The following is a 72,089-nucleotide window of genomic DNA, read 5'->3' on the forward strand; positions in this document are numbered from 1 at the left end:
CTCTCAGGGGAAGAGGAGAGAATTTCTCCATCAGTCAAGAGTTGCCCTATGTGGGTTAATGCCTCACACTTTGAAGTTGCATGCCTGTGAGCACTCAGTGGTTTCACATGCCTGAAGCAGGGAGCTCTCTGGTTGCAGCTACAAAGCAAACTAAAGCCTTGAGAAACTAAACTGAGAACGAGTTTTCATAGTAGGAATTTTCGTGGGAGGGGAGGCCAAGAAGATCTGATGTGGACATAGGAAGTTCAATGCATCTATGGACCCTTTATCTCTTTATCTCTTCTAGTCCTCTGACCATCCATAGTGCAGCATGAGGTTATCTGCTCTGAGTTAGTGGAGAGAATTCATTTGGTGCCTCAGGGCTAGAAATGCAGCAAGAAAAGTCTCAGTCCTAGTCTAAATTGTCACCTCCTTCTCATCTCTGCCCCAGGATCGGCTTCGCCATTGCCCAGCGTCTGGCCCACTATAGGGCCCACGTGGTCATCAGCAGCGGGAAGCAGCAGAAGGTGGCCACGCCCTAGGAGGAGGGCCACGCCCTAGGAGGAGGGCCACGCCCTAGGAGGAGGGGCTGAGCATGCGCCAGATACCCTGTGCTACATGGGGAAGGCTGAGGACCGGGAGCGGCTGGTGGTCATGGTGAGGGGCATAGAAGGAGGTGCAGACAGGCTCAGGGATTCTGATACTATGCCCCACATTAGGGCAGAGGGATAAAGCCACCATCACAGGAATCAGGTCAACTGTGTGTCACTTGAGCCTTGTCCACAAGGCCCAATCTCCAGTTAACCAACCTGGGCACAGAAAGGACCAGCTTATGGAGGGCATCCTTTCTCCACCCAGGTTTGTTCTCTCCCTCAGGGAGAGAGGGAGTGCATGTGGCCTGGGACTCAGGGAGATGTTGGGGTGGGGACCATGCTGGTGGGAAAGGAGAAGCTGGTTTCTCCACCAGCTCTGTGGAGCCAGCCAGGCCCTCCTGGAAGATTCCTGAGGAGGGGTCTGAGGGGACAGAGATGTTGTACAGAAGGAAGCCCTGGTCTTATAGTCAGAGGTAGAGTATTCAGGGATTTGGAGAGGGGACAGTGAAATTTCAGGACACAGTGCAGGTGAGAGGTGTGTTTGGGAATGGGTAGCCAACAGTGCCTAGGACTAGAAGGAGGACGTGAAAGGGTACTTGGGTGATGCTCCACTGCTTTTTATCCAGAAACTCAGTACCTGGCTCCTAAAGGAAAAGAGAGAATCTCCATCCTCACATCATATTGTTCTCCTGTGCTTTGAACTTGACCTAGGTACGGCCTCTGGGACATTAAACAGGAGTCACCGCTCACTGCTGAAGACACCCTCTTCTTCCGTAACCTTATTCCTTTATGTCCCTTTCTTACTCTCAGGCCCTGGAACACTGTGGGGGTGTGGACTTCCTGGTGTGTGTGGCAGGGGTCAGTCACTTGGTGGGAAGTGCCTTGGGGATCAGTGAGCAGGTCTGGGACAAGGTGAGGTCTGGGGAAGCCAGTAGGGGGCAGGAATCCTCACCTTCCTGCCATGTAACCCTCTCTCCATCTAGGCTCACATATCCAGAGTTGATCCTCAGCTCCCACCATCCACCTTCCCATGACAGATTCATTGGTGCAGAGTGAGGCCTGGGGCTTGAACTCTCTGAGCCTCAATTTCCCCATCTGTGAGATGGATGTAGGAGTGTTTAAGTGGCAGTTTTGGTCCCCACTGTTCAGGAGCTACCATCCTGCAGGGAATGTCCAACCAAAAACCAAATAGTCACAAAAAATATGGGGCACAGAGAAGAGAATGACAGCCTAATCCCTAACATGGATACCTTCTGGCTATCACCCCAAAACCTAGCCTTCCCCAGACTCAGCTGTTGATGCCTCCTCTGCTCCAGATGAAACTGGTGTGCTTGGAAACATAGGGAGACAACCTGTATACTCTGGGGTCTTCTGCTGGAAGAGCCTTCAGCCTAACCCATTTACTCCTGCATCTTCAGGATGCCCCATTTCCATGAATGCACAGGAAAGCCAACACTCCACCCACATCATGGGCGTCAGAGGTCATCATGCCCACATTCTAACCTGGTACATTTCCCAATACGGTGAGACTGCTGGACTGACCGTATCTTCACTCCCCCACCTCCTGTTTTCTCTGATTTCAGATCCTAAACATCACTGTGAAAGCCCCAGCCTGCTGCTGAGCCAGCTGCTGCCCACATGGAGAAGATGGGGTAAGGGTGGGGAAGGGAAATAAGGAGGTAGCTGCTTGATATCAAAGAGGGGGCAGGGGAACTAGAGTGAGAGGGGGCAGATTTCAGTTAGACATTCCTACTGGGAAACAGGCTTAGCTGAGCCAGTCATACAATAATGGTGAGTGTGTGGCTTTCATACTTCTGGGTCAGCCCAAAAAAACAAGAGTTCTATCCATTAGTGTTGTTCCCTCACATCTGGAGTGGCCAGTGGGTCTGGCAAGGTCTTGACTGGAATAAGGAGGAAGGATCCACAGATAGAAGGTCCCAGAGTCCTGACAATGGTCTTGGAATCAGAGACCTTTGGGCTATAGGAGCTCTGGCCACAAGAGTTCAGGCTGATGACTCTGAGGCACCCCATAGCAGGCCTATAACTAGAGCAGTTGTTTCCCAGGTCCACTCAACTCTTATCCCTCCTGCTTCCTCTGACACCTGTCCTACCCAATCTTTTCCCAGCCCCTGCCAGTCAGTTCCCAAATTAGGAAGCCTATTTCCTTGCTGTCCTCACAGCCCGTGATAGATGCATCACCTGTGGGATGGGCCTAGGGCTGTCTCTTGCTGTCAAATCCCCACTGGTCTTAGCGACTCGGGATGTTCCCAGATGTTCCCCCATGCCATTTGTCCTAGGGTTGGAACAATCTGCCTGTGTTCCTGGGAGCTCCTTGTTCATTCTTGGATTTCGGCCCAATCTTTAGAAGGTTTCATTTTCTGACCAGCTCAGGAACACAGCTTCTCCTGAAGGTGCTCTAGCCATCCCTGTCCAACTCCTCCAACTTAGGCCTGTCTCATTCCTGTTCTAAAACAGATCCCTCTGGCCATGCCCCAGCCTCCTAAACATCTCCCTCCTACTTAGCCATGCCTCCTCTGAAGGTTAGGACCACCCAGTTATCTCCACCAGCATTGTCCTCATTCTCTTCTTTAAAATGGTCAGTGGAAGTAAAGTGAATTTTTGTCAGTCTCAGGTAAAGTGCTTTGCAGATAGATGTAGTTTTAAGACTCTTTTCCCAACTGTTTTTCTTCCCTTCAGTTCCCATATTGACATTCTGGAGCAGTCACTGAATTCAGCAAGCATGTACTGAGCAGCTAGTATAGACTGGGCTGCTTCTCTGGACTTGTGTGATCATCTGTGAAACACAGCCAGGACTTCTAATTAATGATGACTTCTGAGGCCCCTTCCAGCTCTAACACAGGCATGGCGTGATATTAGATTGAATCTCAGTGGTCCCGAGTCACTGAGAACAGTGGGGAATTGACAGGAGGAGCCAGCCCTAGGCCCATCCCACAGGTAATACATCTACCATGGGCTGTGGGGAGAGCAAGGAAGCAGACTTCCTAATTTGGGAAATGACTGGCAGGGGCTGGGAAAAGGTCGAGGAGGACAGGGCCAGTGTAAGAGGCAGTGGGAGGGACAAAAAATATGATTTTTATTGATAGAAAATGGCCAAGTACAGTAATTTATGTGGTTAAACACAGTACCATGGTTTTCAAATTGTTTTTAATGGCAGAAACCTTTTGTCAAAGAATAACCTCCATAGGAGTCCAATGCGTAAAACAGACAAAAGCAGAAATGCCCAGGTTAAAACTGGATTAGGGGCCTGATGCTCAACCATTTGGTCCCTGTTCCTGGTACTGGGCACCTCTTGCAGAATCTGGCTTCCCAAAACTGGTTGCAAACTACAAATGTAAAGAAGACAGTGTGGGCTTTGGAGTCAGAGACACCTACCTTTAGATCCCTGCTCTGTCACTAGCTACATATGCTTGGTAATTAAACTCTCTGGGCCTTTGTTTCCTTACCTATTAAATGGGATAATGATGCTTGGCACACCTCTTGTGAACATTAAATGGCATGATAAAATATCTTGATTATGCACGTAGTAAAGACTGTCTATGTATATTTACTAGAGTAAATAATAAACATTGGCTGGGTGTGGTGGCTCACACCTGTAATCCCAACACTTTGGGAGGCTGAGGCAGAAAAGTCACTTGAACCCAGGAGTTCAAGGGTGCAGTGAGCTATGATCACACTACTCTACTTCCAGCTGGGTGATCAAGTGAGACCCTGTCTCAAAAAAAATTATTTGAAAATGAATATTATCATTTTCACAGCTACAAGAATGTCACATACTAAAGTTCTTTACAAGTGAAAGAACTTTACATCACAATTAAAAGAACTAGAGAACCAGGAGAAAACCAACCCCAAAGCTAGCAGAAGACAAGAAATAACCAAAATCAGAACTGAACTGAAGGAGATTGAGACACGAAAAAACCATTCAAAAGATCAATGAATCCAGGAGTTGATTTTTTGAAAAAAATTAATAAAATAGACTGCTAACTAGACTAATGAAGAAAAAATCCAAATAAACACAATTAGAAATGACAAAAGGGGTCATTGATCCCATGGAATACAAATAGCTACCAAAGAATATTATGAATACCTCTATGCACATAAACTAGCAAATCTAGAAGAAAAGGATACATTCCTGGACACATCCACCCTTCCAAGACTGAGCCAGGAAGAAACTGAATCCCTGAACAGACCAATAATGAGCTCCGAAATAAAATCAGTAATAAATAGCCTACCAAGAAAAACCTAGGAATGACAGATTCACAGCTGAATTCTCCCAGCTGTACAAAGAAGAGCTGGTACCACTCCTACTGAAACCATTCCAAAAATTTCAGAAAGAGGAACTCTTCCCCAATTCTTTCTATGAGGCCAGCATCATCCTAATACCAAACCCTGTCAGAAACACAGCAAATAAAGGAAATGTTAGGCCAATATCCTTGATGAACGTTGATGCAAAAATCCTCGACAAAATACTTGCAAACTGAATCCAGCAGCACATCAAAAAGCTTATGCACCACGATCAAGTAGGCTTTATCCCTGGGATGCAAAGTTGGCACAACATACACAAATCGAGAAATGTGATTCATCACATGAACAGAATTAAGGACAAAACTACATGATTATCTTAATAGATTCAGAAAAGGCTTTTGATGAAATTCAACACCCTTCCTGTTAAAAATTCTCAATAAACTAGGTATTGAAGGAACATACCTCAAAATAATAAGAGCCGTCTATGACAAACCCACAGCCAACATCATACTGAATGGGCAAAACTTGGAAGCATTACCCTTGAAAACTCACACAGGACAAGGATGCCCTGTGTCATCATTCCTATTCAACATAGTATTGGAAGTCCTAGCCAGAGTAATCAGGCAAGAGAAAGATATAAAGGCAGCCAAATAGGAAGAGAAAAAGTCAAATTATCCCTGTTTGCAGGTGACATGATCCTATATTGAGAAAACCCACAGTCACGACACAAAAGCTCCTTAAGCTGATAAACAACTTCAACAAAGTTTCAAGATACAAAATTAATGTACAAAAATCACTGGCATTCCTATACACGAACAAGAGCCAAGCCAAGAGCCAAATGAGGAATGCAATTCCATTCACAACTGCCACAAAATATACCTAGGAATACAGCTAAACAGAGAGGTGAAAGATCACTACAATAAGAACTACAAAACATTGCTCAGAAAAATCAGAGATGACAGAAACAAATGGAAAAACATTCCACACTCATGGATAAGAAGAATTTATATTGTTAAAATGGCAAAATTGCCTAAAGCAATGTATACATTCAAGGCTATTCCTATTAAACTACAAATGGCATTCTTCACAGAACTAGAAAAAGAACTATTTTAAAATTTATATGGAGCTAAAAAAGAGCTTAAATAGCCAAAGCAATCCTAAGCAAAAATAATAAAGCTGGAGGCGGTTCCAAGATGGCCAAATAGGAACACCTCCAGTCTACAGCTCCTAGTGTGAGTGACATAGAAGATGGGGGATTTCTGCATTTCCAACTGAGGTATGGGGTTTGTCTCACTGGGGCATGTCTGACAGTGGGTGCAGGACAGTGGGAGCAGCTCACTGAGCGAGACCAAAGCAGGGAGAGGCATCTCCTCACCCAGGAAGTGCAAGGAATCAGGGAATTCCCTTTCCTAGCCAAGGGAAGCCATGACAGATAGCACCTGGAAAATCGTGTCACTCCCACCCAAATACTGCACTTTTCCACAGGTCTTAGCAAACGGCACACCAAGAGATTATGTCCCGCACCGGGCTTGGAGGGTCCCACACCCATGGGGCCTCCCTCATTGCTAGCGCAGCAGTCTGAGATCTACTAGAATAACCAATGTAGAGAAGTCCTTAAATGACCCGATGGAGCTGAAAACCATGGCATGAGAACTACGTGACGAATGCACAAGCTTCAGTGACTGATTCGATCAACTGGAAGAAAGGGTATCAGTGATTGAAGATCAAATGAATGAAATGAAGCAAGAAGAGAAGCTCAGAGATAAAAGAGTAAAAAGAAATGAACAAAGCTGCCAAGAAATATGGGACTATGTGAAAAGACCAAATATACATCTGATTGGTGTACCTGAAAGTGACAGGGTGAATGGAAGCAAGTTGGAAAACACTCTGCAGGATATTATCCAGGAGAACTTCCCCAACCTAGCAAGGCAGGCCAACATTCAAATTCAGGAAATACAGAGAATGCCACAAAGATACTCCTCAAGAAGAGCAACTCCAAGACACATAATTGTCAGATTCATCAAAGTTGAAATGAAGGAAAAAATGTTAAGGACAGCCAGAGAGAAAGGTCGGATTACCCACAAAGGGAAGCCCATCAGACTAATAGCGGATTTCTTGGCAGAAACTTTACAAGCCAGAAGAGAGTGGGGGCCAATGTTCAACATTCTTAAATAAAAGAATTTCCGACCCAGAATTTCAAATCCAGCCAAACTAAGCTTCATAAGTGAAGGAGAAATAAAATCCTTTACAGACAAGCAAATACTGAGAGATTTTGTCACCCCTAAGCCTGCCTTACAAGAGCTCCTGAAGGAAACACTAAACATGGAAAGGAACAATCAGTACCAGGCACTGCAAAAACATGCCAAAAATAAAGACCATCAATGCTAGGAAGAAACTGCATCAACTAATGAGCAAAATAACCAGCTAACATCATAATGACAGGATCAAGTTCACACATAACAATATTAACCTTAAATGTAAATGGGCTAAATTCTCCAATTAAAAGACACAGACTGGCAAATAGGATAAAGAGTCAAGACCCATCAGTGCGCTGTATTCAGGAGACCCATCTCCTGCAGAGACACACATAGGCTCAAAATAAAGGGATGGAGGAAGATCTACCAGGCAAATGGAAAACAATAAAAGGCAGGGGTTGCAATCCTAGTCGCTGATAAAACAGATTTTAAACCACCAAAGATGAAAAGAGAAAAAGAAGGTCATTACATAATGGTAAGGGATCAATTCAACAAGAAGAGCTAACTATCCTAAATATATATGCACCCAATACAGGAGCACCCAGATTCATAAAGCAAGTCCTTGGAGACTTACAAAGAAACTTAGACTCCCACACAATAATAATGGGAGACTTTAACACCCCATTGTCAACATTAGACAGATCAACGAGACAGAAAGTTAACAAGGATATCCAGGAATTGAACTTAGCTCTGCACCAAGTGAACCTAATAGACATCTAGAGAACTCTCCACCCAAATCAACAGAATATACATTCTTCTCAGCACCACATCACACTTATTCCAAAATGGACCACATATTTGGAAGTAAAGTACTCCTCAGCAAATATAAAGGAACAGAAATTATAACACACTATCTCTCAGACCACAGTGCAAACAAACTAGAACTCAGGATTAAGAAACTCATTCAAAACCACTCAACTACGTGGAAACTGAAAAACCTGCCCCTGAATGACTACTGAGTACATAAGAAAATGAAGACAGAAATAAAAATGTTCTTTGAAACCAATGAGAACAGAGACACAACATACCAGAATCTCTGAGACACATTTAAAGCAGTGTGTAGAGGGAAATTTATAGCACTAAATGCCCACAAGAAAAAGCAGGAAAGATCTAAAATTGACACCCTGGCATCACAATTAAAAGAACTAGAGAAGCAAGAGCAAACACATTCAAAAGCTAGCAAAAGGCAAGAAATAACTAAGATCAGAGCAGAACTGAAGGAGATAGAGATACAAAAAATCCCTTCAAAAAAATCAATGAATCCAGGAGCTGGCTTTTTGCAAAGATCAACAAAATTGATAGACCGCTAACAAGACTAATAAAGAAGAAAAGAGAGAAGAATCAAATAGATCCAATAAAAAATGATAAAGGGGATATCACCACCAACCGCACAGAAATACAAGCTATCATCAGAGAATACTATAAACACCTCTATGCAAATAAACTAGAAAATCTAGAAGAAATGGATAAATTCCTGGACACATACACCCTCCCAAGACTACACTAGGAAGAAGTCGAATCCCTTAATAGACCAATAACAGGCTCTGAAATTGAGGCAATAATTAATAACCTGCCAACCAAAAAAAGTCCAGGACCAGACGAATTCACAGCCAAATTCTACCAGATGTACAAGGAGGAGCTGGTACCATTCCTTCTGAAACTATTCCAATCAATAGAAAAAGAGGGAATCCTCCCTAACTCATTTTATGAGGCCAACATCATCCTGATACCAAAGCCTGGCAGAGACACAACAAAAAAAGAGAATTTTAGACCAATATCCCTGATGAACATCGATGCAAAGTCCTCAATAAAATACTGGCAAACTGAATCCAGCAGCACATCAAAAAGCTTATCCACCATGATCAAGTGGGCTTCATCCCTGGGATGCAAGGCTGGTTCAACATATACAAATCAATAAATGTAATCCATCATATAAACAGAACCAAAGACAAAAACCACATGACTACCTTAATAGATGCAGAAAAGGCCTTTGACAAAATTCAACAGCCCTTCATGCTAAAAACTCTCAATTAATTAGGCATTGATGGGACGTATCTCAAAATAATAAGAGCTATTTATGACAGACCCACAGCCAATATCATACTGAATGGGCAAAAACTGGAAGCATTCCCTTTGAAAACTGGCACAAGATGGGGATGCCCTCTCTCACCACTCCTATTCAACATAATGTTGGAAGTTCTGGCCAGGGCAATCAGGCAGGAGAAAGAAACAAAGGGTATTCAATTAGGAAAAGAGGAAGTCAAATTGTCCCTGTTTGCAGATGACATGATTGCATATTTAGAAAATCCCATCGTCTCGGCCCAAAATCTCCTTAAGCTGATAAGCAACTTCAGCAAAGTCTCAGGATACAAAATCAATGTGCAAAAATCACAAACATTCTTATACACCAATAACAGACAAACAGCGAGCCAAATCATGAGTGAACTCCCATTCACAATTGCTTCAAAGAGAATAAAATACCTAGGAATCCAACTTACAAGGGATGTGAAGGACCTCTTCAAGGAGAACTACAAACCACTGCTCAACGAAATAAAAGAGGACACAAACAAATGAAAGAACATTCCAGGCTCATGGATAGGAAGAATCAATATCATGAAAATGACCATACTGCCCAAGGTAATTTATAGATTCAATGCATCCACATCAAGCTACCAATGACTTTCTTTACAGAATTCAAAAAAAAACTTTAAAGTTCATATGGAACCAAAAAAGTGCCTGCATTGCCAAGACAACCCTAAGCCAAAAGAACAAAGCCGGAGGCATCAGGCTACCTGACTTCAAACTATACTACAAGTCTTCAGTAACCAAAACAGCATGGTACTGGTACCAAAACAGAGATATAGACCAATGGAACAGAACAGAGCCCTCAGAAATAATGCCACACATCTACAACCATCTGATCTTTGAGAAACCTGACAAAAACAAGAAATGGGGAAAGGATTCCCTATTTAATAAATGGTGCTGGGAAAACTGGTTAGCCATATCTAGAAAGTTGAAACTGGATCCCTTCCTTACATCTTATAAAAAAATTAATTCCAGATGGATTAAAGATTTAAATGTTAGTCCTAAAACCATAAAAACCCTAGAAGAAAACCTAGGCAATATCATCCAGGACATAGGCATGGTCAAGGATGTCATGTCTAAAACACCAAAAGCAATGGTAACAAAAGCCAAAATTGACAAATGGGATCTAATTAAACTAAAGCGCTTCTGCACAGCAGAAGAGTGAAGAGGCAACCTTCAGAGTGGGAGAAAATTTCTGCAATCTACTCATCTGATAAAGGGCTAATATCCAGAGTGTACAAAGAACACAAACAAATTTACAAGAAATAAAACAAGCAACCCCATCAAATGTAGGCAAAGGATATGAACAGACACTTCTCAAAAGAAGACATTTATGCAGCCAACAGGCACATGAAAAAATGCTTATCATCACTGACCATCAGAGAAATGCAAATCAAAACCACAATGAGATACCATCTCACACCAGTTTGAATGGTGATCATTAAAAGGTCAGAAAACAACAGGTGCTGGAGAGGAACTGTTGTTTGGAGAAATGTGGAGAAATAGGAACATTTTACACTGCTGGTGGGACTGTAAACTAGTTCAACCATTGTGGAAGACAGTGTGGTGATTCCTCAAGGATCTAGAACTAGAAATACCATATGACCCAGCCATCCCATTACTAGGGATATACCCAAATGATTATAAATCATGCTGCTATAGAGACACATGTACACGTATGTTTATTGCGGTGCTATTCACAATAGCAAAGACTTGGAACCAACCCAAATGTCCATCAATAATAGACTGGATTAAGAAAATGTGGCACATATACACCATGGAATACTATGCAGCCATAAAAAAGGATGAGTTCATGCCCTTTGTAGGGACATGGATGCAGCTGTAAACCATCATTCTCAGCAAACTATCACAAGGACAGAAAACCAAACACCACATGTTCTCACTCATAGGTGGAAATCAAACAATGAGAACACCTGGACACAGGAATGGGAACATCACACACCAGGGCCTGTCGTGGGGTGGCAGAGGGCAGGGGAGGGATAGCATTAGGATATGTACGTAATGTAAATGATGAGTTAATGGGTGCAGCACATCAGTATGGCACATGTATACATTTGTAGCAAACCTGTACATTGTGTACATGTGCCCTAGAATTTAAAATATAATAAAAAAAGAAAAAAGAAAAAAATTAGGATAACTAGAAAAAAGATAACAAAGCTGGAGGCATTACGCTATCTGACTTCAAACTATACTACAGGGCTGCAGTAACCAAAACAGCATGATAGTGGTACAAAAACAGACACATAGAATAATGGCACAAAATAGAGAGCCCAGAAACAAGGCTAGACATCTACAACCATCTGATCTTTGACCAAGCCAACAAAAACAAAAAATGGAGAAAGGACTCCCTATCCATAAACAGTGCTGAGATAACTGGCTAGGCATATGCAGAATATTGAAACTGGATGCCTTCCTTACACCATATACAAAAATTAAATGAAGATAGATTAAAGACTTAAGTGTTAAACCCAAAACTATAAAAACACTGGAAGACAACCTAGGCAATATCATTCTGGACATAGGAATGGGCAAAGATTTCATAAAGAAGCCAAAGCAATTGCAACAAAAGCAAAATTGACAAATGGGATCTAATTAAACTTAAGAAATTCTGTATAGCATAAGAAACTATCAACAGAGTAAGCAGACGACCTGCAGAATGGGAGAAAATTTTTGCAAGATATGCATCTGACATAGGTCTAATAGCCAGCATCTACAAGGAACTAACACATATTTACAAGAACAAAACAAACAACCTCATTAAAAATTGGGCAAAGGACATGAACAGATGCTTTTCAAAGAAGACATAGATGCAACCAACAAGCATATGAGAAAAAGTTCAATATCACTGATCATTAGAGAAATGCAAATCAAAACCACAGTGAGATACCATCTCACACCAGTCAGAATGGCTATCATTAAAAAGTCAAAAAAGTAACAGATGCTGGTGAGATTGCAGAGAAAAAGGAGTGTAAATTAGTTCAACCATTGTGGAAACAGTGTGGTGATTCCTCAAAGACCTAAAAACAGAACTACCATTCCATCCAGCAATCCCATTACTGGATATCTAACCAAAGGAATATAAATCATTGTATTACAAAGGCACATGCACACGTATGTCCATTGCAGCACTATTCACAATAGTAAATACATTGAGTCAACCTAAATGTCCATTAATGGCAGATTAGATAAAGAAAATGTGATAAATATACACCATAGAATACTATGCAGCCATGAAAAAGAATTAGATCATGTCCTCTGCAGGAACATGGTGGAGTTGGAGGCCATTATCCTTAGCAAACTAACACAGGAACAGAAAAGCAAATACTGTATGTTCTCACTTATAAGTGGGAGCTAAATGAAGAGAACACATGAATACATAATGGGGAATAACAGAGACTGGGGCCTGTTGGAGGGTTGAAGGTGGGAGAAGGGAGAGGATCAGGAAAAATAACTAGTGGGTACTAGGTTTAACTCCTGGGTGATAAAATAATCTGTACAACAAATCCCCATGAAACAAGTTTACCTATGTAACAAACCTGTACATGTACCCCTGAACTTAAAATAAGAGTTAAAAAAAGTGAAGAAAATAATTATTAACTATAGTATAAATTATCACATATGTAGTATAAATAACATTTAATAATTTAATTGGTTTCAATATTTACAATAAGTGTTATTAATATTATTATTACTACTACTATTATTAGTTGTGAGATCTGAGCAAGTAAAAGATTGCTTTCTCCAACCTTGTGGATAAGGCAGGACTTTATGAAGGAAGCTCCACTTAAGTTGTTTCTATTTATTCTTATCTACTTGCCAAAATCCTATTATTCCTAACCCAATTTAAATGGAGATACCCATATGCTAAAAGAATATAACTATCGACCTAGAATTCCATATCTATCAAGTATATCTTTCAAAAATTAGGGCAAATTTATAACATTTTCAGAGAAATGAAAACAAAGTTTACTGCCAGAAGATCTTCACTAAAGGAAAATTTAAATGGTACTTTAGGCAGAAGGAAAGAAATGATCTCATATGGAAAATCTAAGATGAAAGTAAGAATGAAAAACACAGAACATAGTAACATGAACAAATTTAACTACTCCTTGTAAAAAGAAATCGTTCCGTGGAGTTAAAAACATTAACTCCACAAAATAGTTAAATATGCAAAAATAATATTTAAATCAGGAGATAGAAATGGAGTTAAGGTGTTAGAAGATTTTTATATTGTTAGAGAGAGGGTAAAGATATTAATCTTAAACTTTGACAAGCAAAACAGGCCTGCTTATAGGGCAAAGCTACAAGAATGGCAATGGAGTATACAGTATATTTTCAAATTAATAGAGAGGGAAGTGGAAATTGAAAAAATAGTCTAAAAAAAGCAAGAAGGGACAGAAAACAAAACAAAGAACTGGGGGAATTTTTTAAAAGCACAAAATTGGATGCTAGACATTAATCCTAGTATATCAGTGATGACAGTTAAAATATAAAGACTGTCAAACTAGATTTTTTATTCAAATTAAGCATTTCAAATCTGTTTAGACAGAAATGACACATTTTATTAAATTTTTCATTTCTGTTGAATGAGTTTATAGAAATGTATTTATAGAAACAGTTCTAGGAAAGGCTAGCAATCAAGAAATTGAAGTAGGACAGATAAACCTCAGCACATTTATAAAATGTGCTCAGCTCAACTAGCTACTCAGGAGGCTGAGGCAGGAGGATCACTTGAACTGGGAGGTGGGGGTTGCAGTGAGCCAAGATTAAAATGCACATTTTAATCCTTCTTTACAGAATTAAAGTGGATCTTTCTTGATGGTAACCTAAGTATTATATTGTCAATGCTAAGCAAAAGTCAAAGTTGAAGTGTTCAGGAGAAAAAACACTCAGAAAGAACAAAGAAAAAAATATAGAGCAGAAATCAATGGAAAATAAAACAAAGTACAATATAGGGATCAAGAAAACAAAAAACCTCCTATTTTTTTAAGAAAATGAATGTTTTTAGCAAATTTCCGATGGGATTGATCAAGGAAAAAAGGAAAGACATAAATAGCCAATATCAGGAATAGGATCAAAAGACAGATCTTGAGGACAATAAAAAGGCATGAAAAGAATGATAATGCCAAAAAGAAATTTTTATGTCAAATTTATGTTTATGCTGAAGTTATAATAGAAAAAATTTTTAAACTTATATATCTTACCAAAGCTGACTCAAGAAGAGATAAAAACTCGACCAGTCCTACAACCATTAAATAAATGTAATGTGTAGTCAAAGTTTTTCCTACAAAAACAAAATCCATGGACCGGGCACAGTGGCTCACACCTGTAATCCCAGCACTTTGGGAGGCCAAGGCAGGTGGATCGCTTGAGTTCAGGAGTTGGAGACCAGCCTCGGCAATGTAGTGAAACCCTGTCTCTACCAAAAATACAAAAAATTAGCCAGATGTGGTGGCATGTTCCTGGGGTCCTAGCTACTCAGGAGGCTGAGGCAGGAGGATCACTTGAACTGGGAGGTGGGGGTTGCAGTGAGCCAAGATTGCCACTGCGCTCCACCTCCACCAGACCCAAGGTATTCTTTTTCACTCACATAGTCCTCCACCCCTCTTCCATACAGCCTCCGTTCTCAGCCACACACAAGATAATAACTGTCTTCCACTCACATACCACCCTATCTTAATCTTTCCAGGCAAGATTCAGTGGTCCTGGTCTCCTCAGTTTCAGCCTGTACTCTACTTACTGTAAGTATGACCATCTTGTGTCTCCAGGTTAGATAAGCAGAAACTCTCATTTCATCTGGAAAATTGGATGTATGGAAATATCCGGGGTTTGACAATTGCTCCCTCAAGACTACTCCAATGCAAAAGTGATTATTGTGTGTCTCACACCTTGCCTTTTACATAATGCCCATAGTAGAAGCCTCTTGCCATCTCTTTTGGGCATTGTCTCCCATACTTGATGATCTGGAGGTGTTATTGGGTTGAATTCCTTGGGCAGAACCAAGGAAATTCAAGTGACTCTCCATTATTCCCAGTTCTAATCTATTAATCTATTTCCCTTTCTTTCCACAGAGGCTGGGGGCCTATAATGTCAGTGAAACAGACCTGTTGGGCCTCAGCAAGACCCTTGCAGGGAGCTGGCACACCAAAGAACATTCGGGCAAACTGTCTGATACCAGGAATCATTGACATATGCTTCAGCACCATGGTGAGGACCACCATGTTTCTACCCCATGTGCCTTCCCCTTCCAGGCCATGCCCCACAGAGAGCTGGACTCTCTGGCCTGGACCTATGGACTTTTGCTCCGATATTCACAGCCTTTTGGGATCAGCAGCAGAATCAGAATCAGTTTTTTGTGAGAGGCCACCCCAACAGTTCTTTCACAAGGACATAGGCCTGCAAGATGCACAGCCTACGTGACATGATTCCATCTGTATGACTGGCACTGACTTTTTTACCTTTCCTGTAGCTCCTTGAGGACCTGGTCTTGGGGGATCACATGAAAAGTCTCTTGAGAGTACAGAGGTAAGTTGTGGAGAGGCCCTGTCCCCTGTGGAGCTGGATTAACATGACCCCAGAACCTTCATGATGAGCGAAAGATCACACACTATCCATCACAGGCTTACTCATTCCTGTTTCTGGGGTCTGACGGTCCTCTTGGGCCTGGAATGACCTCTGCAGGTCCCTGCAAAGCCCACATCTCTTCACTTAGAGCCCTTCGCTCATCCCCATAGGGGTCTTGACTTCACAGCATCCCATGGGAACCCAGGGCTCATGGGGAAGGTGTAATTAGTCTCAGCCCCACCTCCTTTTTCCATGCAGAGTGGGGTGGCCTGAGGACTGTGTGGGCTTGTGTCCTTCCTGTGCTATCCAGACACCAGCCACATCACTGGAGACAATATCATGGTGGCCAGCATTTCCCCTCACCTCTGAGGGTCAGGAGCTCTGAGCTTGGGCTTGTGTCTGGTGCAGGAGCTTCAGAGGGTCCTTGGGCCACCCCACTGCAACACTTTGTTAACAATGGTTCCATGCTCCAAATACACACATTGATTCAAAACTGTCACTGGCAGAAATAATAAAGAACATCAGAAATATGTCATATCACAAGAGGGCTTGTGGTATGAAGCTATCATTAAAATCAGATAAAGTGATGTCAGATTCACCAGAAACTAAATGGTGTTCTTGGGAGTCTTAAGGAAAGGCGCTAAACTCAGGCAGAGAGAGAGAGCTGGAAGGAAGGAAAGGAAAAAGGCATTTTGAGTATGCTGCTAGATGCTGTCATGTGGATTTTCTCCTAAACATCTCTGTGAGCCTGATGACTTGGAGCAATTTAAGGAAAATGCTTTGAGGGCACACAGCTAGGCCATGATCAGAAACAGAACCCAGTCTGTTGGTGCACCAGGAAGGGATCAGCATGGAACCTGTATTTGAGAGGAAAGATCAGCCGCTGCAGTTCTCATTCTTCTCTCAGATCCTTATCCTAAAAGTCTGGCTCTGGTCTACCTGCATTCACACAATTCAGCCTTCCACAGATAAGTGCCACGGCAGTAACTATCATCTCTCATACAATTTAAACCCTTGGTGCTTGAAAGTCAGGAACAGTGCTAGACCTTGAGTGCCCCACCCATGTCCCTTTGGCCCACACTGGGATCAAAGACATCTTTGGTGAATAATTCCCAGATACACGGAAGGCTCCCCACCTCAAGCCCTCGTATCTCTCTCCTGGAGAGAGGTAAGCCTGTATAATGGGGCACAAACCAACGTAATATGTAAGAACTAGAGACTTGCTCGCATCAGCCCTTCCTGAGAAATCCCCCGGAAGACAAGCTTTCGACAACCAAATTAACTAGGACATTGACATAAGGACTGATGGTGAATACTATAGTTCCTTATAGAACTAAAACAAATGAGTTTAAAAGGAAGGCAGTATGACATGCAATGGCTTTCTGCTCTGATGATATAGATACAGCAGAACTATAAAAAAAACTAAATATTGGCCAGGTGTGGTGGCTCAGGCCTATAATTCTAACACTTTGGAAGGCTGAGGCAAGAGAATTGCTTGAGGTAAGGAGTTTGAAACAAGCCTGGCTAACGTGGTGAAACCCTGTCTCTACTAAAAATACAAACACTTAGCCAGGTATGGTGGTGTGTGCCTGTAGTCCCACCCAGCTACTGGGGAGGCAGAGGCATGAGAATCCCTTGAGCCTGGGAGGCAGAGGTTGCAGCAAGCTGAGATCGTGCCACTGCACTCCAGCCTGGGCAACAGAGTGAGACTCTGCCTCCAAAACAAAACAAAACAAAACAATAAAACTTAACATAGTTACTGTATTAGTCTGTTCTTAGGCTGCTAATAAAGACATACCTGAGACTGGGTAATTTATAAAGAAAAAAAGATTTAATTGACTCACAGTTCCACATAGCTGGGGAGGCCTTACAGTCATGGCAGAAGGCAAAGGAGGAGCAAAGTCACACCTTCAATGGTGGCAGGCAAGAGAGCTTGTGCAGAGGAACTCCCATTTATCAAATGATCGGATCTCGTGAGACTTATTCACTACCATGAGAACAGTAGGGGGAAAACCACGCCCATGATTCAATTATTTCCACCTGGACCACCCTTGACATGTGGGGATTATTAAAAATCAAGGTGAGATTCGGGTGGGGACACAGCCAGACCATATCAGTTACTTATAGAACCAAAACTAAATGAGAGTTATAAGAGAGGGAGTATGGAATGTAATGGCTACATGATTTGATAATGTAGGTATAGTACAACTATAAAAATGAAGGGGAGGTTGGAGATGGCACTTGCAAAGGAAAATTTTAGCTATTTTCAAAAATAGTGGTAATAGAATAGTTTTGTATTCCTCAGGCCTTTGTGTGGTTTCAAATTTGACTTGGGAGTATCATTAAACCCATGATAAATTATTTCTTAGCTCTGTCCAAAGAAAAAGCCTAGATACACCAACCAACCCAAAGCACTTGCACCCCTGGCATTCACATTATGGTCTTAGAATATCGTTTCCCACCAAAAGACCCCAAGGCTTCTTAGAGACGTGCCTGATTCCAGGTCAGGGGCAGGAAATGAGCAAGATGAGTAAAGAACTGTGATCTTTCATTGTCTCAGCTGACGTCACTCTTCTGCTCAGCTGCTCTGTTTCTCTGAGCACCATAGTCTATTAGCTATTGTCATAAATCCCTGTGGGTCAGAGTCCCCTGGCTACCATTCTAGTTTTGCTGCTTAATAGAACAATGAGAACTGATCAGCCTTTCCTGTTTTAGATTTTTTCATTATACTGACAAAAGGGACATGAGCTCCACAGACGCCTTCCTCCTTGTCATTCTTTGCTTACAAAAAAGACTCTTGAGCTTCTCTGTGATGTCAGTCTCCCTTTTCTAGTTGATTTCTCATTCTTTTAGTAAAGGGAGTATCCTCTGTAGCATAGTCAACTTACACATTATCTGGTCTTTTAAATAAATCCATTCCCACATGCCTACTCTGTGGTTCAGCATTTGGGGATAGGTGTTCCCTGAGATTTTGTTTGACTATGTAATTCATGTTTCCTGTTTCAGGTCTTGTCTTCACACACTCTTGTCCTGAGCCTTAATTCTCCTCTTTTTTCACCATACCACCTATCTCATTTATCCATTTTCTTCTATATTCTCTCATGGCTTGTGGTTCTCTACAGGGGTCAAAGCCAACCACAATGGAATGGCAGTAAGTTGTATCTTGCAGCTCCTTCCAGATGATGATACTTCCTGGCCCAGCTGAGGTTGCGAGACAGTGAGGGTTTGTGTTAACCATCTGAGAGTGGGTGGAGTCTGGTGGACTCTGGAATTGGGTTTTGAGAGAGGAAGCATCAATTCTGTCACACTGAATACTGGAAGTGTAAAAAATTTAGAAGGGGAGAAAAAAAGCAGGAGTCATGCCTCAATTTGGTGTATAGCTTAATATTTAAGAACATGGGCTTTGGAATTGGTGGACTGGTTTCAAATCTTCTCTCTATTGCTTACTATGTGAGTGACTTTGGTAAAGTTAAAGTCTCAATTTTTTCCTCATCTATAAAAGTGATGAGTAAATAATATGTGTATGATGGTTAAATGACATATTAAGCATTAGGTAAATTTACCTTTATTAGTAATAATTGTATGAAGAATCTAGTAAAGGTCTTGATGATCTATCCTCAGTGGCTCCAGAATTTGCAATCAGGACTAGTTTGGGAGCTGCACACTGCCTTGCTGTAGGCGAGTGGTAGTGGAGGGGCCTAAAACTATATTTCTAAGACGCTTTACAAAAATTGAGAAAATAAATAAAATGACTCTGGGAGATGTTTCCTGTCTGATGACCAAAAGTGATGAGAGGGAACTGGGATTGCTTAGCAGAGAGAAGGCCAGGCAAAACTGGGACAGGTGAAGGTAACATAACCTGTTTCATGGTTTGAAGGGCTGTCATAGGGAAGAGAAAATTGACTTGCTCAATAATGCTCAATGGTGGCCGGGTGTGGTGGATCACACCTGTAATCCCAGCACTTTGGGAGGCTGAGGCAGGTGGATCACGAGGTCAGGAGTTCGAGACCAGCTTGACCAACATAGTGAAACCTTGTCTCTACTAAAAATACAAAAATTAGTTGGGTGTGGTGGCACGCACCTGTAATGCCAGCTACTTAGAAGGCTGTGGCAGGAAAATTACTTGAACCCCAGAGGTGAGGTTGCAGTGAGCTGAGATCACACCACTACATTCCAACCTGGGTGACAGAGACTCTGTCTCAAAAAATAATAATAATAACAATAATAATAATAATGCTCAATGATGTAAGTAAAAGGGATGCATCTAATACCAATGGGAAGAAGCTGTATATAGAGAAAGGTTTCTGCTCCTATTAAAAAGATGTTTTCAAATCCCCAAAGAGAAAATATAGCCATGGGTAATGGGAATTTCCCATGTCACTAGAACTTTTCAAGAGAGGATGGAAGGTCTACTTTGCTGTAAGGTTGCAGAGGGAATGAACCTCTGACAGGTTTTAAGTAGATAATCTAAAGACAGTTCCACACCAGAAAGTCTCTGATTCTTTATTGAGGTATCTTGTTTTTAAAGGAATATAAAGATAAACTTGTGGGAATGGGTCAGAGCAATCTCAAGGATCAGATGAGAGTAAGAGCCAGAACGTTGAAGTGATTTGAACTGGATGAAATGAACCAATAAGGCTTTTAAGCAGTATTATGCCCACAGAAAAGTATGAACCCATATATTTATAACCCGCCAAATTTGTGCATATGCTGTATTCCTGAAATAAACTCCTCTTTTCTATCAGGGGAACCTGCCCCTGATAATTCAATGTTATTTCGTGTAGGTTCTTTTCTATTTCCCTAAGTGTTGGCGAGTCTGAGAAATAAAGGGAAAGAGTACAAAAGAGAGAAATTTTAAAACTGGGCATCTGGGGAAGACATCACATGTCGGCAGGTTCTGTGATGCCCCCCAAGCCGCCAAACCAGCAAGTTTTTGTTAGTGATTTTCAAAAGGGGAGGGAGTGTGTGAATAGGGTATGGGTCACAGAGATCACATGCTTCACAAGGTAATAAAATATCATAAGGCAAATGGAGGCAGGGTGAGATCACAGGACAAGAGTGAAATTAAAAATGCTAATGAAGTTTCATGTCCCACCGGGCACACATTGTCATTGATAACATCTTATCAGGAGACAGGGTTTGAGAGCAGACAACCGGTCTGACCAATATTTATTAGGCAGGAATTTCCTCATCCTAATAGGCCTGGGAGCGCTATGGGATACCAGGGCTTATTTCATCCCTTATCTGCAACTCTATAAGACAGACATTCCCAGAGTGGCCATTCAGAGACCTCCCCCCAGGAATGCATTCTCTTTCTCAGGGCAGTTCCTTGCTGAGAAAAAGAATTCAGTGATAGTTCTCCTATTCACTTTTGAAAGAAGAGAAATATGGCTCTGTTCTGCCTGGCTATCAGGCAGCCAGACCTAATGGTTATCTCCCTTGTTCCCTGAACATTGCTGTTATCCTGTTCTTTTTTCAAGGTGCCCAGATTTCATATTGTTTAAACATACATGCTTTGAGAACAATTTGTGCAGTTAACGCAATCATCACAGGGTCCTGAGGCGACATACATCCTCAGTTTACAAAGATGATGGGATTAAGAGATTAAAGTAAAGACAGGCATAGGAAATCACAAGAGTATTGATTGGGAAGTGATAAGTGTCCATGAAATCTTCACAATTTATGTTCGGAGATTGCAGTAAAGACAGGTGTAATAAATTATAAAAGTATTAATTTGGGGAGCTAATAAATGCCCATGAAATATTCACAATTTATGTTCTTCTGCCATGGCTTCAGCTGGTCCCTCTCTTTGGGGTCCCTGACTTCCCGCAACCCTTTTCTTAGTTGACTCCTAAATAATAGCTCCCAAATGACTCTTCAGGAATGAAACTTCTTTAGAGCAAAATCATCCAAAATGGAAAGGAAATCTTCAAAAGACTAGAAACATTACTTTTGGCTGAACATGATGGCTCACACCTGTAATCCCAGCACTTTGGGAGGCTGAGGTGGGTGGATCATGAAGTCAGGAGTTCAAGACCAGCCTAGCCAAGATGGTGAAAACCCATCTCTACTAAAAATACAAAAAACAAAAACAAACAAACAAAAACACTAGCCGGGCATGGTGGGGCTCCTGTAGTCCCAGCTACTTAGGAGGCTGAGGCAGAGAATTGCTAGAACCCTGGAGGCAGAGGTTGTAGTGAGCTAAGATGGTGCCACTGCACTCCAGCATGGGCAACAGAGTGAGACTCCATCTCAAAAAAAAAAAAAAAAAGAAAGAAATTAGCCAGGCATGACAGCATATGCCTATAGTCCCAGCTACTCAAGGGGCTGTGGTGGGAGGATGACTTGAGCCTGGGAAGTTGAAGTAAGCTACAGTAAGCTGTGGTTTCACTACTGCACTCCAGCCTGGACAACAGAGCAAGACCCTGCCTCAAAAAGGAAAGAAAGGAAAGAAAAGGAAAGAAAGGAAAGGAAAGGAAAGGAAAGGAAAGGAAAGGAAAGGAAAGGAAAGGAAAGGAAAGGAAAGGAAAACATTGCTCTGTCAAGCATGACAGAACCAAACAACAGTCAACCAAAGTCCTAGTATGTGTACAGACATACATCAGAGATACAGTAGGTTCAGTTCCAGACCACCACAATAAAGCAAGTATTACAATAAAGCAAGTCACAGGAACTTTTTGGTTCCCTAGTGCTTACAGAAGTTGTGTTTACACTATACTGTATCATAAGTGTGCAGTACCACTATGTCTAAGAAACAATGTGCATACCTGAATTTAAAAATACTTCACTGCTAAAAAATGCTAACAATCAGCTGAACATTCATCAAGTCACACTCTTTCTGCTGGTACGGGGTCTTGCCTCAAAGTTGATGGCAGCTGACCGATCAGAGTGGTAGTTGCTAAATGTTAGGGTAGCTGTGGCAATTTCTTCCACTAAGACAACAGTGCAGTTTGTTGCATTGATTGACTCTTTCTTTCACAAAACATTCCTCTGTAGCATGCAATGCTGTTTGATAGCATTTTACTCACAGCAGAACTTCTTTCAAAATTGGAGTCAATGCTCTCAAACCCTACTGTTGCTGAATCAGCTAAGCTTATGTAATATTCTAAATCCTTTGTTGTCATTTCAGCAAAGTTCACAGCATCTTCACCAGGAGTAGATTCCATCTCAAGAAACTGCTTTCTTTGCTCTTTCATAGAAAGCAACTTCTCATTTGTTCAAGTTTTATCAGGAGATTGCAACAATTCAGACACATCTTCAGACTTCACTTCTAATTCTAGTTCTCTTGCTTTTTCCACCACATCAGCTATTACTTGCCTTCCTTCACTGAAGTCTTTAACCCTTCAAAGTAATCCATGAGGGCTGGGAATCAATGTCTTCCAAACTCCTGTTAATGTTGATATTTTGACCTCCTCCTATGATCACACTTATTCTTAATGACATCCACAATGGTTAATCTTTTCCCGAAGATTTTCAATTAACTTTGCCTAGATCTGTTAGAGGCATCACAGTTTACGGCAGCTATAGCCTTACAAAATATATTTCTTAAGTAATAAGACTTGAAAGTCAGGCCAGGCGTGGTGGTTCACGCCTGTAATCCCAGCACTTTGGAGACTGAGATGGGTGGATCACTTGAGGTCAAGAATTCGAGACCAACCTGGCCAACATGGTGAAAACCCATCTCTACTAAAAATACAAAAAATTAGCCAGGTGTGGTGGTGCACATCTGTGATTCCAGCTACTCAGGTGGCTGAAGTGGGAGAATTGCTTGAACCCAGGAGGCAGAGGTTGCAGTGAGCGGAGATTGCACCACTGCACTCCAGCCTGGGAGACAGAGTGAGACTCAGTCTCAAAAAAAAAAAAAGAGACTTGAAAGTCAAAATTACTCCTAATCCATGGGCCACAGAATGGATGTTGTGTTAGCAGGCATGAAAACATTACTCTCCATGTACATGTCTATCAGAGATCTTGGGTGACCCGCTGCATTGTCAATGAGCAGTCATATTTCTTTTTTTTTTGGCATGTGAAGAAAAGCATGTAAAATTCCATTTTATTTGCTTTCAATAATATCAACATGAATGATAACAAAAGATGCTGTATTTCTAATATGGCAATGGCCTACAGATAATTAGCTTAGAGGAGGGGATGGGCAATGGAGATCCCCGTGTATTGGGTTATTTCTTTTTATATATATATATATATAAAAAAAGAAATCCTGAGTGAGCAAGGACCTAATTATCTTCAATTAAAGAGAATTATGGCACCTAAGAGAGGTGAGGAAGCTTCAGTGGAAAAGTTCGAAGCTAGCAGAAGTTGGTCCATGAGGTTTAAGGAAAGAAGCCATCTCCAGAACACAAAAGTACAAGATGAAGTAGAAAGTGCTGATGTAGAAGCTGCAGCAAGTTATCCAGAAGATCTAGCTAAGATCATTAATGAAGGTGGTTACACCTTCATATATATATACACTTTAAGCTCTAGGGTATATGTGCACAATGTGCAGGCTCATTACATAGGTATACATGTGCCATGCTGGCCTGCTACACCCATCAACCCGTCATTTACATTAGGTATTTCTCCCAATGCTATCCCTCCCCCCACCCCCCATTCCATGACAGGCCCTGGTGTGTGATGTTCCCCACCCTGTAACCAAGTGTTCTCATTGTTCGATCCCCACCTATGAGTGAGAACATGCGGTGTTTGGTTTTCTGTCCTTGTGATAGTTAATGAGCAGTCATATTTCAAAAGGAAACTTTTTTTTCTGAGGAGTAGGTCTCAATAGTGGACATAAAATATTCAGTAAACCATGCTGTAAACAGATGTGTTGTCATGCAGGCTTTGTTTTTCCTTTTATGTAAGGCACAGGCATAATACTTGTGGAACTTAGGATTTTTGGAATTGTAAATGAGCACTGGCTTCAACTTAAAGTCACTAGCTGCATTAGCTCCTAATTAGAAAGCCAGCCTGTCCTTCAAATCTTTGAAGCCAGGCACTCACTTCTGTCTAGCTATGAAAGTCCTAGATGACATTTTCTTCCAATAGAAGGCTGTTTTGTCTACATTGAAAATCTTATGTTTGGTGTAACCACCTTCATTAATGATCTTAGCTAGATCTTCTGGATAACTTGCTGCAGCTTCTACATCAGCACTTTCTACTTCATCTTGTACTTTTGTGTTCTGGAGATGGCTTCTTTCCTTAAACCTCATGGACCAACTTCTGCTAGCTTCGAACTTTTCCACTGAAGCTTCCTCACCTCTCTTAGGTGCCATAATTCTCTTTAATTGAAGATAATTAGGTCCTTGCTCACTCAGGATTAGGCTTTGTCTTAAGAGAATGTTGTGGCTGGTTTGATCTTCTATTCAGACCACTAGAACTTTCTCCATATCAGCAATAAGGCTGTTTTGCTTTCTTATCATTCCTGTGTTCACTGAAATAGCACTTTTAATTTCCTTCAATAACTTCTCCTTTGCATTCACGACTTGGCTAACTGTTTGATGGAAGGCCTAGCTTTTAGTCTATCTTGGCTTTCAATGTACCTTCCTTACTAAGCTTAATCGTGTCCAGCTTTTGATTTAAAGTGAGAGATGTGTGACTCTTCCTTTCACTTGAACACTGAGAGGTCATTGCAGGGCTATTAGTTGGCTTAATTTTAATATCGTAATGTCTCAGAGAATAGGGAGGTCTGAAGAGAGGGAGAGACAAGGCTGTTCAGTGGAGCAGTCAAGATATATAGCATGTATAGATTAAGTTCACCATTTTATATGGGCTCAGTTTGTGGTACTGCAAAACAATTGCAATAGTAACATCACAGATCACCATAATGAATATAATAATAATAATGAAAAAGTTTGAAATATTGTGAGAATCACCAAAATGTGGTGCAAAGACACGAAATGAGCACATGCTCTTGGGAAAATGGTGCCAATAGATTTGCTTGATGCAAGTTTGCCACAAACCTTCAATTTGTAAAAAAATGCAGTATCTGCAAAGTGCAATAAAGTGAAGAATAACAGAATGAGATTTGCAGGTACTTTAATGATGAATAAATGTCATTATACATTTGTAAACAGCCATAGAACATACAACACCAAGAATGAACTCTAATGCAAACTATGGACTTTGGGTAATTAAGATTTGTCAATGTAGGATCATCAATTATAACAACTGTATTTCTTTGATGGGGAATGTTGATAATAGGGGAAGCTATGCAGGTACAGGGACTGTGGATATATGGAAAATCTCTGTATCTTTCTCCTAATTTTGCTGTAAACCTGAAACTGCTCTAAAAAAGCTTTTTAAAATGCATGGAACACATTTTCTAAAAAGTTAATTGAAATCCACAACATTAGTTTTATGACCCACTAATGATTGAGACCTGCAATTTGAAAAACAGTCCTCCATAGCTACTTTAAACAATGGTAGTGGAAACTGGGCATGGTGGCTAGTGCCTATAATCCCAGAACTTTGGGAGGCCTTGGCAGAATTGCTTGAGTCCAGAAGCAGGATGGTGAAAACCCATCTCTACAGAAAATTAAAAAATTAGCCACGTATGATGGCACATGACTGTAGTCCCAGCTACTCAGGAGGCTGGAGTGGTCAAGGCTGCAGTGAACCATGGTCACACTACTGCACTCCAGCCTGGGCAACAGAGTGAGACCCTGTTTTAAAAAAAACTGGTAGTGGAGAAACTGCTTAATATACTTAACATATAAGTTATACCTGGGAATATTTTAAAGTTTTTAAAATATTAAATTATCAAAAAGTGATATGATGTAGGGTGGGTGAAAGAAAGGGAGATCAGATTCATAACCTTTAGGGTTAGAGGGCTCCAGACCTGAGGATTCAAATTTGGGAAGGGGAAGAAAAATGCGCATAGAAGACAAAAGGTATAGATAGGAAATAGATCGAAACACTAATAACTTCATTTGACAAATTCTGCTGAAAACGGAAGAGTATGATCCTCAGTCAGGGGACCTAAAAATGTTTAATTCCCAGATGGCAGTATCACCAGCACATGGTGAACAATATGTTCTTTTAAAAGTAATTTCATTGCTTTTATTTTTAATGACAAAGTAAGACATAAATACATTCTCATCGTAGAAATTAAAATTATACAGAAAAAGTCCTTTTTGACTCTGTTACTTCTCCTTAATTGCAGTGACCTTTCAAGAACAATTTTAACTTTGAGTATACTTCCAGACCTTTCCTAATACATTTTCATTGAGCTAGAAATCAAATGTGCATGAACACATAGAAATATATCAAAAACTTAACTGGTATTATAATGGGTGTTTTGTTCTGTAACTTGATTTTTGCATAACAATACATCACAGAGATTTTTCTATATTAGTGGATATAGATTTATCTCATTCTTTATAATGTACTCATAGTACTGATATATTTGGATTTAGATGTCTCACATTGTAAATTTTTTTGTGTGCTCCTGCTGTGTTTTGCTTCTGTTTCTCCTTTCTTGTCTTCTTTTGAGTTATTTGAATATTTTAAAAATATTGCATTTATCAATCATGATTTTCATTATATTTCTTTGTATACTTTTCTTGGTGGTTGCTGTAGAGATTAAAAAATATATAGTTTTTCACTATCTATTTACAGTTATTTTATCACCTTAATTGGAATATAGAAAACTTAACACCTTATAGGACCCCTTACCCTCTCTAATATATGCTATAGTTGTCATGTATTACTTGGTAAATCCCCATCTCTACAAAAAATATGAAAATTAACCAGGCATGGTGATGCATGACTGTAGTCCCAGCTACTCAGGATGCTGATGTGGGAGGATCACCTGGGCCTGGGGAGGTTGAAGCTGCAGTGGGCCATTATCATACCACTGCACTCCAGCCTGGGTAACAGAGTGAGACCTTGTTTCAAAAAAATTATAGTGGAGAAATTGCTTAATATACTTAACATGTAAGTTATATTTGGGAATATTTAAAAGTTTTTAAAATATTAAATTATTAAAAAGTGGTATAACTTAGGGTGGGTGAAAGAAAAGGAGATGAGGTTCATAACCTTTAGGGTAGAAGGCTCCAGACCTGACTATTTAAATTTGGGAAGGGGAAGAAAAATGGGCAAGAAGACATCCATTGAAAATCCTATCAGATAGTGTTATGACTTATGCTTTCAACCATCAAACATATTTTTAAAAATGCAAGAGAATAATAGTCTATTATATTTAACCAGTATAAATCATTTCTGTAGCCCTTACTTCATTCCTGATGTTCAAAGTCTCTTTCTTGTATCATTTCTCTTCTGCCTGAAGGAATTCCTTTAGCAAATCTGTTGGAAAGGATACGCTGGCTCTGAATTCTCTTAGTTTTCCTTTATCTGAGAAAGTTTATTTTACCTTCAATCCTGAGGGACACTTTCACTGAGTCTAGAATTCTGGGTTGACAGGTCTTTTCTTTCAGAATTTTAAAAAATGCCATGTAACTTCCTTGTGGCTCCACAGTTTCTGATGAGAAATCTATAGTCATTTGAGTTGTCCCCTCTCGGTAATATGCTGTTCTCTTCTGGCAGCTTTTGAGATTTTTTGTCTTCAGATTACAGCAATTGGCTTATGATATGCCTGAATGTAGCTTGCTTTGTTTGTTTGTTTTTCTATTGAGGATTCTCTTACTTTCTTGAATTTGTAGGTTTATGTCTTTCGTCAAATTTGGGAAGTTATTAGCCATTCTTTCTTTTTTTTCTTTTCTTTTCTTTCTTTCTTTCTTTCTTTTTTTTTTTTTTTTTTTTGAAGTCCCATCTCCTTCTGGGACTATCTTCAAATTCAATTACCAATTTGCTATTGAGTCTATCCAGTGAGGTGTTTCTTGTTTATTTGTTTGTTTGTTTTGTTTTGTTTTTTCATGAGACAGGGTCTCACTCTGTCACCCAGGCTGGAGTGCAGTGGCACAATAATAGCTCACTGCAGCCTCAACCTCCTGGTCTCAAGTGATCGTCCTACTTCCACCTCAGCCTCTTGAGTAGATGGAACTACAGACATGTACCACCATACCTGGCTAATTTTTTTAAAATCAGTTATCACAGGTTTTAGTTCTAAAAGTTCCATTTGATTAATTTGTTTGAACTGTTGGACAGTATTCATTATATAAATATACCACAATTTATTTACCCATTTGCCTATTGATAGACAAATGCTTTTAACTCTTCTTTATTATAAACAATATTATAATGAACATGTTTCTTCATACATATGAATGAAGATCTCTTTAGGGTGTATGCCTCTAAATGAAATTGACAGTTCATAGGACATACCACATCCAGTTATGCCACCCCTTCCTAGATTCTTTCAGTTGTACCATCTCCAAGCCTAGGCCTCTTGCTCAATGAAGAGTTCCATCTGCTGCCTCCTTACCATACCAGACTGGGTGGATATACATCAGCTGCATGGAGGGTATTTGCCAGTGCATGAGTAAATGAACTGCAGCTGGGCAGTGGCTTCTCCAGTAGCAGTTGGGCAGTTGGACTATGCCTCCTCTATGTACTCTGAGGAGCAGCTTCAACTCTTTCTGCACCAGGGTCTATAGCTCAGCCTATGTTCTAGTCAAGGCCAGGAGATTCTCTACGTTGAACTTCAGCTCTGACTCCTCATTTCTGCCTTCTGACCCTCTGCCTGTATCTTGCAGAATCTGGCTAAACATGGTCCTGGCTTTGTTCTCTACTTTTGGACCTACATTAAGGGCTATACTTCTATGCCACTGCCCAGAAGAGCCAAGTAATACAATTCTTAAGTGTGGGTGTGGAAGAATTAATGCCCTGTGGGGCAATCTTTGACCAATCAGAAAAATATAGAAATATAATGTGAGCCACACATACAATTTTAAATTTTCTAGTAGCTATGTTTCAAAAATGGAAAAAAATAGCTGAAATTAATTTAAAGAATATGTTTTATTTAGCCCAATTTATCTAAAATATTGTTTCAACATACAGTCAACATAAAAATTGTTAAGGAGATATTTTATTTTATTTTTTGAGACTGTGTGTTGCTCTGTCACCCAGGCTGGATTACAGTGGCATGATCACAGCTCATTGCAGCCTTTACCTCCTGGGCTCAGGCATCTGCTCACCTCAGCCTCCCAGGTAGCTGGGACTACTGGTGCATGCCATTGTTCCTGACTAATTTTTTTGTATTTTTTTTTGTTTGTTTGTTCGTAGAGACAGGGTTTTGCCATGTTTTCCAGGCTGGTCTCAAACTCCTGGCCTAAGTGAGCCACCCACCTTAACCTCTCAAAGTGCTGGGATTACAAGTGTGAGCCACTGCACCTGGGCCTTTTTATTTTTTTCCCTGAAGGCTTTGAAATCCAATATGTATTTTGTACTGACAGCACATCTCAATTCAAATGCTAAATTTCATCAGAAATACTTCGTATATATTTAGATTTCCTAACATTTATAGCTGAAAAAAATAGATTCACAGGTCCAAGCTGTTTCAACACAAAAGTTTTCCCATAACTGAACTGGGTATCAATTTTAAATTAAAATTAAATTTCATTAAAATTTAAAATATAGTTTCTTTATCACATTGTCCACATTTCAAGTTTTCAGTAGTCACATATGGCAAGTGGCTACTGTATTGGACAGTACAGTTTTAGACAGAGTCCTAATTTCTGCCTGTTTGGAAGGGAGTTTGGAGCTTCCATATGAGTGTGTTTTTTTACATTAAGAGGCAAATCTTCACTAATGGGAGAACATAATATAATAATAATTTGGAATACTGTATTAGTCTGCTAGGGCTGCTATAACAAACACCACAGACTGGGTGGCCTAATCAACAGAACTTTAACTCCTTACAGTTCTGGAGGCTAGAAGTCTGAGATCAAAGTACTGGCAGGTTTGGTTTCACTGTGAGGCCTCTCTCCTTGGTCTTTTCCTCTATGCATGTCTGTATCCTAATCCCTTTTTATAAAGACATGAGTCATTGAACTAGGGCCCTCTCCAATGACCTCCTTTAATCTCAATTACCTCTTAAAGACACTGTCTCCAAATACAGCCGCATTCTGAGGTATTGAGGGTTAGGACTTCAACATATCAATCTTGTGGGGACACAACTCAGCTCCTAACAAAGATTAACCTGGATGTTCTTTTCTTCCATCTTTGATTACCCCCATTCTGGACATGAGACAAGATGCTGCCAATTCCCTCAGTGTATCAGTTGTCTATTTCTGTGTAACAAGTTACTCCAGAACATAGTAGCTTAAAACAACAAATATTTATTAGTTTACAGTTTCTGTGGGTAAGCTCATCTGGGTAGTGACGGCTCAGAGTCTCTCACGTTGTTACTCTCAGGGTGTCAGCTGGGGTGGACATAGGTTGGAGCATCTGCTTCTAGGATGGCTCACTCACATGGTTGTTGGCAGTAGGCTTCGGTTCCTCATTACATGGGCCTTACCATAGGCTGCTTAAGTGACCTCACATTATGGCCTCCAGCCTGCCTGTGCATGAATGATCTAAAAGAGAGTGAGCAGGAAGTTGCAATACCTTTTATGACCTACTTTCCTGCTATGGTTTGAAAGTGTGTTTCAAAATTCACATGTTAGAAACTTAATCCCCAATGCAATAGTGTTGGTAGGTGGGGCCTTTTAGGAGGAATTGGGTCATGAAGTCCACACCCTCATGAAGGAATTAATGCTGCTATAAAAAGGGCTTGTGGAAATGGGTTCTGTCTCTTCCACACTTCTGCTGTGTGAGGAATAACACTACATCCTCCAGAGAGGTGTTCAAGGTGCCATCTTTGAAGCAGAGACCAGGCTCTTACCAGACACCAAATCTGCCAGTGCCTTGATCTTCCAGGCCTCCAGAGCTGTGAGAAATAAATTTCTGTTCTTTATAAATTACCCAGTCTCAGGTATTCTGTTATAGCAGAATGAAACAGACTATAACATCTCCCAAGTACATAGTGTCACTTCCACTCTATTCTAGTCATTAGAAGCAAGGTACTAAGTTCAGTCCATACTCAAAGGGAGATAAATTTCGTTCTACCACTTGAAGGGAGGGATGTCAATTAAATTATGAACATATTTTAAAACCACCACACCCTGTAAGAGAGTGGTTGAGATAATTCAGTGAATAAAGTATCATATTTTTAACCTCTAAATTCAAGAGGTATGGTCCAGGCCTTGGATACACACACAAAAAGAAACCAGAAAAAAAAAAAAAACAAGACAATAACAGACTAGAAAATTCTTATGAGCTGGGAAGAGAGAAGAATTTGGGGTGGAGATGTAGAGTGGCAGTGGTGTAAGTGCCCTGTTCCTGCTTAGTCTAGAGCTGGGGTAACTAATGACCAGATATAATTCCCCTTAATGTTTAGGGCCTGAGCAAGAGAACTCAGGCTATCCTTCCAAGCAGCAAACAACAGGAGTAGTCTCTAGGCTATTAGGGCGTAGCAGTCCTGCAGACAAAAGTGTTTTGCGTGTGGGGTAAAGGAAGTCCAGAGACAGTCCTCTGCTTTCCAAGGCCCTGGGACAGGGTGGGGACTGGTAAGGAAGAATGTTGAAAGTTCCATGGGCCTGAAGTATGTCACAGAAATTGAGATAGCAGAGACTGCAGTTTTTCAAGGAATGTCCTGGTTTGGACAAGAAAGTAAATAGAAACTTTTGGAATGGATGATTCTTGCTGAGGATTGAAGGGTAGGAATATTTAAAATGATCATTGACATCAAATTGTTTTCCAAAAATACTGTATAAATAGGTAGTCCATAGCTGCCATGTTTTTCCAACATTTGTAATAACAATGTTTTAAAGTTTTGTCACTCCAATTAGTGAAAAAAAAAACATAAATTAGTTTTAATTTTATTCTTCATAGTTACTAGAAGTTTGAGGATCTTTTATGTTTTTATTTACTGTTTTGGTTTCCTCTTCTGTGAATTGCCTGCTCCTCTCTTTTGGCCATATTTCTATACTGTCTTTTCTTTACATTTGTGAGATCTATTTGTATATTTGAAAGTGAATCCTTCACTTGTTATTTGTTGCAAATGTGCTATCATGGACTGCCACTTGTCCTTTAGGCTTGTTTACAGTATCCTTTGTTACACAGAAGTTTTAAATTTTAATATTACCAAATATATTGATCTTTTCCTTTGCAGTTTTAGTTTTTATATCTTGTTTAGGAAGTTCACCCATCGCCAAATCACAGAGATACATTTCTACATACTTTTCTAATCATTTAAAAGTTATATTTGCTTTCAGTGATCTAAAATCTATTTTTCTGGTTATATAAGGTTGTGATCTAATTTTATTTTTTTCCAAAAGGTGTTCCAGTTTTCCCAGCCTTTCTTCTGAATAGTTGCTCCTTTCCTTACTGAGCTTGGATGCCTCCTCTACTGTCCACTGGGTCCCACATGAGTATGGATCCATGTCTGGGCCCTCTACTCCATTTCATGGTTTATTTCTCTTCTCCAGTGATGACATCACATTGTTTTGAATTCTAGAACCTTCAATACTTTTTGGCTAGCAGGGCAAGCAAACCTTTCTCACACACACATACCTGTGTTCTCTTTTAAAATTGTTTAAGCTTTTGAGTGCCTTGACTTTTCCTTTGCCAATTTAGAACAGTTTCCTGAAAATCCTGCTGAAGTTTCAGTTGGGATTGCATTGAATTTGTAGGCTAATTTGGGGGATAATTGACATCTTTACAGTGCTGTTTTCTCATCCAGAAACATAAACATTTGTTTACATTTGCCTTTTGTTCTGTATCTTTCAGTACAGATTTTAACTTTTCCTATGAAAAATTTGTGCATATTTCATTAGGTTTATTTCTAAATATTTGATATGTATTTATTGATGTTGTCTACTTGGTGTCTTTTTTTAAAAAAATGTGTTAGAATCTCCTCCTATGTTTATGTATTTGCTTTTATTTCCCTGTAATTCTATTTTTTAATTTATATATAAAACAGGATGTTTAAATTGAAGTTTCGATGAAGGCATAAGATATTATAAATGTGAAATTACAAAGCCAGGTCGTCATATACAAATATTTAAAGAAAATGTTTAAAAATCTGTTCCATGACTTAAAAAATCTCCCACCTAGTTTGAGAACATAAAAAAGGAATCAGGGTATGGAAAGGGACATACTCCATTTTGAAGAGATTTGTGAAGAGATTTCTTTGGAAAGGCATGATCCCTTGCTGTTAATACCCACCCCATCATGAGCCTTGGGAAGAAGGAGTTGCTGCATCTCAATATTCTTTAAACAATTACCCTTACTTTCCCCTAAAGGCCCAGCTTTCCAGCCTCCCATCCAATCCCCCCACCAAAGGGTTTTAAAAAAATTCAAGTAATGTATGTAGCAGACACCACAGGACCACACAGCTCAACTCCCAAAGCCTCATTCTGAGGCCAGGAATGGAGCAAAGGTAAACACATTTTGAATGTTATGTGACATCTGTTTTAGTTTGCGTCATAATTTCTTCACTATTGTATCAAAATAGTTCAGTGTATGTCAGGTTCTTCTTCTTCTTCTTCTGTTTTTTTGTTTTGTTTTGTTTTGTTTCTTTTTGGAGACAGGATCTCTCTCTGTCACCCAGGTTGGAGGACAGTGGCGTGATCTGGGCTCACTGCAGCCTTGACCTCCCAGGCTCAAGCAGTCCTCCTACCTCAGCCTCCCAAGAAGCTGGGACTACAGGCATGTGCCACCATGCCTAGCTAATTTTTGTATTAGGTTCTCCTTATAAAAGTGTGATGGTGAAGGTGCTAGAATATGTTATTGACTTGATTTAGGTCAAAATGGGCTTCTGACCAAATCATCAGAATACCAACTCACTGTACTTAGCTAGAAAGGCTGGAAGTTGGAAAGTTTATGATCCTTCTTAGGCAGACATAAAAGTGTAGAGTAATTGTCTTCCTTGCAGCATTGACAAACAGGGCCCCTTCCCTCTCATGCGGTTAGATTTGGAATTCCATGGTGACTTAATCACTGGGCTAGGGGAGAAGGGTTGTTGCCGGCAACAGGAACTTCAGGGAGGTTTGTGAGAAACAGTTAACAGTGAGAACCCAGGGTAATTCCTTCCCCTAAACAGCCTTTCTCCCAAAGTCTCCATCAGGCTGAGAAGCCTGGGATAGGTTTCCGAATGCTGGAGACAGGGAGTCCCCCAAACACTGAGAATCACTTGGTTACATTAGAGCCTGCAGCCAGAGTAGCAGAGCTAATGGAATGATTCTTACATTAACTGAATTCCTGCATGAGTGAAGGAAGAATAGGAAAGAAAAAAGGGAAAGAAACAGATAAGCTGCTAATGAATCAAAACATTTTTATAATATTTCACTTCTAAGTTAAATACAATCATCTGACTTGTTTATTTGTTTGGAAAATAATGATTTATTTGAGAAGTCTTCAAGAAATTATCAATTTGGTTTTTATTCTTTTGCATTTAGTTGAGTGTGGAGAGGCCAGGGAAAACTGAGGCACCATTGGAAAAGGCATAGAGAGAATGAATAAAAGCATAGGCTCACAGAAGTGATGAATATGTTTTAGAAAAGCATCGAAGGGAGGGCAGAGCAAGATGGCCGAATAGGAACAGCTCCAGTCTCCAGCTCCCAGCGTGAGCGACACAGAAGATGGGTGATTTCTGCATTTTCAACTGAGGTGCCAGGTTCATCTCACTAGGGAGTGCTGGACAATCAGTGCTGGTCAGTTGCTGCAGCCCAACCAGCAAGAGCTGAAGCAGGGTGAGGCATCGCCTCACCTGGGAAGCATAAGGGGGAAGGGAATCCCTTTTCCTAGCCAGGGGAATTGAGACACACAACACCTGGGAAATTGGGTAACTCCCACCTGAATACTGCACTTTACCAAGGGTCTTAGCAAACAGCACAGCAGGAGATTATATCCCACATCTGGCCGGGAGGGTCTGACGCCCATGGAGCCTCCCTCATTGCTAGCACAGCAGTCTGCAATCTAACTGCAAGGCAGCAGTGAGGCTGGGGGAGGGGAGCCCACCATCCCTGAGGCTTAAGTAGGTAAACAAAGCCGCTGGCAAGCTCGAACTGGGTGGAGCCCACAGAAGCTCAAGGAGGCCTGTCTGTCTCTGTAGATTCCACCTCTGGGGACAGGGCACAGCTAAACAAAAAGTAGCAGAAACCACTGCAGATGCAAACAACCCTTCCTGACAGCTTTGAAGAGAGCAGTGGGTCTCCCAACATGGAGCTTGAGATCTGAGAATGGACAGACTGCCTGCTCAAGTGGGTCCCTGATCCCTGAGTACCTAACTGGGAGACATCCCTCACTAGGTGCAGACCGACACCCCACACCTCACATGGCAGGGTACACCGCTGAGATGAAGCTTCCAAAGCAAAAATCAGACAGGTACACTCGCTGTTCAGCAATATTCTATCTTCTGCAGCCTCTGCTGCTGATACCCAGGCAAACAGGGTCTGGAGTGGACCTCAAGCAATCTCCAACAGACCTACAGCTGAGGGTCCTGACAGAAGGAAAACTAACAAACAGGAAGGACACCCACATCAAAATCCCATCAGTATGTCACCATCATCAAAGACCAAAGGCAGATAAAACCACAAAGATGGGGAAAAAGCAGGGCAGAAAAGCTGGAAATTCAAAAAATAAGAGCGCATCTCCCCCTCCAAAGGAACGCAGCTCATCAGCAGCAATGGATCAAAGCTGGACAGAGAATGACTTTGACGAGTTGAGAGAAGAAGGCTTCAGTCCATCAAACTTCTCAGAGCTAAAGGAGAAATTATGTACCCAGCACAAAGAAACTAAAAATCTTGAAAAAAGAATGGAAGAATGGATAACTAGAATAATCAATGCAGAGAATGCCATAAACGAACTGACAGAGATAAAAACAATGACACGAGAAATACGTGACAAATGCACAAGCTTCAGTAACTGACTCAATCAACTGGAAGAAAGAGTATCAGCGATTGAGGATCAAATGAATGAAATGAAGAGAGAAGTCTAAAGAAAAAAGAGGAAAAAGAAATGAACAAAGCCTTCAAGAAGTATGGGATTGTGTGAAAAGACCAAATCTACATCTGATTGGGGTGCCTGAAAGTGAGGGGGAAAATGGAACCATGTTGGAAAACACTCTTCAGGATATCATCCAGGAGAACTTCCTCAACCTATTAAGGCAGGCCAACATTCAAATTCAGGAAATACAGAGAATGCCACAAAGATACTCCTCGAGAAGAGCAACTCTAAGACACATAATTGTCAGATTCACCAAAGTTGAAATGAAGGAAAAAATGTTAAGGACAGCCAGAGAGAAAGGTCGGGTTACCAACAAAGAGATGCCCATCAGACTAACAGCAGATTTCTCAGCAGAAACTCTACAAGCCAGAAGAGAGTGGGGGCCAATATTCAACATTCTTAAAGAAAAGAATTTTAAACCCAGAATTTCATATCCAGCTAAACTAAGTTTCATAAGTGAAGGAGAAATAAAATCCTTTACAGACAAGCAAATGCTTAGAGATTTTGTCACCACCAGGCCTGCCCTACAAGAGACCCTGAAGGAAGCACTAAACATGGAAAGGAACAACTGGTACCAGCCATTGCAAAAACATGCAAAAACGTGAAGACCATCAATGCTAGGAAGAAACTGCATCAACTAATGAGCAAAATAACCAGTTAATATCATAATGACAGGATCAAGTTCACACATAACAATATTAACCTTAAATATAAATGAACTAAATGGTCCAATTAAAAGACACAGACTGGCAAATTATAAAGAGTCAAGACCCATCTGTTTGCTGTATTCAGGAGACCCATCTCACATGCAGAGACACACATAGGCTCAAAATAAAGGAATGGAGGAAGATCTACCAAGCAAATGGAGAACAAAAAAAAGCAGGGGTTGCAATCCTAGTCTCTGATAAAACAGACTTTAAACCATCAAAGATCAAAAGAGACAAAGAAGGCCATTACATAATGGTAAAGGGATCAATTCAACAGGAAGAGCTAACTATCCTAAATATATATGCACCCAATACAGGAGTACCCAGATTCATAAAGCAAGTCCTTAGAGACTTACAAAGAGACTTAGAATACTATACAATAATAATGGAAGACTTCAACACCCCACTGTCAACATTAGACAGATCAACGAGACAGAAAGTTAACAAGGATATCCAGGGATTGAACTCAACTCTGGACCAAGCAGACCTAATAGACATCTACAGAACTCTCCACCCCAAATCAACAGAATATACATTCTTCTCAGCACCACATCACACTTATTCCAAAATTGACCACATAATTGGAAGTAAAGCACTCCTCAGCAAATGTACAAGAACAGAAATTATAACAACTGGTTCTCAGACCACAGTGCAATCAAACTAGAACTCAGGATTAAGAAACTCAATCAAAACCACTCAACTACATGGAAACTGAACAACCTGCTCCTGAATGACTACTGGGTACATAACGAAATGAAGGCAGAAAAAAAGATGTTCTTTGAAACCAATGAGAACAAAGATACAACATACCAGAATCTCTGGGACACATTTAAAGCAGTGTGTAGAGGGAAATTTATAGCACTAAATACCCACAAGAGAAAGTTGGAAAGATCTAAAATTGACACTCTAACATCACAATTAAAAGAACTAGAGAAGCAAGAGCAAACACATTCAAAAGCTAGCAGAAGGCAAGAAATAACTAAGATCAGTGCAGAACTAAAGGAAATAGAGACACAAAAAAACCTCCAAAAAAATCAATGAATCCAGGAGTTGGTTTTTTGAAAAGATCAAAAAAATTAATAGACCACTAGCAAGACTAATAAAGAAGAAAAGAGAGAAGAATCAAATAGATGCAATAAAAAATGATAAAGAGGATATCACCACCGACCCCACAGAAATACAAACTACCATCAGAGAATACTATAAACACCTCTATGCAAATAAACTAGAAAATCTAGAAGAAATGGATAATTTCCTGGACACTTACACTCTCCCAAGACTAAACCAGGAAAAAGTTGAATCCCTGAATAGACCAATAGCAGGCTCTGAAATTGAGGCAATAATTAATAGCCTACCAACCAAAAAAAGTCCAGGACCAGATGGATTCACAGCTGAATTCTACCAGAGGTACGAGGAGGAGCTGGTACCATTCCTTCTGAAACTATTCCAATCAATAGAAAAAGAGGGAATCCTCCCTAACTCATTTTATGAGGCCAACATCATCCTGATACCAAAGCCTGGCAGAGACACAACAAAAAAAGAGAATTCTAGACCAATATCCCTGACGAACATCGATGCAAAAATCCTCAATAAAATACTGGCAAACCGGATCCAGCAGCACATCAAAAAGCTTATCCACCATGATCAAGTGGGCTTCATCCGTCGGATGCAAGGCTGGTTCAACATACGCAAATCAATAAACGTAATCCAGCATATAAACAGAACCAAAGACAAAAGCCACATGATTATCTCAATAGATGCAGAAAAGGCCTTTGACAAAATTCAACAGCCCTTCATGCTAAAAACTCTCAATAAACTATATATTGATGGAACGTGTCTCAAAATAATAAGAGCTATTTATGACAAACCCACAGCCAATATCATACTGAATGGGCAGAAACTGGAAGCATTCCCTTTGAAAACTGGCACAAGACAGGGATGCCCTCTCTCACCACTCCTATTCAACATAGTGTTGGAAGTTCTGGCTAGGAAAATCAGGCAAGAGAAAGAAATCAAGGGTATTCAGTTAGGAAAAGAAGAAGTCAAATTGTCCCTGTTTGCAAATGACATGATCGTATATTTAGAAAACCCCATCATCTCAGCCCCAAATCTCCTTAAGCTGATAAGCAACTTCAGCAAAGTCTCAGGATACAAAATTAATGTGCAAAAATCACAGGCATTCTTATACACCAGTAACAGACAAACAGAGAGCCAAATCATGAATGAACTTCCATCCACAATTGCTTCAAAGAGAATAAAATACCTAGGAATACAACTCACAAGGGATATAAAGGACCTCTTCAAGGAGAACTACAAACCACTGCTCAGTGAAATGAAAGAGGACACAAACAAATGGAAGAACATACCATGCTCATGGATAGGAAGGATCAATATAGTGAAAATGGCCACACTGCCCAAGGTAATTTATAGATTCAATGCCATCCCCATTAAGCTACCAATGAGTTTCTTCACAGAATTGGAAAAAACTGCTTTAAAGTTGATATGGAACCAAAAAAAGAGCCCGCATTGCCAAGACAATCCTGTCTAAAGAACAAAGCTAGAGGCATCACGCTACCTGACTTCAAACCATGCTACAAGGCTACAGTAACCAAAACAGCATGGTACTGGTACCAAAACAGAGATATAGACCAATGGAACAGAACAGAGTCCTCAGAAATAATACCACACATCTACAGCCAGCTGATCTTTGACAAACCTGAGAAAAACAAGAAATGGGGAAAGGATTCCCTATTTAATAAATGGTGCTGGGAAAATTGCCTAGCCATAAGTAGAAAGCTGAAACTGGATCCTTTCCTTACTCCTTATACGAAAATTAATTCAAGATGGATTAGAGACTTAAATGTTAGACCTAATACCATAAAAACCCTAGAAGAAAACCTAGATAATACCATTCAGGACATAGGCATGGGCAAGGACTTCATGTCTAAAACACCAAAAGCAATGGCAACAAAAGCCAAAATTGACAAATGAGATCTAATTAAACTAAAGAGCTTCTGCACAGCAAAAGAAACTACCATCAGAGTGAACAGGCAACCTACAGAATGGGAGAAAATTTTTGCAATCTACTCATCTGACAAAGGGCTAATATCCAGAACCTACAAAGAACTCAAACAAATTTACAAGAAAAAAACAAACAACCCCACCAAAAAGTGGGCAAAGGATATGAACAGACATTTCTCAAAAGAAGACATTCATACAGCCAACAGGCACATGAAAAAATGCTTGTCATCACTGGCCATCAGAGAAATGCAAATCAAAACCACAATGAGATACCATCTCACACCAGTTAGAATGGCAATCATTAAAGTCAGGAAACAACAGGTGCTGGAGAGGATGTGGAGAAATAGGAACATTTTTACACTGTTGGTGGGACTGTAAACTAGTTCAACCATTATGGAAAACAGTATGGCAATTCCTCAAGGATCTAGAACTAGAAGTACCATATGACCCAGCCATCCCATTACTGGGGATATACCCAAAGGATTATAAATCATGCTGCTATAAAGACACATGCACACGTATGTTTATTGCGGCACTATTCACAATAGCAAAGACTTGGAATCAACCCAAATGTCCATCAGTGACAGACTGGATTAAGAAAATGTGGCACATATACACCATGGAATACTATGCAGCCATAAAAAAGAATGAGTTTGTGTCTTTTGTAGGAACATGGATGCAGCTGGAAACCATCATTCTCAGCAAACTATCGCAAGAACAGAAAACCAAATACTGCATGTTCTCACTCATACGTGGGAACTGAACAATGAGATCACTTGGACTCGGGAAGGGGAACATCACACCCCGGGGCCTATTATGGGGAGTGGGGAGAGGGGAGGGATTGCACTGGGAGTTATACCTGATGTAAATGATGAGTTGATGGGTGCTGATGAGTTGATGGGTGCAGCACACCAACATGGCACAAGTATACATATGTAACAAATCTGCACGTTGTGCACATGTACCCTAGAACTTAAAGTATAATAATAAAAATAAAATAAAATAAAATAAATAAATAAAGGAAAAATTAATGATGGCATTTCCAATAAACTTTGAGAAACTAAAAAAAAAAAAAAAAGAAGGAAGAAAAGAAAAGCACCCAAGATGAAAATACTCACTTTGATTTACAGGTTGCCACATTTTCAGAAACATTTCTGTACCACATAACAAAAGGAGCTTGCAGAAACACTCATGAAAATTGAAGAAAACAGTGAAAAAAGGAGTATTTTTTCTTTTAGTATCACATTTTAGCTGCAATGACATAGAAATTTTTGCTTATGTTGTGAACCCTATAGAAAGCTAGTTCAAAAGAATTTAATCATATCAGAAATTTGTCATTGAAAGTCATGAGTCCAAATGTCAGGAGAACTCTGCTTCTCAAGATTCCCAGGGACAAAAGAATGAAGGAAAAAGATGAACTAAGCCAGATATCTGTTTATATTGATAATGTATTCTTTTTATTTATGCACGTCTCTTCAGTTATTCATTGTACTCAGTGTTAAATCTCATAATAGTTACGAGAGTGCCAATACCAACATTTGATCCAGCCCTTGGGTCCCTGTCTTAGGATATCTTGCACTGTTATAACAGAATACAACAAACTGGGCAATTTATAAAGAACAGAAATTTATTTCTCATAGTCCTGGAGGCTGGGAAGTCTCCAAGATCAAGGTGCTGACATGTTTAGCTTCTGGTTCCAAGGTGGTGCCTTGTTGCTGTGTCCCCTGGAGAAGAGGAATACTGTCTCCTCAGGTGGAAGAAGGTGGAAGGGGGAAAATTCACTTCTGAAAGCCCTTTTTATAGTGGCATTAATGTATTCATGAGGGCAGAGCCCTCATGACCTAAACATCTCTCATTAGACCTCACCTCGCAACACTGTTGCATTGGGATTAAGTTTCCAACACATGTATTTTGGGGGTCATGTTCAGAATAGGAGTCCTATTCTGATTAGTCTGCTTCATATTCTCAAAAGACTACCACCTCTTCCAAGAGTCATTATTCTATACCACCAAGGGTGAGGTTTACCCCTGGAGATAACCTCAGGCTTGGGCTAACTCAGGAATCAAGACCTGACCTTCTTCTGCAGGAAAGCGATCTTCAGGATTTTTCCCTGGGGCTATATCCAAAGAAAAAGTCAAGTAACCACAACACAGAGATAAACCTATTAACAAAGTTTTCAGAAAAGGACAATGGTGGGAAACCAAGAAATGCCTATGTATTAGAGTTCTCCAGAGAAACAGAAACTCACACACACACACACACACACACACACACACACACACACACACACACAGAGAGATGCTCCTCAATTTACAATGGGGTTACATCCTTATAAACCCATTGTAAGTTGGAAATATAACAAGTTGAAAGTGCATTTAATACACCTAACCTACTGAAAATCATAGCTTTAGCCTAGTCTGCCTTAAACATGTTCAGAACACTTACATTAGCCTACTACTGGGCAGAATTATATAATGCAGAGCCTACTTTATGGTAAAGTGCTGAATATCTCATGTAATGTATTGAATACTGTACTGCAAGTGAAAAACAGAATGATATGGTTTCTAATTGGATGTGTATTGCTTTTGCGCCATTGTAAAGTCAAAAAATTGTAAGTCAAACCATAGTAAGTTGGGGACTCTCTGTCTGTATGTATGTGTGTATGCATGTGTGGAGAGAGAGAGAGACAGAGACAGAGACAGAGAATCAGAGAGATTTATTTTAAAGGATTAGGATTAGCTCTTATGATTATGGAGGCTGGCAAGTCCAAATCTGCTAAATAGGCAAGGAGGCTGGAGACCTAGGAAAGAACTGATGTAGCTGAATCCAAAGACAGTCTGTTTACAGAATTCCCTTTTCCTCAGAGTACCTCAGTCTGTTTTATCTTAAGGCCTTCAGCTGATTGGATGAGGCCCATCACATTATGAAGGATAATCTGTTTTACTCAGTGCCTACCAATTTATATGTTAATCTTATCTAAAAAATACCTTCATAACAACATCCAGACTGGTATTTGACCAAACATCTGGGTGCTATGGCCCAGCCAACTTGACACTTGCAATTAATCACCACAGCATACTAGTTGTTTTACTTAAGCCCTTTAATTGCAAAGGACACTCTCATCCAGTTTGCAACTTATCCCAGAACCAAGGTAGTTCTCAGTTATGGTGAGTCTTTTGCCCACTTTCATAGCTAAAATATCCTCTCCTTCACAGTGAAAATGTCCATTTGGTAACAAGAGAGTAGTGGGGCAGAGATGCAGAGAGAATCAGATATGGAGTTCTCTTGTGCAGTGGCTCTCAACCACAGGAACATGTCAGAATACCTGTGGAACTTTATAAATATAGAGATATTGTGAGATTCTGTCTCCATGAATGAAAAAAAAAAAAAATAATAAGTCAGGCATGGTGGTACAAGCCTGGAGTACCAACTACTTGAAAGGCTGAGGCAGTAAAATATTTTGAGCCCAGGAGTTCAAGGCTGCAGTGAGCTATGGTCACATCACTGCACTCCAGCCTGACATTGTGAGAACCTGTCTCCAAAAAAAAAAAAAGAGGGTTGGGCACGGTGGCTCACACCTGTAATCCCAGCACTTTGGGAAGCCAAGGCAGGGGGATCACCTAGGGTCAGCAGTTCAAGTCCAGCCTCACCAACATGGCGAAACCCCATCTCTATTAAAAGTAAAAAAAATAGGTAGGCATGGTGGTGCATGCCTGTAATCCCAACGATTCGGGAGACAGACAAGAGAATTGCTTGAACCCAGGAGGCAGAGGTTGCAGTGAGCCAAGATCGAGCCACTGCACTCCAGTCTGGGTGACAGAGCAAGATTCTGTCTCAAAAAGAAAAAAAGAGAGAGAGAGAGATTCTCAGTCCCTTCCCTAAACTGAATCACAGTCACACCATATTTCCTGATGATGAACACCCAATTAGAAACAGGGTTATATTTAGATAGAAAAGACAGCTGATTCAGGGACTGAGAGAGATCTAATTAAAAGTATATTGTGGGTTGGGTGTGGTGGCTTACACCTGTAATCCCAGCTTTGGGAGGCCTAGATGGGAGGATTGCTTAAGGCCAGGAGGTCGAGACCAGCCTGGTCAACATAGCAAGACTCCATATCTATAAAAAATTTTTAAAAGTATATTTGTATCTTTAATTCAGAAAGAGTCACTGCACTTTTTGGGCTTTAATGGTGAAGAAGGTGATAAAATGTGTGAAGGGGTGCTGTCAAGCATTAATAATTCCAAAGAAAGAGAGTAATACATTGATAAGAAGAAAGCTGATATAAGAATGGCAGATAACAGCAGAAATTAAATACATTATGCACAGGATTCAAATCTAGATGGGTCTTTTACTATGTATGCCCAGATTTCTACTTTCTGGGATAACTCTCAACTATCAGTAATGAAGAATAGCTGAGCATGCATGATGTGAATGCTGCAGATGTTTACCACATTACAGGATGTAGATAGTATTACAATATCAGAAATGATAATATATCAATACATCTGTCAGGGGTGTGTGAACCAGAGCAACTCCATCTTGAATAGGAGCTGGGTAAAATAAGGCTGAGACCTATTGGGCTGCATTCCCAGACAGCTAAGGCATTCTAAGTCACAGGGTGAGATAGGAGGCCAGCACAAGATACAGGTCATAAAGACCTTGCTGATAAAACAGGTTGCAGTAAAGGAGCCAGTCAAAACCCACCAAAACCAAAATGGTGACGAGAGTGATCTCTGGTCTTCCTCACTGCTACACTCCCACCAGCACCATGACAGTTTACAAATGCCATGGCAACGTCAGGAAGTTAGACCATATAAGGATATGGTCTAAAAAGGGGAGGCACGAATAATCCACCCCTTGTTTAGCATGTAATCAAGAAATACCCATTAAAATGGGCTGTTCTGTCTATGGAGTAGCCATTCTTTTATTTCTTTACTTTCCTAATAAACTTGCTTTCACTTTACTCTATAGACTCACCCTGAATTCTTTCTTGTGTGAGATTCAATAACCCTCTCTTGGGATCTGGATTGGTACCCCTAACCTGTAACATCTTTTTGGTGATCACAAAGGGATTATAGTGCAGAAATCCACAACCTAAAGGCTAACTTTGGATATGTAACAGGGTTTGGTAATATATTTCTGGTGAACCATGGACGGGATGACACTGAGGAGACCCCCCCACACACAACCCAAAGGAAATAGAATACAGCACTGATTGGATGACTTTGGGTAAGTGGTGGGGTACCCATGCAAAGAATGGGATTGGGTTAGAGGCCCAACTTGGGGGAGATAGAGTCTCTCCTAAGACAGAGAGGGTTAGAGGCCCCTCTTAATAAAAGGCAAGGACACTTAACTAACCTTGGGTTAGAGGCCCAACTTAGTAGGGTGAGAGTCCCTTCCTAAGATTTACGGGGTTAGAGGCCCCTCTCGGTAAAGTCCCTTTTGGCTAAGAATGGATTTAGCACTATGGGATGTTAGCCACTATTCTCTTTGGATCAATCTGCCTTGCACTCTTCGCTGATGGTTGTGGGTGACAGGATTAGGCATGTACAGGATTGTGGGACACAGGGAGCTTTTTCCTCCATGAAAGAGGAAACTTAAGAGCTGATGAGACTGCTAAAAAAGATCCCTTTGCTACCGACAAGCTGCCGCCTGAACTTTTCAGTGTTGCTGCAGTGGATGAGTCTTTCTCTGACCTCTCTGAGTGCCTCACCTTCCCACCCTGCCCAGGCAATGCTTTCCTCTTTCTCTCCCTGTGCAAACTGGTTGAATGAATGGTAAAAATCACTCTTTATCTCCTGTAAAGTTTTTATTAATGGGAAAAAGAATTTGTGAGGCTAGTCTTAAACTGTAGCCAATCTGGTCTGGTGTGCTTTGTGTGTCTTTCTGTATTGTTCTGTCATAAACAGGGGTAACTTAGGATAAAACACAGGCTTAGGACACTTGTAAGCCTGCTTTTCAAGACGACCCAGCAAACTGGTCAATCATGTCCTTGGGAGCTTCAACTTGTAACCATGTGGCCATGCTTTCTCTTTTCACAATGGCGGCCTAGGTTCAGGGTTCAATTCCCAGCTTAGGGGAATGAGCTCTTTATCTTCTTCTGTCTGCCTAGGTATTTATATGTATTATGTGTGTAATGTTTATATATTAAAAAGCTTTAATTAATTGGTTTAATAATAATAAGAGCTTAAATCAAATATTTTGTCAGAAAAGTAAAAGTATAATGCCTTTTAGTTCATGTGACTTAAGTAAACTTTGGGAAATAAAGACAATTTTAAAGATCATTGGTAAAATAAAAATATCTTCAAAAATGTAAACATTTGGTCTAAATTATGCAGGTCAGATATTAAGTTTGCTAAATGCTTTAAGGTCATAAACTGCTTCTTTGACTTTTGAAAATTGTTCAATTTTCCTACCCTGTAGACATTAGATTCTAGATAAGGCCTGGAAACATGTGGAGTTAACCACGCCTCCTAACCTATGCTGGAGAGTCAGCTTTTATCTGCACTTCTGCCTGGTGTGTCCTAGGCTAGGCTCCACACCTGGTACATACATAATTTAAATTACTTACTTACCAAGGTTTTCACCAAACATAAAAGTCGGTAAGAGTTATCACCATAACATGTAATTGAGACTACTGAAAAACAAGGCATGTAAGGAAAGTAGAATGTACTTTTGGTGAAAGATTATTAAAACTCATGGGAATGTGGATTCTTGCCTAAGTTTAGAGGGTTAAAGAATTTTTTAAGTTAGATAGAATAAAGCTGAAGGTTTAAACAATTTGTGGAAGATTTGTGAAAAATTAATCTGGTAAAATAAATTCTGTGTGTGAACATATTGGCTAAAATTAAAGGGGGTATTATTCAGTTTTTCTGTAAACTGAACACTGGAATAAAAGCACAACAGGTTTTTCTTAGAGCACTAACTAATCTGCTCTTTAACAAAAAATTGTAAAGGGTTATAAAAGGTTTATGAGAATCTTACTTTGTGGTCAAACATTAAAATTGGGTAGATATGTCTATAAGGTTTTATTAAGAATTGGGTTTAACAGCAGTACACTCATGTAAAAGTGAAATTTGGCTTATTTCATATAAAAATCATACAGGAAGCATTGTCACATATGAAATGTTTGATGTTTGATTTTCTTTAGGCTGTTTTTGTATAAATATGTTATTGGAATGTGTTCCAAAATCATGGGAAACTCCTATAATTCTGATAGGACTTAGTTTACCTTATCAGTAATAATTATAATTGTTATATAAAATTTTGTATGCTGCAAAAGTAACCAAATTTCCTTATCAATTGTGGCTTTAATAGTGACTGTCCTAAGACTTTTTGTCATCCACAAACAATTTTTGTCTTGTTTTAATCCTCTTTAGAAAGTGGGTTATAATCAACTATAGAACTCTAGCAAGTGTTCTTGAATGCAGGTTTTTTTAATGACTTTGGAGATGGTGACATCAGAATTGAGAAAAAAACCTTTCAGGACTCTCATGGAGAACCGAAATGTTCATGAATATCAAGCCAAACAGGAGTTAACTAAATTAACTGAGCCAATAAAAAACTGAAGTAATCTTTTCAACTTTGCTTAAAATGTTGCTGATCCTTTGTTTTGTTTTTCAGAGTCAAGGAAACTTTTGAGCTATCTATAGCTTTTAGCAATTGAGTAAAGTATACTCCTATGAACAAAATTTGGAGCATATTTGTTTTACTCTAGCTGATTTCTCCAGAATTTGGAAAATATTTGTGAGTATTCTTCAGAGCTTGTTTGGAGGTTCTAGCGGGGAGCTACTCATATACCCTTGACCGAAGACCAGTGCTCCTCTCTTGGGGACAGTCGTCCTCTTCAACTGAGCACACAGTTGTGGAAGGGATGCACGTGGAGTGGTGAGGGAAAAAGGGGACACCCACGTAGCCAGCCAGATCAGCTGAATCAACCCTGACAATCAATGGGGTGACAGATGTTGCAGCCAGATTTGTGAGTATTCTTAATTTATGGCAATATAGTTGCCACAATTTGTGGTGATATAGTATGGCATAAATTCAATAAGAATCTGTTTTCTTTTGTAACAGAATACAATTGGAAAAATTGGTTATTTTACCAAGGCTTTAACTGGAATTGTGTGCTTTCCTTTAAGGAATTAGACTTATAGAGCCAATAAAAGCCCCTTGGAGAAGTGGCCTCATACCTTGCCTACACAGTCCCTGTACAGGGTTTCTGACTTGTGGTAAGTAAAGAATGTCACTTTCTCACATGTACAGAAGCCCCAAGTTATCTTGGGACCTCAAAAGGAGAGAAATTTACTTAACTCCTAGGTGTCTGAGGGTACAAACCCATGACAGGGCTCGGCTCTAAAAAAGTCTTATCTGAGATTCCTTCTATAGAACCAAGTTCCATCAAAGACAATTTAAGAAGAGATTATGTGAAAAATTATTTCTGCTGCACTTTATACAAATAATCAGGCCAAATATAATAAAGCAAATCAGTCTTACCGTGATTTGTCCTTAGTAAAAATGAGAAACTGGAGAGATAAATATTATGTTTCAAGAACTATGGTACACTTGTTATTAAATTCTAGTCTCATCAGTTGTTTTTAAGTTTGTTTCTGCAATTTAGACAGACTGCTTGTTCCTGTGAACCAAGCAGGGATCTCTGACTGCTGCTTAGAAGAAACAAGAGGGATGGGTAATATAAAAATCTAGATCAGCAGTCTAATTCTGGGAACACTGGAATCAGCTAGCGACCCCATATCAGCTTGGTTCCAAAAATTTCCCAGTTCATGGAAAGCCTCACAATTTAGTTTACTTGGGATAATTTTACTTATTTTGTTTTACTCTTGTGGAACATATTTCTGTTGTACTCTTTGTGTAGGAATGCAGGATAAGCTTACTGAATGTTTTCTTAATCTGAACATTTATTAATCTTTCATATAGCACCTTTTGTCAAAACTCAGTTATGAATGACCATCACCATACCAACACTTTCTGACTGAGTTCCTGTCTACCCTGAATGCAAGAGACCCTAATAGTTAGGTAGGAATATCATCACCCCTATTCAGCCTGAAGAAGTTACAAAAGATGAATCTTTGTCCCTCTGCAACCCTTAGGATTAACGGTTTTCTTATAGAAGGGAGAGGGGAACTGTCAGAGGCATGTGAACCAGAGCAACTCCATCTTGAACAGGAGCTGGGTAAAATAAGGCTAAGACCAACTGGGCTGCATTCCCAGACAGTTAAGGCATTCTAAGTCACAGGATGAGATAGGAGGTCAACACAAGATACAGGTACTAAAGACCTTGCTGATAAAACAGGTTGCATTGACTGCCTGTTGCATTCCTGCAAATGAACAATAACACAAAACTTTTATGTGTAAGAGATTTTCATGAAGATTGAGATAATACAAAGAGAATACTGCTCAGATGAGATCAGGCAACAAGTTAAAAAGGCATGTGAGAGATCACTCTTCTTAAGGTCCTGGGCTCCAATCCTTATCTTTCTTGCTCTTCAGGGCAAAACTCAAAATTCCCAACACTTTATCATACAAAGCAATTTTAGGTTCAGCCTTCACACTAGTCCAGGCTCTGAGCCTTCTGCCTTGCTCTCCTTTGGATAACTTGCTTTTGGAGAAGTCAGATGCCATGTCATGAGGACTCCTAAGCTACCCCGTGTAGAAGTTCAAGTGGCAAGGAACTGAGGCTTCCTGCTCACAACAGCATCAACTTTTCAGCCTCTTGGAAGTGGCTTCTGCAGCCCTAATCAAGTCAACATCCTAACTGCAACCTCATGATAGACTGTAAACAAGAACTTCTCAGGTAAGTCTCTCCCAAATTCCTGATAATACATGTTTATTTTTTTTCCCTAAATTTTGGGGTGATTTGTTATGCAGCAATATGTAACTAATAGACATACCTTAAAATTGCTGATTGCTAACTCTATTATTTGGGCTATCTTCAACTTTCTTCTTATTGTCAGTGGGTCATACTTTCATTTTGCCTGATAATAACATTGCTGTGTTAGTTTTCCTATGCTTAGCATTTTCAAGATATATCTTTTGCTTTCAACCTATCTGTACCTTTATATTGTCTTTTATAAACAGCGTATAGTTGGGTCTTGCTTTTTTAATCCATCTGACCATCTGTGTTTTTTAAATGAAGTGTATAATTCATGTACACTGAATGTAATGTAAACATAATTTGTTTCAAGTCCATTTTCTTGCTATTTGATTTTTATTTGTCTTCTCTGTTCTTTCCTCTGTTCCTGTCTCCTCTTGGGTCAGTCAAGTATTTTTTTTTAACCAAAAATTACTTTATCAATAAATTTTATTATATTTTTCCATGTAATGAGAAATTTGCTGCCTTTTAAAACTCATTTATGAAAAATATTAATGAATATAACTATACAGCATTTTTGGTATTTTTCTAAAGAACTAGACCAGGGAAATGTATTACTTCTTTTGTAGTAATATACACTAAACAATAAACAAAGCTCAAATGGTAACTCACCTCATTCTTGCCAAATCATCTAATTATTTTCTCACCAAAAAATGGCAAAACAGCTTCACACACTTCAAAATGCAAAATTAACTTCATTTTTAATCCTTTTAGGTAGGCAAGTTAAGCCAGTAATTTTAAAAGCAATTTTATTGCTTTTGAGTGTAACCACCGAATGGGTTCTCCTTGCCCACTGCCTAGACTCAGCCAATTTATCAAGACAGGGGAATTGCAATAGAGAAAGTTAAATTCAAGCAGAGCTGGTGGTGTGTGAGACCAGAGTTTTATTATTACTCAAGTCAGTCTCCCCAAAATTTGGGGAATGGGGTTGGTAAGAATAACTTGGTGGCCATCCTGGCCAACATGGTGAAACCCTGTCTCTACTAAAAATACCAAAAAAAAAAAAAAAAAAATTAGCCAGATGTGGTGGCACACGCCTGTAGTCCCAGCTACTCAGAAGGCTGAGGTAGGAGAATCGCTTGAACCCAGGAGGCAGAAGTTGCAGGGAGCCAAGATCACGCCATTGCATCCAACCTGGGCGACAGAGGAAGACTCCGTCTCAAAAAAAAAAAAAAAAAAAGTATAACTTGGTGAGTATGGGATTAGGAAGTGAGGAATGCTCATTGGTGGGGTCAGAGATGAAATCATTGGGGGTCGAAGAGAGTTTTTCTTGGTGTCTTCTCTTTCTGAGTGGGACTGCAGAATTGGTTGAGCCAAATTACCAGTCTGGGTGGCCTCGGCTGGTGCATCAGAATGCAGGATCTGCAAAATATCTCAAGAGCTGATCTCAAGTTGTACAACAGTGATGTTATCCCCAGGAGCAATCTGGGGAGGTTCACATCATGTGGGCCACCGGCTGCTTGACTCCTAAACCATATTTCTAATCTTATGACTGATTTGTTAGTCCTACAAAGGCAGACTAGACCCCAAGAAAGAAGGAGGTTTGTTTCAGGAAAGGGCTGTTACAATTTTTGTTTCAAAGTTAAACTATAAACTAAGTTCCTCCCAAAATTAGTTCAGCCTATGACCAGGAGTGGACAAGAACAGTTTGGAGGCTAGAAGCAAGATGGAGTTGGTTGGGTCAGATCTCTTTCACTGTCATAATTTTCTCACTGTTACAATTTTTTTCATGAGGACAACAGTACAAACTTGTGGTATAGATAAATCATATTTTAGAGCAACATAACTTTTGATGTTTTGACAAAAAGTATATGATCATAGTCTTCAAGCCTCATTAAAATGACAACTTTTTTTGTAAATAAAATGTTTCTTTGATCTAAAGTAGCATGAGATAAAAGTATCTTTTAAGAAAAGTTATAATCTTTATGTTTATTTCTTACATTATTAATATTTGTTTAAGAATATTTATGAGTAAAGTTACCTTTCCTATATCAAGTATTTTTTAACTACTTGATTATATCTATTCTACTGGCTTTTTAGCTAAACCTTTTTCCTTTGTATTATATTTTTAGTGGTTGCTATAGAGATTACCATATGCAGTGTTTGCTTACTATTGTCCAACTTGGTTTAATATTATAACACTTAACAGGTATGTAATATAAGAACATTTCAACTGCATAATTTTATTGAACTCATAATCCTATCCTTTGCGCAGTTGCCATGTTATATTTTAGGTGTACATAAATTAAAAACCCCAACATACATGTCCCTTCTGGGAGTCCAATGGAAAACCCCTCTCCTGAGCATTAGATAACTTGAAATTTCTGCCACCACCCCCAGATGTTGTCATCTGTCGAGTCATTAGATTCTTGGTCTCCTCATGCATAGTTCCAGAAATAGCCAAGGATTTGAGGGAAATTTTGATACAGAAGCTTCCTCTCTGTAGCTTCCTACTTTCCACAACCTTCCTCTTCAATTTCCAGCTATGCTAGCAGCCCATGAAATCCAACCTCTGGCTTCTTAGCCCAGTAAAAATGTTGCTTTCAGCCATACAAAAGAATGCGATCATGTCTTTTGCAGAAACATGGATGGAGCTGGAGGCTATTATCCTTAGCAAACTAACGCAGAAACAGAAAACCAAATGCCTCATGTTCTCACTTATAAGTGGGAGCTAAATGATGAGAACTCATGAACACAAAGAAAGAAACAACAGACATTGGGGTCTACTTGAGAGTGGAGTATGGGAAGAAGGAGAGGAGCAGAAAAAATAACTATTGTGTATAGGACTTAATATATGGTTGATGAAATAATCTGTACAACAAAAGCCCAAGACACAAGTTTACCTATGTCACAAACTTGCCCATGTACTTCTGAACCCAAAATAAAAGTTTTTTTAAAAATGTTGCTTTTTGCTCAAGATCTATCCTTTGTGCACCACTGAACCCAGGAGTATTTTCAAAGGCAACACACACAAAAAAATGTGGACCTCACTTAGCATGAGACACTTCTTTCAAGGTTTGAATTTTCATTAGTTGCTACTTAGTTTTGGTCTCTCTCCAATGTCTTCAAACAATTGTATTAAATTGTACCTAAAGTTTATAGTTATAATTAGCAGGAAGGTGAGCTTGGTATAAGCTATTCTACCATAAATGGGAGCCAGAACATGATTTTGTTTCTTTATTTGAATATTTAACCTCATAGAAATTTATTCCACTCTATATTGTAAGATAAAACTCTAACTTTGTTTTTTAATAATTAACCAACTGTACCACATGATTTATTAATTCATCCTTTTAGATGTCACGTATATACACACATACACAGACACACACACTCTTCTGGGCTTTGTATTCTGTTGCATTGCTCTTCTTGACTCATTTTTGCACCATTACATGCGTCTCATGCCTTTCTGGAGATAGAACTTTGACCATTTTTCTAATACACCCAATGTACTCTTCCTCTTCTGGGTTCAGTTTCTAAATTTGTATTTCCATAAAATTATCCATTTCATGAAGATTTGTAAATGTATTAGCACAGATATTATCGCAATTTTCTCTTTTAGCTTAAAACTAAACAAAAACAAACCCCTCAAACCACCTATTTCTTGTAGCTCTGTGTAGTGGGATAATGTTTCAAAGCGTTCATTGGTTGCTTTATCACCCTGTCCTCAGCTTTTCTGTGCTCTTGGAATTCCTTTACTTATATCCCAAGAGTCCTCATACCACCTATTCCCTGCCCTTAACTAGCACAACCAGAAATGAAGCTCCCACTCTAGAAGTAGTAAACAAAAGTATGAATGTTTGTTTCAAAAATTGCTGGTCTATGTATAAGGCAGAAAAGTTCAGACATATACTTACAGACTGGGTTTTTCTGCTCTTGCAGACTACTTAAAAATTTCCATGAGTTGGTGAACAAGAAAAGAAAGCAAAAACTGTTGGCCTAAAATGATTTGTGGATGCCAAGTCCTGCTGTCCTCCTGATATGACTTTGCTGTGTCCCCACCCAAATCTCATCTTGAATTGTAGCTCTCATAACTCCCACGTGTTATGGGAGGACGTGGTGGGAGATAATTGAATCATGGGGTCAGTTTCCCCCATATTGTTCTTGTGGTAATGAATAAGTCTTACAAGATCTGATGGTTTTATAAGGGGAAATCCTGTTTGCTTGGCTCTCATTCTTTCTTGTCTGCTGCCATTTAAGATGTGCCTTTCACCTTCCGCCATGATTGTGAGGCCTCCCCAGACACGTGGAACTGTGAGTCCATTAAGCCTCTTGTTCTTTATAAATACCCAGTCTTCGGTATGTCTTTATCAGCAGCGTGAAAACGGACTAATACACCTTCCGATTGCCACCAAAGAGAGCCACACCCATACTCATCGCAACTCCCATGAGGAGGGAGGGTGAATAAACAAAGATTAAAGGCAAATCCCTACCTCAATATATTTCCCTAGAGCTGGTGGGAAAACCTTCAGAATTCCCTTCAAGACTGGTCTAGTTTTCTCTCTTAGCTTCCCATAAGATAAAGAGACAAGAAGACTACAAGAAGCATTTGCATTTAGCTGGCAGCAGTGGTGACTGAGTTATACTTCTGGAAAGGCATTAAAACAGAAAAAAGGAAGAACCAGTCTCAGCAGGAGAGTTGTGATTGGGGCCAAGAGCAAATTAAAAGCAGGAGCTCAGAGCCTGTATCTATGAGCTTAAGATACTAGAAATGTGCAGAAATGGGGGCAGGATGTGGACACTGGATTTTCCACAGAATGTGGAAATACAATTTTATTTTTTTCTGAAATAACAGAATTATTTCATCTTAACATCTGGATTATGCAAATACTGCACCCAGGAGGGAAGATCCTACAGCACTATATCTTGAAGCCCCAGAGCCTTGGGGGGCAATACAGTCATAACGATGCTCTTTAAGCCCTTGGAGAATATGATAAGGTCCATCTACCATTGCCCAATCCTGGATGATTGGTGAAAACAACTGATAACTGAGGAGCTACGGCCTTAAGCTCTGCTGCTCTGGATTGAGAGTCTTGGAGTCCTGAAACCCCAGGTATCTCATGGATCTGGGGTCCCTAAAGGGGAAAGGGCCTTAGAAGCATCATTTTTGCCCATCAATCTCCAGCTCCAGAAGCATCATTTTTGCCCTTCAATCTCCAGCTCCAGGTGGTGCTATCCTGGACTTCACAGCCACTAGGGTGGAAAATCTCTGATGATGTCCCTTCTTGAGGTTGTGCCTTCTTTCAACTCACAGTGACAACTGAAGCTTTGAACCCCATCTACTGCTTACTCTTTAGACCCAGGGGGACAGGTTCTTAAGAAATGGGGCTGCATACAGAGCCTGTTGTGAGGTTAGCAATTTTGGTTACTGTCACTGCTCAGTCAAAATAAGGAGGGCTAATCAAATCTCACAGACTAGCCGGGGTAGATTTGATGGCAATTTTGACCCTTCTGGAAGTTTCTAGATTTGTCTAAGGGGAACTTGGTCGCTAGGTAGTTTGGTCTTAGAGCTGGGAGATTTTCCTTTGACAATGGACTAGAGGAAGAGCAACTGAGCCAGATTACCCACAGAGTTTCTCAGGCCTCTAAAGGCATACATTATTGAAGGTTTGGGATGAGGATACGAAAATGAAGCTCCAGATTCTCCCTTTTCCCCCAGTTGGCTTGTCCCCAGACCTGAGAACTGTCCCTTCTTGTACTCTGCCTGAGCAGTTGCTTCTAGTGCTTCCATATCCTGACATGGTTGAGGTAGAGCCTCAGATTCAGAGCATGGAATAAAAATATGAGATCATCTTTAGCAGTACAAAACAAACAAAAATACAAAATATCAAAAGTATGAATTTCTCCTTTAAAAAAAAGAAGCTAATCTTTTTGAAGTGAAATGCTTGCTGGCCAGATTCGTTAGGCTAGAAACAACATTTACACAATTTTTTTTCTTGCACTCTATTTTCTGTAAGCTCCTACATCCACAGAGAAAATACAAACTCCCAGTACCCACAGCACTAGTTAGATTTTTTTTGCTTCTAACATTTGCAATAAAGATATTTGTGTTTGAGTTAGTTTTAAGGTTTGTGAAGATGTTTATATAATAACATAAGTTCTAAAATGGTGGCTATTGTGAAAATTAATGAATATTCAAAATTGTGCGAGTTGATATAAATGATTCAGCGGTAAAGCTTACCGAGCTTCTTTCTATAGATGCATTATCTAAAAAGCTATAAAAAGCTCAGTGCAAAGGCTTGCTGTTTAAGATGAATGATTTCACTCTTCCTACTGTAGTGTGGCTGTGTTATTCTTTTTATTTTCAAATAAAGTGATATCTGACAGTTTATTCCTCCAAAATCTAAACATAAGGTAAGGCTGTTTGTCAATTATACCTTCACAGTGGAAAATTAAGCAGCCTGGTTAGTGTCACCAGCTTCCCCATCACATTTCCGTTAGGTTCCCTGTGGCAGGCTCTGCATCCAGACTGCACAATAGCCAAAGCTCCTTAGAGAAGATAAGCTCATCCCCAAAGAGCAAAACACAATTTGTCCAAGGAAATAATAGTAATCTCATTAATCTTTACTAATGATTTGCTTAGGGGCAACCCTATGGCCAGTGAGACATGGGGGACATATTCTGGGAGGCTCTCTGATTAAGTTTGGTGTTGAAGATATCATATAATTAACATTTATTGGACTTGGAGAATATTAAAAGGATTAAAACATGTTTTCTACTCCAGAGATACTCAATGGAATAGGGAAATATAAACATACTTACAATATAATTTAATGATTATCATGTATAAAGCACTAAGGAAGAATGAAAAGAAAAAAGCAAACTGTTCAAGCATGAAAGGGCTTCTCAGAAGAGTTGCGTATGGTAGGCACTTGGGACATGTATCTAAGAAATCTTTGTCTATCCCAAGATCAGAGATTTTTTTCTTACATTTTTTTCCTGGAATTATATAGTATTAGGTTCTACATTTAGGCCTATGATCCATTTTGAGTTGATATTTGTACATGGTATAAAGTGTGGATTAAAGTTTTTCTTTCCTTTTTTTACATATACTTAGCCAGTTGTTCCCAACATTTACTGAAAAGGCAGTTCTTTCTTCTCTCTGTTGCCTTTACACCTTTGGCAAAATCAGAAAATCAGTTTATATTTATAAATCACTCAATTTATATATATGCATGTATATATAAATATATGTGTGTATATATATGTGTATATATGTGTGTGTGTATATATATCAGTCTCTTTCTAGACTCCGTTATGTTTCATTAATCTATTTGTCTTTACACCAACACAGCATGGTATTAATTACTGTAGCTTTATGTATGTCTTGGAATCAGGTAGTGTTAGTCTGTCAATTTTGTTCTTCTTTTATAAAGTTGTTTTGACTATTCTAGTCATTTGTGTTTCTATATGGATTTTAGAATCAACTTTTCAATTTCCACCAAAAAAAGGCAGTTGGGTTCTTTATTGGACTGCATTGACTCTATAGGCCAATTTGGGGAGAATTTTAAGGATATTGAGTCTTCCAATTCATAAACATAATGTCTTTTCATTTATTTAGGCCTTCTTTAGTTTATCTCAGCAATGTTTTGGAGTTTTCAGTGTATGAATCTTGTACATATTTGTCAGATTTATTCCCAAATATTTAACACTTTTATGCTATTTTAAGTGGTTTTTAGAAATTTTTAACCTTTGATTGTTCATTGCTAGTGTATAGAAATGCAATTGATTTTTGTATATTGATCTTTTATCCTGCAACCTTCGTAAACTCACTTAACACTTCTAGTAGCTAGAGTAGATTTTATTGGGTTTTGTATTAGACAATAATGTTATCTGTGAGTAAAGGTTTTACTGCTTTCTTTCCAATCTAGATTATTTCATCCTTCCCAATCTTGATGCATTTTGTTTCTTTTTCTTGGCTTATTGCACTGCCTAGAACCCCAAGTACAACATTAAATAGAAGTGGTGAGAGAGAACATCCTTGCCCTGTCTGAAAAAGTGAAAACCTTTGTTTTTGAAAGATGTTTTCATTGTGTATAGAATCCTCAACTGACAGTTTCTCCCAGTTATTTAAAGACATTGCCCCACTGTCTTCTTGCTTGCACCATTTCTTGCTTGCTTTGCTTGCATTGATAAGAATGTGTTGTCATTCTTACTTTTGTTCCTCTGTGTATAATATGTCCCTTTTTCTTAACCTCTTTTAAGATGATCTCTTAATCACTGGTGTTGAGAAATTTGACTATAATATGCCTTGGTATAGTTTTCTTCATGTTTCTTGTGTTTGGGATTCATTGAGCTTCTTGGTTATGTGGCTTTATAGTTTCCTTAAATCAAATTTGGAAATTTCTCAGTCGTGATTTCTTTGAATTTTTTTCCTGTTTCTCCTCCTACCTCCTATTCTCTGGGGACTTCAATAAAATGTAGATTGTGTTACTTGAAGTTGTCCCACAGCTCACTGATGGTTTTTTCATTTTTTGAATTTGTGTGTGTGTGTTTCATTTGGATAGTTTCTATTGCTACATCTTCAAGTTAACTATTTTCTTTCTGCTGCAATGTTTAACCTGTTGTGAATCCCATTCAGTGTAGTTTTTATCTTATGCACTGCAGTTTTCATTTCTAGTAGCTCAATTTGGATTTTTAAAAAAATCTTTCATATATCTACATAACTTTTGAGCATATGCAATACAGCTGTAACACCTGTTTTAATGTTCTTTTCTGCTAATTCTAACATCTCAGTTCTGTGGTCATTTTGGTTGATTGATTTTTATCCTTATTATGGTTGCATTTTCCTGCTCCTTTGTATGCCTTATATTTTTTATTGGAAGCCAGACATTGTGAATTGTATCTTGTTAGGTGCTGGATATTTTAGTATTCTTATTAATATTTTTTATTTCTGTTCTTGGGTGCAGTTAAGTTACTAGGAAACAGTTTGATTCTTGCTTTTAAAGTCTGTTAAATGGGTTCAGAGCGTGCTCATTCTAGAGACAATTATTCTCCACTCCCAAGAAAAGACTACTTTAAGCACTCTGCCCAATGCTTTTTGAATTATGAGGTTTTTCAGTCTGGCTTGTGGGAAGAGGCACTATTCCTGGCCCTGTGGAAGCACCCAGTCACCTTTCTTGTGGTTCTTTCTTTGGCCTTGGTTGGTTTCCTCACATATGTGTGCTGATCAGTACTCTTCTAACTACTCAAGGGGAACCTTCTGTAAACCTGTGAACTTCTCTCTGCAGCTCGCTCCTCTCCAGTCCTCTGTCCTGCAAACTCTAGCTGCCCCAGTCTCCCCAGACCCTGAGGTCTGTTTCCCTAACTGAAGGAGACCTCAATCATCACAGTTTGTAATTAATAAATGAGTGTGATCACTTGACTAATGTCTGACCCTTACTTTACAGCCAGACTGTAAGCTTCTTGAGAGCAGAGACTTAGTCTGTTTTGCGCATCATTGTGTCTCTAGTGCCTTGCACAGTATCTGGCTGATAGTGGGTCCTCAACAAATACACAGTGAATAAAAGAATTAAGATTAAACTCAATCATACCACATGGAAATACTAAGTTTGCAAAGACTTCATGGGCATTAATACATAATATTTTCAATCATTTCTCTTTTTTCTCTTTTATGTTTACTGAAGTTAAAATAAGTGGATCAGGACTACATGTATCTAGAGAATAAATCTCACATAATATTGAACAAAGATAACAAGTTGCCCAAGAATATGCTTAATGTGCTATCACACATAACATTTAAATATATGGAAAATACTATATATTGTCAAGGGATACATATATGTAACAAGGTATGAAGACTTGCATAGGAATAATCTACACCAAATTTAGGTTAAGGATTTCGTCTTTAGAGAAAGAAAGGGGAGAGGCTGGAAAGGAAGAATAGAGGGAATCAATTCTATATGTAATGTTCAATTTTTTAAGCTGGGATGTGGTACCTGGCTGTTCATTATGTCACTTTCTATACTTTATGTTTAAACTGTTCCATAATATAAAGAAAGCTCCTTGCAGATTTGAAAGAATTACAGATTATACATGGTGATATGGACAAACTACATGCAATAAGGCTCTAATAAAATAAAACCAGAGTCAGAACAAAGAAAGAAAAAAGAGAAGAAAATTGGCCAATAAAAAACCTTAAGTGCACATACACAAATGGAAATTATCTAATCGTGAGAAAACACCAAACAAATCCCAATTGAGGACATTTGATGAAATACCCAACAAGTTCTTCTGGAAAATATCAATGCCATCAAAACCAAGGAAAGTCTGAGAAACTGTCACAGCCAGGAAGAGTCTAAGGAGACATAATGTGGCATCCTGGACGGAATTCTGGAGCAGAAAAAGACGTTAGATTAAAGCTAAGAAAATCCGATTAGCCAAAGTATGGGCTTCAGTTAATAACAATGTATCAGTGTTTGTTGATTAATTGTGACAAAGCTACCATACTAGTGTAAGGTGTTAATAATAGGTGAAACTCAGGGTGAGGTATATGAAAATTTACTGTACTAGCGCTGCAACTTTTCTGTAAATGTAAATCTAATCTGATAGTTTTTTAAAGTAAAAATACAAAACAATAAAGCAACATCTGCCATGCTTGTGTCCTGCTGTGTTGCAGTAGGCAGAGCATAATATCAACTGTGTCATGTTCTTACAAACAGTTTAACCTGAATGTAATCATTAATAAACCATCAAAGAAATAAAAAAATAGGGGTCATTCTACTATAACCTGGCCTGTCCTCTTAAAAAAAAAAAAAAGGCTGGATGCGATGGCTCATGCCTGTAATCCCAGTACTTTGAGAGGCAGAGGCAGGAGAATTGCTTGAGCTCAGGAGTTTGAGACCAGCCTGGGCAACATAGCAAGAGCCAATTTCTAAAAAAATTTTAAAAATGAGTCAGAGAGAACTAGCTACTAAGGGGTTGAGGGGAAAGGAACGTTTGAGCTCAGGAGTTTGAGGCTGTAGTGAGTGCACTCTAGCCTGGGCAACAACAACAACAACAGCAACAAAAGCATATGTCTTAAAATGTTTATTTAAAAAAAATAGGAAAAAATTTAAAAAGAATAAAACCGGATGACCATTTTAGATTTCTGAAGACTAGTGATGAACAGCAATCAACTGTAATGTGTGAAACTTGACTGGATCCTGAATTGAAAAATAACAGCTACCAAAAGCCATTTGAGTGCTCATTGGAGAACATTGCATTTGGAATGGTCAGCAGATTTTTGCAACTCAAAGTGTGGTCTGCAGACCAACAGCATCACCATAACCTCGGAGTTTGTTAGAAATGTAGAACATCAGCCCTCATCACAGACCTACTGAATCAGAATCTGCATTTTGACAAGATCCCCAGGTGACTTGCATGCTTAATAAAGTCTGACAAGCACCATTTTCAGTGGTATTATACAATTGTTAATTGTCTCAGGTGTGAAACTGTGTTAAAATGCATTAATTCTTAGAAAATGCATGTTGATGTGTGTAGGGGCAAAGTGCAATGGATGTCTGATTCAAATAGCACAGAAAACAAAAGTGTATGAGATGAAGTAAAGGTAGCAGGATGTTAACAGTTGATATTAGGTTAGTGCAACTAATGGCAAAACTGCAATTTCTTTTGCACCAACCAAATACATTGCAGTGAGGGCTATACAAATGCTTATTGCACTATTTTTCATCTTTTATGTATATTTTAAATTTTCATAATTTCAAATGTAGAAGATTTTTATGGACTGTCTTTAAAATTGAAAATCTATTTTGAGGAAAGTTGACATATTGACAATATTGAGTTTTCTCATCAATGAACATGGTAAATCACTCCCCATAACCAGGTTTTCTTCTTTGTCCTTCAGCAATGTTGAACACTTGTCTTCTTATAGATTTTATACATTTATTTTCAATTTACATTTACTCCTAAAAATTTTACTGTTTTGTTGTTGCAGTTGTGAATGGATTCTTCTCAGTCATAATTCTAACTGACTATTGCTGGTATATAGAAAGCTATTTATTTCAGAATATTTTTCTTGTAATTTGTTACCATGCTATAATCTTTTATTTTTCCAATAATTTTTGTTCATTTTCATGGATTTTTAGGAAGACAATGATAGCATCTGAAAATAATAAAAAAACTGAAATAAGTTTGTCTTTTCTAATATTTTTAGAGGTTTTTAGAAAACTTGGTTTATTAAATTGATTTTCTGCACAACATTTAAATAGTAGTGATAGTGAGTACAATTGTCTTCTTCCTGACTTTAATGGAATAGCCTCTAGTGTTTCACTGTTAATCTAACATTGCTTTGGATTTCAGTTATATCGTTTTTATCATAATACTCTGTAATAGCCTTTATTTAATTAGAAATGCCTGTTAAATTATATTATGCCCCTTTTGGCATCTTTGGAAATGATTTCATTGCTTTTGTCTCTTGTAATTTATGAATATAATACATTTCTTTATAATAAGCTATATTTTCATTTCGAAAATAAAAACTCCTTTGTCATATATTATTCTTTAATGTACTGTTGAATGTAGTCTTACTGACATTTTACTTTTTCAAGCTATAGTCACTGGTGAAATTTGTGTATAATATTCTTTTCATTTGTTTTCTTTGTCAGGCTTCAGTATGAGTGTTAATATAAATGATAATATTCCTCACTAAAGGTTGCTCACTACATGTGGGTATATTGAATGGACTCTGGCTGCTGTGGTGTTTCCCACTCAGTCTCCTGCTCATCAGTTGCCTAAGGACTCCAAGCACACACATTAATATTCCTTCGACCCTTGGTAAGCTAAGCCAGAAGAAATACCATCAGATCATTAGCATCAACTTAGGACCATAGGCTTTAAAATACTTCTAGTAGAAATACCTTATGGACAGAAAAAGCCAATTGGTTTTGGAAAATCAGCTTAATAATATCCCATTGCTAAAAATAATGACAAATTGAATAGAAACCTCCCAGTAAAATGGATTAAAGGCTGTAACACAAGTGAAACTTTTAAGGAAGGTCGAAAAATTTAGTGCATGAGTAGGAAAGACAGTGATGATTCAAATTAGCTCCCCAAACACTCAAAGCACATTTGCAAAGTACAAGTGGATATGAACGCCTTCACAGCTAGCATTCTGACTGCCTTGTTCACTTTTTGTACCGAGTCTGACCCAGTGCCTCACATCAGACAAACCCTCAATAAGTACTTTTTGCTTGAAAGAAGGAGAGATGATTGGGGCATTTTCACACATTCTATTGTTCTGTCAGATGACACAGGGATGTCGTGAGTTCTTACAAGCCATATCACAGTGCCCTAGAGGCTGAGGAACACAATTGAGAACTGCACAGTCCAGCTCAGATGAGATGAGCTTAGAGTATAATGCCAGATAAACCTCTTTTCAACCATCACATAAATGTCTATACCTCGAGGGGAGGCTGTGCTGGTGAGAAGGGGCACAGGACTCTGCCTCCTCCATAACCAGGGCAGAGCAGGTGACTCCTTTGTGGGGAGGGCCATCACCAAGGCAGGCCCTCGTCTGTGGTGGTTGCTGATGCAGGTGCATCAGGAAGGCTGGCCACATAATAACTGCTTGTCCAAGTGATGACCAAGGCTGCTCTGGGTTGAGGAGCAGGACCAAGTAATAACTGACTGTGTGGGGCACTTTCTAGTTGGAGAGCACTGTGGTAAATACCAGCAGCTATTTCCCCCAAGTGCAACTGTAATTTAGGAACTGAAACATATGAGCTTAACTGTGGTTTATACTCACAGTTTATGAGTGATGGACAAGCATGCTGGATTCTAGAGGCATTACAAAATCAGCCTAGCTTCTGGGGGACCAGAGGAGCCCCTTCTCTGTTTCAGGCTCCCTCTGCAGCTGTTTAGCAGTTGCTGCTGGGAAATCTGGCATGAAAACAGAATTTAAAGGTCTTTGGGGTGACACTGGAAAAACCGCCAAATCTGAGAGAATTAAAGTTTTGAAATCTCCCAGTGAGGCATGATCTGTGTCTGCGAGGCGTCTGTGACCTAGCAGATGCCCAGGTCTTGGAATAGGATTTTGTGAAAAGCCGAATGACATGGGGGAAAGGGTGCCTCCCATCTCTTTGACACAGCGAGACATCCAATCTATTACCAAGTCCTCTCTTTTATCTCCTAAATATAGCTTGAATATGTCTATTTTTCTCTAACCTCATTGCCACTATCTTAGTACAAGTCATAGTTATCTATAGCCTAGACTTTTGCACGAGCTTCCCTACTGGTGGCCGGGCCATGGCACTGTGGGGCCTCAGGAGGCAACGTATACGTTGTAGCCTAGGTACGTGCACCACCTGGGGCACATCACCACACATGATAGGTTACAATAAGAAGGTGCCCTTGGAGTCGCGCAGCTTGGAGGTCCTGCTGCTTTCCTCCTTCTTCCTCCCTCCTTGGATCTATTTTCCCTTTGCTATTTATTTTTATTTTTGGAATATTTCAAACACATGGAAAAATATAAAGAATAATATAATATACACCCATATGCATCAGCCATCCAACTTTTTCATACTTTAATATTTTACGAATTTTTGAGCTTGGTAATCTAAATGTTTATTAAGACATATAGCACACATAGAGAAGAGTATATATTATGCAAACGAACATTTTAAAGAATAAATATTCATGTACCCACCACTCAGCTTAAGAAATAGAATATTTCGAATCGCTTTTGAAGTCTGCCATGTGCAACTTTTCAAACTAGAGACTCTGCTGTGTCCCCCCAGGAGTAACCACTCTCATAAATTTGGGGATCAGTGTTTCTTTGTGTTTGTTTATATTTCTTTATCCAATAAATACACACACACACACACACACAGATTCTTAATGTTTTGTTTGGTTTTGCCTGTTTTTTGACCTTTATGTAGATAGAATCAATGAGAACACATTTGCCTGTGACTTGGTATTTTTCTTACTACTAAGTTTTGGGAGTCATGTCTGGCACTGTAGGGAGCTTATCATTCCGCCCTTTTCACTGCTTTCCAATCCACACTCACACTACAGCCAGTGTAATGTCTTAAAGATATAAATTCAATTATTTGTCACTCCACTGCATAAAACCCTTTAGTGGCTTCCCAGTACTCTTGGAATAGAATTTCTGATACCTAGTGTGGCCTAAGAACCCCAGGTGACCGGGCCCTGCCTCCCTTTCTTGTCTTATCTCATTTCCTGGGCAGAGGTCACACTACTCTTCTTCCGTCTCCCTCATCTCAACAAGCTCTTCCTTTCCTTCCTGCCTTTGTGCACACCTGAGGTCTTCATTTCTCTCTTCACCTGGCTATCCCAAGCTAAATGATTAAATATCACTTCTTTCAATGGATCTCACTGACCTCCCAATGTAACTTAGGTGCTTCTTGTTTTGCTTCGTTTTTACTCTTCCTTTCTTCATAGCACTTACCACAGTTTTGTATCGTATGTTTATTTGGGCATTTATCTTTACATTTATTTAATGCCCACATACCTTTAAATTTCATTAATGACAGGATCACATATGTTTTCCTTATGATGGCTTATCTAGTACTAACATAGCCCCAGCATATAGCAGGTACTAAATAATTATCATTCAATGAGAATTGAAGTCAGTAAAAGTCAATGCAGTCAGAACAAAAAGAGTGTTCAGGGCATGTATTCTGGGTCAATTCACTGCTGGACAAAAATTGTTAAAAGTGAAGTCAAAGCATCCTTCAAGAACACATGTCAGGTCCCAGAGGCAGATGGTAAGCTTTGTATTTGTCCTATATGCTGATCTAGAGAAGCTGACTGAAAGGCAGCTCTGTTGCTCTACTATACTTTTAAAAATAAAATACGTAACAATAACCAAGACCTATTCAGCACTTACTTGTGCAGGCACTATTCTAAGTGCTTTGCATGAATAAATTGACTTAATTATCATAATAACCCTAAGAGTGAGGTGTTATCATTTTTGCTATTTTTATATAACAGGAAACTGAAGCACAGAAAGATTAAGTAACTTGCCAGAGCTTATACAAGTAGTCAGTGGCAAATCTAGGACGGATCCAGACAATGTTACTCCAGTGCTCCTCACCATTACTCATATTGCCTTTCAGTAATTTTGTTCCATGAATATTTGTGGCAAGAATAAATGAAGAGGGTTACACCAAAAGTTCAAAGTGCCATGGGTCTATGGAATGAGAGAGTTTGATTTTTCATATGGCCATCTGCCATAGCATCTAGACGGTCCCTGAGAGGCAGATAAGACTCAGAGGAACAGGCCGGGCGCGGTGGCTCAAGCCTGTAATCCCAGCACTTTGGGAGGCCGAGGCGGGCGGATCACGAGGTCAGGAGATCAAGACCATCCTGGCTAACACGGTGAAACCCCGTCTCTACTAAAAATACAAAAAACTAGCCGGGCGCGGTGGCGGGCGCCTGTAGTCCCAGCTACTCGGAGGCTGAGGCGGGAGAATGGCGTAAACCCGGGAGGCGGAGCTTGCAGTGAGCTGAGATCCGGCCACTGCACTCCAGCCTGGGTGACAGAGCAAGACTCCGTCTCAAAAAAAAAAAAAAAAAAAAAAAAAAAAAAAAAGACTCAGAGGAACAGACATGGCAAGATGAGGCCTTCCATAACCAGACACATCAACAGAGTGGAAGGCATGTTAAGGAAGATGATGTGATTTGGTGTGGGTGTGAAACAGATGGAAGTTTGTAAGGCAGACCCCTGCCAAAATGTAGAGGGTCTTGAATGAGACTTTTGGAGGTTCATTGTGTATAAAGCAGGGCTTCATCTTAGACAAGGGCATTGCAGTATTGAATATATAACAGAGTCCTGTTCCAGCAACAACTGGAGTCAGGTGAAGGAGATCAAATGACATTTCTCCGCATACCTATCTGTAGCTACTTATTTCCACAAGGGCTGAAAGGTCCCTGCACCTCAGATATATAGAAAAATGTCTGATGGCTGAGGAAGACTTGGAGGAGGGAGGTTGCTAGGACAGACATCAAGGAACCCTGAAGAGAGTTCAACGTAAGGGCCAGAGGCAAAGAGAACTAAAGATCAGCATTGGTGACTAATATCAGAGAGCAGGACTGGGTCTAGGAGGAGGAAGGCAGCAGGTGACATGGAAACTCATTGGAATCTGATCACCTTCCCAGAGTGTACGCTATAGGAGAGGGGCTGCGCACACTGAAACAGACATCCTCAAATACCCCATCACAGTCTGAGTGTGACCAGTGGAGTGGTATGGCCCTCGGCACTCCCAGTTTCACCAGCATTGTTGTACTTGCCCAGTTCAGCCAAACATATGTATGGTAAGAGTGACAGGAACATTTCTAATGTAAAAAAGAAAGAATAGATTCCATTCCTGGACATTTAGAAGTATTCTAGGAGGATTCTTGGAGAAAGAACTGGTACAGGAGACTAGACTTCCTATAATCATATAGGTGTTAGGTCTGAACACATGAAACTTGGTAAATAATAGTAATGGGACTAAATCTATTCTCCCTGGATGCTGCAGCCTGAGGCACTTGGGATACACAGCTCTCTAGCTCAGATTGTTCTACTAAACTGCACATCCAGCTATGCTCTGCACTTCTCCACTTGGATGTTTCACGGCATTGACAACTCATCATGGCAACACCTGAACTCCTATTCCCTCTACGCTCCTCTCCTCCACCTGGCCTCCTTATCTTAGTGAAGTGGCACCATTTTCCCACAGTTGCTCAAGGTAAAAACCTGTGCATGGTATTTTATTTCTGCATCTACTTCAACCCCCATATGCAATTCACAAAGTCTTGTCGAGTTTACTTTCTCTCACCATTTCACATCCCATAATTAGATAAGGTCACTAACATCTCCGCCTGGGTTATTGCCACAGCATCCCACCTGGTTTTTCTACCTTCAAATCTGCTTACCCAATCACCCCTCCAATTGGTTCTCTACTCCACCACCAGCACAACTTTCTAAAATTCAAATCTGGGCCGGACATGGTGACTCATGCCTGTAATCCCAGCACTTTGGGAGGCCAAGGTTGGTGGATTGTATGAGCCCAGGAGTTCGAGACCAGCCTGAGCAACATGGTGAAATCCCATCTCTGCTAAAAATACAAAAATTAGCCAGGCCTAGTGGTGTGTGCCTGTAATCCCAGCTACTAGGGAGGCTGAGGCATGAGACTTGCTTGAACCCAGGAAGTGGAGGTTGCAGTGAGCTGAGATCGCGACACTGTACTCCAGCCTTGGAGACAAAGTGAAACGCAGTCTCAAATAAAATAAAATAAAATAAAATAAAATAAAATAAAATAAAACAACTAAAATTTAAATGTGAGCATGAACTTTCCTGAACTCCTTAAAACACTTTAACAATGCCCTCCTGCTCTCACAATAAAGCTCAAAGTCTTAACAAGGTGTGCATCATTAGTGCCTTGGAGCATGGCTGGCACCTAACATACACCCTGTAAATATGTGTGGCATAGAATCTAGAATGAGTTCGCATGTCTTCTTGTAGCTTGCTGTAAGCACTAATGAGAGTAGGCTTTCACTTCCCTATGTGGAAATAGTAGCTAACACTTTACAAGTTGGTGATTTGTCTTTTTACTTCGCCTGTGTATTTTCTTGCTATGCTAAAATTTTAAGTTTGATTATAATCAGATCTATAAATCTTTTGTTTGTGGTTCTGAGGGCTTAAGTTATACTTAGACATTCCTTGCCTGACACTATTCACAATAGCAAAGACATGGAATCAACCAAATGCCCATGAATGGTAGACTAGATAAAGAAAATGTGATACATATACACCATTGAATACTATACAATCATAAAAAAGAACAAGTTTATGTCCTTTGGAGAAACACAGATGGAGCTGGAGGCCATTATCCTTAGCAAACTAAAGCAGGAACAGAAACCCAAATACCACATGTTCTCACTTATAAGTGGGAGCTAAATGATGAGAACACATGGATATAAAGAAGGGAACAATAGACACTGGGCCTGCTGGAAAATGGAGGGTGAGATGAGGGAGAGGATGAGAAAAAGTAACTGTTGGTACCTGGGTGAAAAAATAATCTGTACAACAAACCCCTGTGATATGAGTTTCTCCATATAACAAACCTGCACGTGTACCCCTGAACTTAAGCTGAGAGTTAAGAAAAAAAATTATTTGCCTGTTTCACGATTATAGAAATGTTTTCCTATGCTTTGACCTACCACTCTGGTTTCATTTTTGATATTTAAATATTTAATCAATTTAAAGTTATTTGTGCATATGATGTGAGGTAAAGACCTAATTTTATTGATTGTCCATTCAGTGGTCAGTTTCCCCAAATAAACAATCCATTCTTTCCTCATTGATTTAAATGCCACCTTAATAATGTATTAGGTTCACATACACACTGGGTTTGTTTCTAGCCTCTCTCATCTGTTCTGATGGTTCAACTTTTCTATTTCTACACGAATATCATAATATTTTATTATTTATGGTTTTTTGGCATGCAGTTTTGAATATTTTAAAAGTAAAACTTTTACTATGAGATTTCTTCCATTTGAAAGTTCAGCCCTTCTATCTTATTGAGATATGTAAATGAAATAACTTGATTTCACATATGCATTTACTGTACAAGAAAAGATTAATTTAAGCAAGTGAATATTTTTACTCTGCCTATAACATTCACATGCCTACTACCTCACATAATTTCTTCAGAATTTACTTTCAAGTATATTAGAAAAGTCATCTTTTTATAACCACAAATAGAGGCATTTTTCAAATTTAATATAGGAAAATATATTTTAATTACAGAAAGTAATTTTATTATTATTGATGAAAAACAGCCAACAATATTTGTACAGTGTTAGCTTTTGTTTAAACAAGAAATGCCTGCAGTTCTGGATCTCTATCTCTTCTGAATGTATTTACTTATTTTTAAATCACCTATTGCAGCTTCTGCAAATTAAAGTTGGAGAAAAAAATGTTTAAGATTTTCAATTCAGAAATATGATTAGAGTTTATTATAACTCCTCATTGGAGAATTATTTAATATAATGCTTCCATAATTAAACCTATTATTTCTTCCTTTCATAGTTAAACACAAAAAGTAATAGACTAAAAGCACAATACCAAATGACAAATCGTATCTACATCACTCTTTTAGTAGTCTTGTTTTTAAACACTTCTTAAAGAAAAATAAAATCAAAATTTATGTTTTATGTATTTCTGAGCACATAATTAGAAACTTTATATAATTTTTTATTAATCAAAGCCAGAGTGTGGAAATGAAATAAAACTGCTTGAGGGGGCAGTTCCAAGATGGCCTAATAGGAACAGCTCCAGGCTACAGCTCCCAGCGTGAATGACACAAAAGACGGGTGATTGCTGCATTTCCAACTGAGGAACCGGGTTCATCTCACGTGGGCGTGTCAGACCGTGGGTGCAGGACAGTGGGTGAAGCCCACCTAGTGAGAGCCAAAGCAGGGCAAGGCATCACCTTACCCGGGAAGCGCAAGGGTTAAGGGAATTCCCTTTCCTAGCCAAGGGAAACCGTAACACCCAGCACCTGGAAAAATGGGTGACTGCCACCCTAATACTGCGCTTTTCCAAGGGTCTTAGGAAACAGCACACCAGGAGATTATATCCCACGCCTGACTCGGAGGGTCCTACACCCATCTCACGTGCAGAGACACACATAGGCTCAAAATAAAGGAATGGAGGAAGATCTACCAAGCAAATGGAAAACGAAAAAAGGCAGGGGTTGCAATCCTGCTCTCTGATAGAACAGATTTTAAACCAACAAAGATCAAAAGAGACAAGGCCATTACATAATGGTAAAGGGATCAATTCAACAAGAATAACTAACTATCCTAAATATATATGCACCCAATAGAGTAGCACCCAGATTCATAAAGCAAGTCCTTAGAAACTTACTAAGAGACATAGACTCCCACACAATAATAATGGGAGACTTTAACACCCCACTGTCAACATTAGACAGATCGACAAGACGGAAAGTTAACAAAGATATCCAGGAATCAAACTCAGCTCTGACCAAGCAGACCTAATAGACATCTACAGAACTCTCCACACCAAATCAACAGAATATACATTCTTCTCAGCACCACATCTCACTTATTCCAAAATTGACCACATAGTTGGAAGTAAAGCACTCCTCGGCAAATGTAAAAGAACAGAAATTATTTTAAAAACTGTCTCTCAGACCACAGTGCAATTAAACTAGAACTCAGGATTAAGAAACTCACTCAAAACCACTCAACTACGTGGAAACTGAACAACCTGCTCCTGAATGACTACTGGGTACATAATGAAATGAAGGCAGAAATAAAGATGTTCTTTGAAACCAATGAGAACAAAGATACAACATACCAGAATATCTGGGACACATTTAAAGCAGCGTGTAGAGGGAAATTTATAGCACTAAATACCCACAAGAGAAAACAGGAATGATCTAAAATTCACACCCTAACATCACAATTAAAAGAATTAGAGAAGCAAGAGCATACACATTTAAGAGATAGCAGAAGGCAAGAAATAACTAAGATCAGAGCAGAACTGAAGGAGGTAGAGACACAAAAAACCTTTCAAAAATCAGTGAATCCACAAGCTGGTTTTTTGAAAGGATCAACAAAATTGATAGACCACTAGCAATATTAATAAAGAAGAAAAGAGAGAAGAATCAAATAGATGCAATAAAAAATGATAAAGGGGATATCACCACCAATCCCACAGAAATACAAACTACCATCAGAGAATACTATAAACACCTCTATGCAAATAAACTAGAAAACCTAGAAGAAATGGATACA

The 72,089-nt window shown here is 39.4% G+C and overlaps 1 long non-coding RNA gene across 4 annotated transcripts; it reads left to right on the top strand.

Annotated features, from left to right (window-relative positions):
* The first annotated feature begins 1,337 nt into the window (after positions 1–1,337).
* On the top strand, positions 1,338–33,598 carry LOC126958831 (uncharacterized). 4 transcript variants are annotated; one of them, XR_007727312.1, is made up of 4 exons: positions 1,338–2,224; positions 3,270–3,527; positions 14,886–15,721; positions 33,031–33,598. It is a non-coding gene; the product is annotated as an uncharacterized LOC126958831 (long non-coding RNA). The 4 variants fall into 4 exon arrangements; XR_007727311.1 differs by lacking the exon at positions 33,031–33,598 and having other exon boundaries at positions 14,886–15,403; positions 15,666–20,654; XR_007727310.1 differs by lacking the exon at positions 33,031–33,598 and having other exon boundaries at positions 14,886–14,937; positions 15,268–20,654.
* The last annotated feature ends 38,491 nt before the right edge of the window (positions 33,599–72,089 follow it).

Source organism: Macaca thibetana, chromosome 7 (genome assembly GCF_024542745.1).
Source record: "Macaca thibetana thibetana isolate TM-01 chromosome 7, ASM2454274v1, whole genome shotgun sequence".
Taxonomy (NCBI): Eukaryota; Metazoa; Chordata; class Mammalia; order Primates; family Cercopithecidae; genus Macaca; species Macaca thibetana.